The following is a 69,502-nucleotide window of genomic DNA, read 5'->3' as shown; positions in this document are numbered from 1 at the left end:
CTCTGCTCCTTTCACTTATTGTGCCCTCTGCAGAGTACAGGTCAGAATCCACCAGTCTCCCCTCCTCTCTCCCCACCTGCCCCAGTGCCAGGATCCCACAGGACACTGAGGATGGGAGGAGTTCGGGTTTTTGTGTTTTTTATGTGCCTTTTTTGTTGCAGACCCTTGGGGTGCGTTTGCAGAGGGGGCTGCCAGGGGCAGGACATGAGCCCTGCAGGGCACTGGTGGGTGTGTCTGTGACATCACAAGGGCCTCTGGAAGAACCTCAGGTGACTGGTTAAAGGAGGTGGGGAGGTGGTGACCTCACAGACAGTCCAGCACAATGGCCAGGTGGGACAGGCTGCAGGGCTGGGCCATCTCAGAGACCCCCCAGGGCTTTGCCTCAGGGAGTCTCCTTCTTGAGAGCTCTGCCCTGGCGGCTGGGGAGAGAATTCATGGTGAGGAACGTGAGCGCAAAGAGGATCCTCTTTGGCCCTTTCTCCTTTCCCACGACTAACTGCGCTGGACGGCAGCGTCTGTGTGGGGAGGGTCAGAGTCCGATCCAGACGATTGGTTAAAGGAGGTTTACTCTAGGTAATAGTACTCTGGTTGCTTTAAGTGTTTGGGAGAACTGCAGCATCAGTGAGTGGCAAGACCAAGATTTCCTAATACTGCATCTACACACAGGAAGCTAATTTCAGATGCAGCCAATGGACACACGATGGCTTATTTCAAACTTGGTTTTACCCCTGTCTTCGCAGCCCCTGTTTCCACACAGCTGCTGTTACTTGTACTTGTACTTGTACAAGGAGGTTTACCCATTTCAAAATAAGCCATCCCCTATTTATTTCTGAATTATTTCAAAGCAGCGGTTGCCTTGTGCAGAGGCTGGGATAGCTTTTTTGAAATAACTTTGTTGTGTAGAACCCCCTCATAAATCCAGGTCTGTCACAGGCACAGCAGCAGCTGCTTAGAAGATAACAAGCCCTGCAGGTCAGGTTGTCACTCATCAGCACCCCAGTGAAGGGGCATTAGGAAGGATAATGGAGTGAAGGGATTAAAGGGCAGGGCTCCTCCCTGCAAAGCAGAGTGAAGCCTCCTGAGCAAGACTCTGGTCAGGTCTCCAGAAGCCACTCAACTTCCTTCATGTCTTTGGACATTGCTGCCTATAGCAGTCCAGCAAAGGGTAACAGAGGAACACCCTGCACTTGTCTACTGGCTAGCAAGGGCTCGACCCCATGGTTTTATGAGCACCATGTGCTACCCACGTAAACTATCCAAGCTACAGAGAAACAGCTCACAAGGGCCCTTTCCGAAAGGAGCAACAGGCAGCTGTAGGTACAGTGTGGTTCCTGGAGTGAGATTGTTGTCCCTCCCCCACTGCTCAGCATCCCACCCAGGCATTCCCACAGCCCCTCCCCCACCATCCTGAACCCCAACCTGGAATCTCCCCCTCAGACTGTGTCTCCCATTCCCCACAGCCCTGAGGCCTGGCTAGGAATTCCCTCAGACCCTGCTGCACCTCACCCGCTGTCCTAGGCCCCTACCAGGTTTCCCCTCGGACCCTGCCTATCCCCTCCCTCTCTTCCCCTGAGCACAACATTAACATGGCCCATGTTCCCTGGCAGAGGTGTAACAACATCAGCCCCTGCTGCAATGTGCTTCCTTTGGAGGGACCCCAGTCTGCTGCCTGCTCCTGAACTCAGCTGCTCCCAGATCACCCAGAGCACATGCCCTTGGAGCAGCAGCTGCCCTGGCTGCTCTCCTACCACAGACACAGAGCCCGCAGGAGCAGACCCCACAGCTGTCACCCCAACTCCAGAACCTTCTGCATATGCAGTGCTAAACCTGCCCACCAAAATGACCCACCTGCAGCTTGTTCCTACCTGCTCCAGGGGTATCTCCCTTTTCAGGACATGGCTCACCTGTGCATCACCACTTTCTCTCACCTGAGGCAGCCCATGGCCCTGACTTCCTCTTTCAAATCCAGCCTGCACGTGAGAGCACTTCCTCTTCCCACCAGCTGGGAGACAAGATGATGATAGTGCTCTCTTGTGCCAGTGCACATCACTCAACACAGACAAACCCAAACCCCCTGTACATTGTGAGCTTCCGGGGGGGTGGGCCGCAAAAGCAGCTCCCCTTGATTCCTTGGGCAGGAAGTTACAAAGACAGCAGTTTTATGGGAGAATGTGGGTATTGATCCCACTACTTTGTGCAGGCTGAGCAAGCGCTCTACTATCTGAGCGAACACCCTCTAGAAAAAGGGATGTTCTGCCCCAGTCACCTCATTGCTGACTCCATACGTCCCTGCAGCTCCCCTGGCTCCTGTCCAAAGATGACCCTTGTTAGCCCAGTTCCTACCAGCTGGCTGGCTGAGCTCTTTAGACACAGCTGCTAATAATGCCATGGTGACGGTTTCAAGCTCTATGTGAGCCCTTGGGGCATCGTGGTGAAGTGGCCTGGCTACTGTGGATGGGGAGGTTCCAGCACACACAGGGATCTGTGCAGGTCCAGCCTTGTGGGAGGGCTCTGTGGGAATCCCTGCCTGCGTCACAATGCCACTGCCTGGGGCTGCTGGTGCCTGGCAGCCTGGCTTTGCAGTGCCTGGTGGCCTCTGACCAGGTTCCACTGCCTGTGTCACCTCCCTGAGCTCAGAGTTTCTCAGATCTACATGGGCAGGTGATATACATGCAACAGGGGTGGCCCTGTGAACTGCAGAGGTCTGTAACATGTGGTGCTTTGGCAGATGCTTTATTTCTGAGAGTAGCTGCAGAGGAGATCAAGGACAGTCAGTGTCTGTGGGAGGAGGGGTTCACATTGGGGCTCTGGGGCATATTTTTATGCTTTTAATTACTGGCCACGTGTGTGATTTATTTCTAGAGCTGTTTTTGGAGTGCCCCATCTTGGTGTGTTTACGAGCCAGAGCTGTTAGAAAGTACCCACCAGCACCCCCCGGCAGTGGCATTGTGATGCAGGCAGGGATTCCCATAGAGCCCTCCCACAAGGCTGGCACTGCACAGCTCCCTGTGCGTGCTGGAACCTCCCCATCCATAGTAGCCAGGCCACTTAGTCAAGATGCCCCAAAGGCTCACCTGGAGCTTGAAGCCATCACCATGACGTTATTATCACCAATGTCGAAACCGCTCAGCCAGCTGGTTGGAACTGGTTTTACAAGTGTCATCTTAGGAAAGGAGTCAGGGGAGCTGCAGGGACATATGGACTCAACAATAAGGTGGCTGGGGCAGAGCATTTTCTTACCCAGAGGGGAATTAGCTCAAATGGTAGAGCGCTTGCTTAGCATGCAAGAGGTAGTGGGATCGATACCCACATTCTCCAGTGCAGACTTTTCCCACAAGGCAACAGGAGACCCCTCCCCACTTCCTTCTTCTTGGCTGCTCCCCAGGAAGCTCTCCATGGAGAGGGGCCATTTGGAGGTGCCTGTGCTCAGCTGTGTGCAAGGGCACAAAAGAGCACTTGGACCATCTTCTCTCCCACCTGCTGTGGGGATTCTGAGCCGTGGAGGAGGGGTAACAAGCTAATTCCAGAGCCCCCAGGGACCCTGCAGCTGCCTCTTGCTCCTTTCTGAAAGGGCCCTTGTGAGCTGTCACTGTGCAGGCTGGCTCGCTCAGTTGGTGTGGGTATGATTCTCCTAACACCAAGAGTGGGGTCCCAGTAAAAGGGAGGGCCAGAGCTGACAAGGTCTATTCTGTCCAGGTGGAAATGGCCCATGATCAATAGTTTGGATCAAAAGAGGAAAAAGTAAGTCAGATCACACAGGGGGATGTGGCCCATTTTCAGAGTCTAATGTGGAGCTGTTAACACCCAGGGCAGAGAAGCTGCTTTTGGAAGGAGCCAGGAAGTCCCAGTCTCTGTTTAATCCTTGGTTGATGGAGTTAAATTTGCAAATAAATTGCAGCTCAGAGATTTCTCTCTCCATTTAATTTTTAAAATGTCTTTGTTGTAGGACTGCAACTTTTACATCTGTTCCTGAGTGTCCAGGGAGATTGAAGTGCTCTCCCACAGGTTTGTTTCCATTACCCTTTCTGATGTCTGGTTTATGTCCATTTAGTTTTTCAGATAGAGACTGTCCAGTTTGGCCAATGTAAATTGCAGTGGGGTATTTCTGGTGCCCGATGGTATCTATTATATTAGTAGATGTGCAGGTAAAGGAGCCCCTGATGGTGTGGTTGCTGTTAGGTCCTGTGAGGATATTCGTGGTGTAGATATGCGAGAAGAACTGGCAGCAAGGTTTCTTGCAGGGCTTGGTTCCCGGTTTAGAGTTACTATGTTGTGATCTTTAGTTGGTGGTGAGGAGTTGTTTTAGTTTGGCAGGCTGTCTGTAGGCGAGGACAGGCCTGCCTCTCAAGGGCTGTGAGAGTGAAGAGTCATTGTCCAGGATGGTTTGCAGATCATGGATGATGCGTTGGAGAGGTCTAAAGTAGTGGCTGTATGTGAGATGGCCAGTGGTGTTCTCTTGTTTTCCTTGTGAGACCACTTGCAGCAGGTGGCTTCTGGGTACCCGTCTGGCTCTCTCAATCTGTTTCCTCACTTCCTTTGGTGGATATTGTAGTTTGAGGAAAGCTTGGTAAAGGTCTTGTAGATGTTTGTCTCTGATGGCTCAGAGCAAATATGGTTGTGCCTTAGTGCCTGGCTGTATACAATGGATCATGTAGTCTCCTCTGGATGGAATCTGGAGGCGTATAGATAAGCAAAGAGGTCTGTGGGTTTTCAGTATAGGGTGGTATTTAAGTGACCATCGCTTATCTGCACAGTTGTAGTAGTGTGCAGGAAGTGGATCACTTTTGTGGACTGGTCCAGACTAAGGTTGATGGTCGGGTAGAAACTTGAAATTCTGGTGGAACTCTTCAAGAGCCTCCTTCCCAATCAATGAAGCAGTTGCAGATGTTCTTTCAGCGAGGTTTCTCTGCTATTAATCTTTGCATCTATATTTGCTGTATGGTCCTTTTATCTTTCCCAAATCCCACCTGCTTGCCTGTTAGATGTTCTTTTCTTTTTGATCTCAATCTCTCCATCAGTATCATCAGCAGTAGCTTGCCTAGATGACTTGTTAGGGCAAACCTTCTGTGCACTGCCTTTCTTGTGTATTGTCGCCAGCGCGGTTGTTGTCCATTCCTCAGTGGACTTTCCTTCCTTCCATGCAATCTCACATAGTCGGTGTATTTCCTGACACGTACTTTCTGTGCTGTATTTGATCATCTCTCGCACGATCTTATTTCTCGAGCATTTGTTTTTCTATAGTCGTACCACTACTCTTTCTACTTCTTTCCTCAAAATATCAGATAAAGCTCTGCTATGTGCCCACACCTGACTCCCTGCCAGCCCCAACACTTTGGGCTGCCCAGCTTTGGTGGCATTTGGATCTAATAAGGAAGGATCTCCTTATAAGAAGGAAGCTCAGCTTGTGCTGAGTGGGGTCACGCAGACCAGGCAGAGCTGTGAATGACTGAGCCCAGCAGCACCAACTGAATCTCCCTCCAGGCAGGAGGAAGGGTGGGGAAGGCTTTGGCAAGGAGAAGTCAAGTGCAGCTGGCGTTTGTGTGGCGGGGGTTGGTTGGTTTTGTTTTTGTCTAATACTGTGATATGTGATGTTTGCTTTTCCTCCAAAGATGAGTTTTGCAAGGCCGAGTGTTGCTCAGGGAGCAAGAAGTCTTGAGCTGAACTCCCTGATGCTCCCGCCACAGAGTGTGTTTGCTGCTCTCCCTGACTTTGTGTTCCCTGCGTTTCTCTTACCAACATGCGCCAACAATGCTCAGATGCTTTGTATATTGGACAGACTTCTAAGTCCCTTAGACAAAGGGTTAATGGGCACAAAACAAAGATCAAAACACTCCGGATCCACAAACCAGTTCGTCAACCTTTTAATGTGGTGGACCATTCTATTAATGACTTAAGAGTATGCATGTTACTGAAAAAAAATTTTCGCACCTCTATTCAAAAGGAAACAGCTGAGTTGTCTTTAATATTCGAATTTGGCCCATTAACACGTGGTTTGAACCGGGATGGATATTTTCTGAGTCACTAAAGGGGCTCGTTTGCATACTTGGCTTAATCTAATTCTTGACCTCCCTGCCCCCCCATACTCTTCTACTCTCTGATTTGCTCACCTTGAACATGTTTTTCTGATTTGTCCTCCTTGACTACTGTTTTTGGTTCTGTTTGCCTGACATATCGAGTCTCTTCTGGTTTGGCTGTGGTCTGAAGAAGTGGGTCTGTCCCATGAAAGCTCACCTCAGGAATTATTTTGCAATTCCTTAAAGTGCTACTTGACTGACTTTTGTTTTGACAGAGTGGTTTGTGACCTGTTCCGAGTGGGAAGTTGGTTTCTTGCTTCAGGGCTGTGAAGAAAGCTTGGAAATGACCTTGGAAAGGTGAAGTTAGGTGCAGTACTTATCAGAGCACTGGCTGTTGGTGGCTTGTTGTTCTAGGGGTGGGAGAGCTCTTGGGCTCAAGCCCTTCTTCTGCCTTTCTCTGATATCTTACCCAGACATTTGGGGGGACTGATGTCTCTTTGCATGTTTTCCCTCTGTTCATTTGCTCAGGATGATGAAGCAGCCTTTTGCTACTGGATGGCTCAGCTCAGGCATTACTCTGTCAAGATGTGCTCCCAACATCTATGTCCCTCCTGGTCATTGGGACAGCACAACCTGCTGGCAGAAGCCACAAACGTCCAGCTTCTGCCTCTGCCTTTTTCTGGATGACTTGGTATTTCCCCCTTTCTGGGCTACAGTCCTTTAATTCACTGTCACTCCCACAGTGAAACAGGTAGTCCTCTTGTTCCCTGCCACAAGCCAGATCTATGCCACACCTCTGTGACTGTTGGAGGAATCCCTCCTTCTGGTTGCAGCTCAGCATGGACTCCACATCTGGCACTTCTGGGCTTTCCCTTCTCAGCTTTCCCTTCTCCTTTCCTGGACTGCTTCCTACAACTCCCCTTCACTTAGCTGTGCTGGCTATGAACACTCAGCCCTGCAAGGGGCTGCCCTTTACCTGCAGCCTTCATGTTACCAGCTTCCATCCCTGACTTATAGCCCCTTCTGCTCCTGCTGACAATCTCTGCTCCCAGCCTCTTCCTGCAGGTGCAGCCTAGGCAGTGATTCAGCCTCGCTGGCCACCTTCATCCTTGCAAGCCTGTGTTGGGAGGATTGGTTTGGTGCATTCTGAGGACTGAAAGTTTTTGTGGTCTCTTCATGTGGTTTTTTGCTCTCAGTGTTTGTTCTTGATCTAGGTTCTATTTTGTGGTCTATCTGAGCAGCAGGGGACATGCCAGGCAGCTGTTCCAGGTTAGAAACCCCTCTCCCTCTACACTCTGGCCTCTGTGGGAACCCCGGGGTTTACTCATAAATGAGTCTTTTGGGGCAGGAGTCACTGCATGGACTGCTCATTCTTTCATTCTCAAGGAAAGTTCCTGACCCCTGGCTGTGGGTCTGGGGTTAACCTGGCTCATTCATGTCTTGCTTTGGAGGCTCTGGGCCAATGCATGGTGCTCTGCAGCTGGGATCTGTCAGGGCCTTTTCTCTGCTGTGTTGGTCCTTTCTTCAGCCACCACTTGTGTGTTCGATGGAACAGAAACCTGAGCCTTGCAGGCTGGGAACTGATCTCAGCTGAGGGACAGATTTCCTCAGTGCTGGTACATTTGCAGAGGAAAATTTTAAGAATTGAAGTCCATTTCAGACATCCATGGCAAAACCTGAATGTTCTGGAGATGGAGGTGAAAATATATTTTCCTGAAGAAAACCACCTGAAATGTGGCACCTCTTCAGCTGAAGTCAAACGCTCCACCTCTGAGAGATTTGTTACTCTGTGAAGGCAACTCTACCTTTCTCAGAAGGAATGTGCACATGACAATATGGCTAGCTAAGGAGTGCACGGTACCAGTCAATGAAGAGTCACAGGTGCCCAGAAAAGATTCAAATGTCAGGTCTCAGGGTGAAGTGGACAGCATTTAGAACTCTGAATCTTTTCATCTCAGTTCAAGTCAATGTGGGACCTCCTGGTAGCACAGAGGTTTGCTGGAAATCTCTCTTTCTCCAGGGTCTTGGTTTTCTTTTCCGCAGGTGCACCTGAGTGAGGGCTTTTTCCTCATGCTGGATAAATCAGTCCCACCAGAATGCCTCCTCCATTATCTCACTTTTTAGGGACCCTCCCAGTAATTGGCCTGCATCCCCCACTGATCCAAAGCCCTCCCCTTTCATGAAGCCAAAGGGGCATTGCTTCTATGTACACCTGATTTGCTCTTAGGGAGGCCACTGCTGTGGCTGAAACCCTCCTGTCTTCTCCTCCCATTGAGCCAGCCACTGTTTTACTAGCGGGACGGGGCCCCTCTGAAGCTCCACCATCTTCCGCCACCAGTGACATGACAAACCTGCACTGGGCTTTGTTGGCTGGAAAACAGTTAAGCTAGTTGTGGACTTTGTTGTCACTCCACCAGTTCCTGCTGGTCTGTCCTGTCCCCTGGTTCAGCAACCCACCGGCCTGGCCGCTCTCTTCCTCATCCAGTAGCTTAGAGCTGAAAACTCAGAAAGCAGAGCCCTGGAAGGCTTCTAATCCCACCACCTCCAAGGGAAGGAAGGGAGTGTCGGGGGGGGGGAGACTCAGTCTCACTTCTTGAGGAAAGGTTGCAACCCAAAGACATGCACAAGATTTGTACTTACGGCTGATCAACCCACACCAGCAGGAGAATGAAGTCCCACCCCCCTGAACGTCTCTGAACCACTTGTGTAGAACAGCCAGACACTCAGACACTTGAATGTCACTGAAGAGGATTTGCAGAGTTCCACAACAACCTCTGCAGAAGTGCTGGGGACCATGACTGGCTGGGGCAGTGGTCTCCTGTGTTTATCAGTTCCCTAATTCCTGGAGCTTTGAGTCCAGCAGAACTGGGGAGGAAATGGAGATTAAAGGAAACCACTGGAGCTGCTGTGGAGGGCAGGTGCCACTTGGCAGGTGATCCTACTGCACCTTCCTGTGGGAGGTGTGTGGTGCAGTGCGAGCTTCTGGGGGGCTGGCTTTGTGCTTTGGGCGGCTGGGTCCGGGCAACGCTCAGCCTCACCTGGTCCAGACCCACTTGGAAGCCTGTCCCTTATGTAGAGGTAGTGACCATAAAGGCTTCCTCTGCCACATGGTCTGGAGAGCCGGGCTCTTGTAGGGTGTTTTTGGACAGCAAGAATTTTGGCGGTCAGGTCAACAGAGTGGGGACAGGACAAGAACCTTGTGATCAACGTAATCTCCTGGGATGGGGAAAGGCTGGTGGGGATGTGTCCAGGGCCCAAGTCCTTCTCAGTCAGGTGAAGGAAGTAGCCAAGCGAGAGGAGGGATGGAGAGGGCCAAAGTCCCTTCCCAACAGGCTGGCCAGCCTCACCACATGTGCATGCTAGAATCTCCTCCCATCAGGGCTCTAGATTGCTCCCTGCCAGTGAAATACACGGTGGCAGGGCCGTCCTTACCCATATGCTGACTGCGCAGCTGCATAGGGCACCTCAGCATTTCCCATTTCATTCCATTCATTGCAATGGGAGCTGGGCACCTGAGTCCCCAGTCCCAGCCCTGTGTTGCTTCTGTGCTGTGTGGGCCATGCTGCCAGGGAGCAGAGAGGCCCTGGAGATGCCAGACCTGATATACAGGCTCGGGGACTCTGCATAGACAGTCCTGTGCCACCAGCAAATCCTCCGGGGGCTGCAGGGCATTGAGTCGCAGCAGTATCCCTTGTGCAGCAGCGTAGATTGGGGGCATATCAAACTCTGGTGCAGCCATGGGGTGGTGCAGTGGGGTAAAGCAGGTTCACCTCGCACTAGCAGCAGCTCCTGGGGGCGAGGGGAAAGTGGCTCCATACACATCGTGACATTTTGAACACACCACCCACCACTTCCTATTGGCTGTGGTTCCCCCTTCCTGGCCAATGGGAAACACAGGGGCGATTCCTGCATATGTGATTTCCCCCTTCCCTACCTCCCCCAGGGGCTGCAGGGGATGTGTCGTCCACTAAAGAGAAGAGTTGAGACTCCAAGGCCAAGAAGCAGGGCACAGAAGATCCAAAGTCTTAAGTCTTATGAAATTCCCTAAGGGGGGCAGAGCCCAGTCAGCTGCTGGGTCGCAGGCTCATCCACCTCATTAAAAATGATGAAATCTGTTACTGCTTCTCAGTTTTTCCTTTCCGCAGACTTATTTTCTTCCACACGCCCAAATGGGATTTTTATATATATGAACATCACTGAAATTTCTGTAGGTTCCGATCACATGAGACAGGTTCTGGGGGAGCTGCTAATTTCAGGGATGAAAAGTGGGGACCAATGTAAAAAGTTTCCTTCTTTATATTTATCCAAATTCTAAAACATCTCCAAAGATGGAGATTTTGCCCTTACCTGAGGCAATTTATTCCAGTGCTTAACTGCCCTGACAGGAAATATCTCCTAATCTCCAACCTCCCTTGCTGCAATTAAAGGGGAATTCAATTTAACTAAAATTAAAGGGAAGGAATTTTATGATTTGTAGCTGTATTCCCAATTCGATAGATTGATTGATTGATGTTTGGTGTCTATCTATCTATCAATCTATTGGTCATTACTCTGGCCAGATTAGGAATTTCAGAACTCACTGCTCAAAGAATTAAATTTAAACTTGAGAGAGAAATAAAACGGTGAAATGTGCAGACCTGAGCACAGAGTTGTTCTGCATGTGAATTATGATACAGACCCACAAGTGTGGACTTTGGGTCCATTCCCTTCCAGTTACTGCATTAATGTCCTCCAAACACCCCAGGGGTGTGGGGCTTTCTCTAGCCCTGGGCGCCTTCCAGTGCAGACCAAGTGCCTGTCTGGTGTGCGCTTTGGTGCCACACTCCCTACTGCACCATACAGGAGGCCTGTGATCTGCAGGGGCGTCAGATGAGACGATCTCTGCAAAGAGCCTGTGGCACAGAGCAGCCTCTGCTGTTCCCATGTGCAGCCGGCTAGAGCCCCAGAATGTCCCTGAGAGAGTGGGGGTGACACAGGGGTAGCAGCTCAGCCATGCAAAGGGGCTGCCAGGGGCAGGACATGAGCCCTGCTGGCCAGGGGCAGGTGTGGGAGTGACATCACAAGGGCCTTTTACAGCACCTCAGCTGATTGGTTAAAAGAAGTTGGAAGGTGATGACCTCATAGAGAGTCCCTGACACCAGCCATGTGGGACAGGCTGCAGGGCTGGGGCCATCTCAGACACCCCCGGGGCTTCCCTACAGGGAGTCTCCTTCCTCCGCTCTGCCCATGAGGCTGGAGAGGAACCAGGGTGAGGAAAATGAGCATGAGAAGGAGCCTCTTTGTCCCGTTCTCCTTCCCTCTTGACTAACTGCGCTGGACGACCGACGTTCACCTGGGGCAGGTCAGAGCCTGACCCAGCTGATGCTGGGCAAATTGAAGGCAGGGAAAACACTCGGTTAAGGTGCTGCCCTCCCCAGTGGAGCTGAAGAGTGAATGAATCAGGGTCATAGAATCATAGAATCATAGAACACTAGGACCGGAAGGGGCCTCGAGAGGCCATCGAGTCCAGTCCCCTGCCCCGACGGCAGGACCGACCACTATCTACACCATCCCTGATAGACATCTATCTAATCTGTTCTTAAATATCTCCAGCGAGGGAGATTCCACAACCTCCCTTGGCAACTTATTCCAGTACTTGACCACCCTGACAGTTAGGAACTTTTTCCTAATGTCCAACCTAAACTTCCCTTGCTGCAGCTTAAGTCCATTGTCTCTTGTTCTCTCCTCAGAGGCCAAGAAGAACAAGTTTTCTCCCTCCTCCTTTGACACCCTTTAAGATACCTGAAAACCGCTATCATATCCCCCCTCAATCTTCTCTTCTCCAAGCTAAACAAGCCCAATTCTTTCAGCCTTTCTTCATAAGTCATGTTCTCCAGACCTTTTATCATTCTAGTTGCTCTTCTCTGGACCTTCTCTAATTTCTCCACATCTTTCTTGAATTGGGGTGCCCAGAACTGGACACAATATTCCAGCTGAGGCCTAACCAGCGCAGCGTAGAGCGGTAGAATGATTTCTCGTGTCATGTTCACAACACACCAGCAAAGGCATCCCAGAATCGTGTTTGCTTTTTTTGCAACAGCGTCACACTGTTGACTCATATTTAACTTGTGATCTACTAGAACCCCTAGGTCCCTTTCTGCTGTACTCCTTCCTCGACAGTCTTTTCCCATTCTGTATGTGTGAAACAGATTATTCCTTCCTAAGTGCAGCACCTTACATTTATCTTTATTAAACTTCATCCTGTTTACTTCAGACCATTTCTCCAATTTATCTAGATCATTCTGAATTATGACCCGATCCTCCAAGGTAGTTGCAACCCCTCCCAGCTTGGTATCATCTGCAAACTTAACAAGCGTACTTTCTATGCCAATATCCAAATCATTAATGAAGATATTGAACAGAACTGGTCCCAAAACAGACCCCTGCGGAACCCCACTTTTTATGCTTTTCCAGCAGGATTGAGCACCATCAACAACTACTCTTGGGGTACGATTAGCCAGCCAGTTATGCACCCACCTTATTGTAGCACGATTTAAGTTGGACTTGCCTAGTTTGTCGATAAGAATATTATGCGAGACCGTATCAAATGCTTTACTAAAGTCTAGGTATACCACATCCACTGCTTCTCCCTTATCTACGAGTCTCGTAATCGTCTCAAAAAAAGCTATCAGGCTGGTTTGACATGCTTTGTTTTTCACAAAACCATGCTGGCTGTTCCCTATCACTTTACTACCTTCCAAGTGCTTGCAGATGACTTCCTTAACTACCTGCTCCATTACCTTTCCTGGCACAGAAGTTAAGCTGACTGGCCTGTAATTTCCTGAGTTGTTCTTATTCCCCTTTTTGTAGATGGGCACTATATTTGCCCTTTTCCAGTCTTCTGGAATCTCTCCTGTCTCCCATGACTTTCCAAAAATGAGAGCTAACGGCTCAGCTCCCTCTTCTATCAGCTCCTTGAGGATTCTAGGATGCATTTCATCAGACTTGCAGACATCTAATTTTTCCAAATGGTTTTTAACTTGTTCTTTTTTATTTCAAAAACTAACTCTACCCCTTTTCCACCAGCATTCACTATGTCAGGCATTCCTTCAGACTTCTCTGTGAAGACCGAAACAAAGAAGTCATTAAGCATCTCTGCCATTTCCAAGTTCCCAGTTACTGTTTCTTCCTCCTCACTGAGCAATGGCCCTGCCCTGTCCTTGGTCTTCCTCTTGTTTCTAATATATTTGTAAAAGGCCTTCTTGTTACCCTTTATGCCTGTATGTCCTCCTTTCTCATCCCATCACCCATTGTTGTAAAGCACAACAGTCTGTGAGCCACTAATTTCCCTTTCTCTGGAGAGTCACGAAGAGGCAATTTACCACTGAAAACTCCCTGCAAATGTGTGTTAACTCTTTATGAAAAAGAAACGTGTTCTACTGACTGCACTGTCTCTGCGCTGAGATCAATGGTGTCAGCATTAATTTGTTGGGCAGAAATTGCCGTAGGTGTGTGAGGTGTTCGGGAGAGCTCGCAGCACCAGTGAGAGGCTTGGCCAAGATTCACTCCAACAGTCTGTTTTCTTTGCATCTCTCCTCCTGCAACCCAGATAACAAAGACTGGAGTCTGGCCCTTGTGAGCACTTTGCCCCACACATTTGACTTTTATGCAGCTGACACGCACATTTGACTCTTTCTACTCTGTGATAGGCTATGGGGAGCTTTTCTGCTGTGCCCTGGCTAGCTCAGTTGGTAAAGCATAAGACTCTTAATCTCAGGATCATGGGTTCAAGCCCCCTGCTAGGCACTTGCTTGCTTGCTTCCTTACTTCCTTGCACAAACATTCTCAGGCTGCCTCAGAGTTCTCAAAAAGCTTCCACTGTTGTCCTGGCCTCAGGCAGGAAATGTGTGTTCTTGTCCTTGGCTCTAGTACAAACAAAGATAGTACAAGTAGGAGCTGTGTAGAGGTTCTGCAAGTCCTCTCCTTTGAAGTCATGGGCCCTGCAAGGGCACCAATCAGGTCTTAAAGCTGCAAGGACCTGGAAACCCTGAAGCAGGAAACTGAGACCATGCAGGCAGCAGCCACACCATGAGGTCCTCCTACAGAGACCAGATGTCAGCCAGACCCCTGAGTGCCCCCATGGCTCTCAGGCCTCCAGCCATTGGAACAGGAAGTGGGGACCTTCCTGTGCTGACTCTGAGCTCTGTGACCTCTGGAGTGAGGAGGAGGTGCTCCACGTAATGGGAAGCAAACAATGGAATGCAGAAGTGTTCACCCAGCTGGCCAAGGGCCTGACCCCCTGGGGTCACCCTTCCCACCCACCTCACCATATCAGGAGTAAGGTCAAGGAGCTGCAGCAGGGTTACACCTGTCTTCAGGACTTGCCCATCTGGTCTGGGGGCTGTCCCCACCTTTTGCCCCTATTACCGGGACCTCAAAGCCATCCTGGGCCCCAGGGACACCTACTCTCTCCTGGTCTTCCTTGACACCATGGCCGAGTGTAGCCAGGCACCCAGCCCCCTCTCAGACCAGCATTGCTGGGAACACAAGGGAGCCAAAACAACAGGGCACTTAACATAAATTCCAGCACAGCCTTTGAAGCTGTGAGAAAGCACAGGTGTGCTGCTACAATGTGCCTCTGGGAACATATACAATGATTAGGCTCACAGCAGACAGAGAAGCTGTGACAGACCTGGCTCTTAGCCCCTACTAAATAATGTGATGCACACAGACCAACATCCTAGGTGGGAAAATATTTACCCTAATAAAAGAAATGTCCAGTAGTCGAAACTTATTGTTTCTCTCCCTTGCAAGTGTAAACTATTCTTGCTAGAGCTGGTGTCGCCCAGACAGACCAGCCCCAATTTGGCATAAGAAAGGAGAAAGAGAATAAAGGAGTTCAGAGGTATAAGTATGGGACCTACAGCACCATGATTTTTGAGTGCTTTTCACTATCTATCTCCTGGCCAGATAAGTGACAGCCTCCCAAGGCTTCTGCAGATAAAAGGGTCCCTGAGCCTTGTCCCTTATTCGTCTTTCCGCGGAATTGAGTGACCGATCCTGGCTTGGCACCGCTGGAATCGAGAGATGCAAGGAGGGTAAGAAGCACCCACACCTGATCTCCTATCTGTAGTGTACACATATTTTGAAATAGGCTCTATACTTTGTTTTCTTTCTTTGGGATTGTGGCTTCAGTTTTGTAACTTGTTTGTGTGTTTAACATCTATACATTTAAACAAGTAGGCACTAGCAATTTTGTAACCACATGATTAGAATCTAGTTTCATAAATTTTGGTAACCATTTGTACATAAGCCTGACTTGTTTCTCTGGTTTACTGTAAAGCAGCCAACACAATTAAAGAACCTCAGCCGTTTTGGCTATAAAGCCTGGCCATTAGGTGAGAGTACTAAGAGCCTAGCGTTGAGTTGTGCCGCCTCCACGGGGCAAACTCTTGGGGCGCCTGTCAGTCAATCCTGACTGCCCACTGCGAAGGGGCTCTGAGCTCTAGCAGTTAAAGTCACGGGTGTGGAAAGGCTCTTAGTGCTGCCATTGGGGCACCTGTCAGTCAGTGTTGACTGCCCACTGCGAAGGGGCTCTGAGCTCTAGCAGTTAAAGTCACGGGTGTTTAGGACCTTGGGGCATCCGTCAGCCTAGCCCGGGCTGCCCGCCGCGAAGGGACAGTGCATCCTAGCGGTTAAAGTCACGGATGGTATAAAACGTGCATAGCTGGCACCTCACCAAACATCCTTGGCCATCGGCTAACACCGAGGAGCCCCAGCAGGATGTGAAGCCTGAGTCTGGACCAGAGCCCAGCCCCACACCTCCAGCGCCAGAGCAGGGACCATCCGCCCCACCATGCAAGTGATCCAGTACGGAGGTTGAGCTTCTGCTGGACATCCCCTCCTGCAGCTCCAGCCAGACATCTGCCCGATGGCCATTCCCAGACCATGGCAGTGGACTGTCAGGCACATCCCCCACAGGGCCCACACCCCCAGGGCATGACCCCCACGTGCCAGGGCCCGGGCACACCGCAGCCCATGGATAAGGCCACAGCCACCAGCACCCTCACCCTCGGCCAGCCCCATGTCCCCCATTAGTAAATAGTTAGCGTATATAGTTATCTCCCCCCATTGTACATAGTTAGTTCTGATGGTGGTTGTTATGTTCCATGCTCAGAGGCGAGAATTTAGGTTGTTTAACAAGGAATCAGTTTCATTTTTCACACATCCCCCATGAGTTACGTGTGGGGCCAGTGAGCTGGTGGTGGGGGCAATGTGTGTGTGTGTGTGTGTGTGTGTGTGTGGTGGGGCTGGAGTGCGGGTGATGGAGGCAGTGAGTGAGTGGTGGTGGGGGAGGTTTGCAGGTGGTGGTGGGAGTGTGCAGGGTGTGCACCTGGGTGGTACTCCCTTGATCCCCCAATCAAAGTACTCCCATAGGGCCTCCCAGACATGGACCCATTCTCTGGGGGCGTGAAGGCTACGGGCAGCAGCCCAGCTCACCTGTGCTCCTTCGGACACCTGGAGGTGCAGCTGCTGGTACTGACACATCCATGGGATGGCTCTAATGCCACAGAGCACCTCAGCACAGCTTAAGAAGAAGAGAGGACCATGAACACATGTGGCCAGAGGACTTCCATAAAGAACCTCCACCCACCGCCTGGCTTCTCCCCGCCACCAAACCCACCCCCCTCAAAGCAGCAGGCATGCTGAGGCCAGCATCACAAGGTGGTACAAAATTGGGCAATCCCCAAGTGGGGCCTCTTCACAGTGGGGCTTCTTTTAGCTGTGGGGCAGGAGATATGTCCCAAAGAGGCATTCCCCAGCTTTGGAGAAGTACAAAAGAACTCAAGTCTTGCCCAGGGTGGCACAGTCGAATGGAGACCTGCCTTAGGGCCTCTAGCTGGTGTTGTGGAAGAATCTCTTGCAGTCGGGGCAATGAAATATTCATTCCCCTCTGGCAAGTATCTGCTCTTTTCCCAGCTGTGCACTGCCCAGCCCAGGAGCTGGGAGAGACCAGAGCACCTGATACAGCCTGGGGAAAACACCCTTCCTCAGAGGCAGCTGCCCATGACACTGGCTGCAGCTGAGCCAGGGCTGCCCCCACCTTGACCCCATGTCTGGCTGGGGCACTGCACCACTGCACTCTGGCTGCAGGGGACTGAGGTGAGTGTGGCACTGTTGGTCTGACACTGGAGGTGGGCTGGGCCCTGTCAGGCAAATGAGATTATCTCATCCCCGGGAGCCAGAGCTCAGCTCGGCCTCACAGAGTTGAACTGTGCTTGGAGTCTGCCCAGCACAGGCGCTGGGTGGCAGCCGGCTCAGCTGTGCTAGAAGAAGCATCACACAATAGGACTGGAACTCAACAAAGCTCAGCAGGATGGTGCCTATAAAGGCTCAGCGAGGATGGGATTCAAACCCTGCAGAGCACAATGGATTAGCCGTCCATCCCCTTCACCACTCGGCACCTCACCCAACGTGCCTGGAACTTTTTCATATGTCCCAACTTCAGCCCTGCCAGGAAGTCTGGCCGGGGACACAGGATGTGCAGGTTTGGCCCAACAGGGCTACGCTCACTCCTGTCCCCTGCAGTGCTGCTTCCTGGGGTGAGCAGGGCCCTGTGGTGCCCTGGCCTGGGAGCAGCACAGCCCGGCCATGACCATTCTCTACTCTGGGGCTGGGCCCTGCCCCAGCTCTGTGCATGTGTCCCTGCTGGGTGGGTACAGACCAGGGCCATGGGCAGGGTCTGCAGCCTTTGTGTCTCCTCCTGACACGCTCTGCTCCTTTCCAGCTGCTCTGTTAGCACAGCAGCTCCAGCTGGATTGGCCCCTTCTCTGCCAGGCCTGTCTGTGAGGTAGGGAGCTGATGGGAGGCAGGTTCAGGAGCAGGCTGTGGCTGGGAGGGAACACGTGGGATAGGGCAGGGGCACTTGCCTGGCACAGCTTCGGTTGGAGGAGGGGCAAAGATAGTTCTGTGGTTCCCAGCCAGTGAAATCAGTGAGGGAAAACCCTTCAAGTACATGCCAGGAGAGAGCTTCTGTGCAACAGCAGCAATGCATCTGCTGGGCTCCCCTCCTGGACAACAGGGTCTGGTTCAACTTCTTCTGTCACATGGGTGTTGGGCTTGTCAGAGAGAGAGGTTACAGCAGAAAGAGATGAGCCCTCAGGGGCATAAGAGAAAGTGAGACAGAATTGAAGTCCCAAGTGGTTATGCAAATGACACATGCAATATTTAAGACTGCACCTCATTTGCATTTCCTGTTGGCCACATTTCCATGCCACTTCCAAAAGGGCTGGGCAGTGGAGCCACAGCCTTCCTGTGTAGATGCTCCACAGGACTTTTTGAAAGAGCTGCGGCTTTTTTGACAAAAGAGCTCTCTAGTGCAGACATAGCTGTGGGGAAAAAAATAGAAAAACAGAGCCAGGCTCCAGCTGAAACATTTGCAACAGCTGATAACAAAGAAATGTGTGTGTGCGTAACAGAACACTAGAATTCTTTTAACAACTACAGAACATACAAATGTTTAAACTCCAGTTTTCTTCTCTCTCTTCACACTTGCTTCAAAAAAAGTAATTCTCAGCACACTGAAATGTCTCTCAAAAGGTTCCCATAAGAGCTATTTACTTGGGCCATGGCTTCACTTTTGAAAGGGAAATGCTGATGAGGCTCTGCCATTCCACACAGAGGAGCCAGGAGCACTGAGCTTTTAGCAGCCCTCCCCACATAAAGGAAATCATCAATATGTATTTTGGGGGGTCATAGCTAACATGCACAAGGCCACATCTTGTCCACAAACAGGTGACCCCATGAAGGCACCACTGGGAGTTGAACCCAGGATCCCCTGGCTTTAAAGGCAGGTGCTTTAACCAGCTAAGCCATGATGCCTGCATTTAGGCAAGCTCTCCTGTCTGCCCACACCTGACTCCCACCAGCCCCACCTGGGCCTGCTTCGCTCTGCTGGAGTTTCGATCCTGTCAGACAGAGGAGCTGGGGAAGTTTAACTCCCAAGGGGGGTGACTCTTGGCATAGGTCTGTGCTCAAGAATTAGGTGGTGTCACTCAGGGGTGTAAGAAACTGTCCCCCACCTCCGGAAGAAAACAGACCTACTCCAGTGCTCAGACTGCCATGGCAAACACAGTGCCTTCATCGTCCACATTGGTTGGGGAAAGGCCTTGGCCAGTGAAGACCCAGAGGACAGGTGTCCTGTGACTGCTGTAGTGGGGAGACTGTGGTCAGTGCTGGAAGCTCCCTAGAAATGGGGAACTGGCGACATCTGAAAGATTAGGTAATCATAGCCCATGACCCAGGTTAACCTTTGTTTTAAACGGAAATGTTTAAGGCCAAGGAGGCCGGGGTCCAGCAGCTTTCGAACCCAAATGGGCTGTTTCTTTGCAGGGGGCAAAATGTAGGAAATGGAAGGGGGCACTGGAGAAGCTTCGCTCCTGGCTTGACACTGCCTTGGAAAAGAAGGAAAAAAGACCCCACTTCTGTTGGAGAACGTGGGCATTTATCCCAAAGCCTCTCGCATGCTTAGTGAGCGCTCTACCAATTCAGCAAATTCCCCTGTGTCTGAGCATAATTTCTGACTCACCAATCTTATTCCAGAGGCCAAAACATCCCTGTGGCCACCCGTGGCTACGGCAAAGGGTTGCAAAGGCTGTGTTTGCACAGCAGTGTTGTTCCTGAATAAGTGGTTCCAGAAGAGGGATTCCAGAGTTGTTGATTCCGATGTAGCTCAGCTGCACACAACGTGGAGTTTGAAATTCTGCTCTGCTATTTTGACATTCAACATCTACAAAAAATGGAGCTGGTTTTGAAGCTCCTGTTTCAAAATAGCTATTTGAACTAGCTCCAATCCTTATCCCAGGAGATGCCCAGCCAAGACTCTGCTCTCTCTCTCTCTCTTGTTGTGTCTCTTTGAGCTCCTGGCCTTAGGCAGGAAAAGTCTCTTCTTGTCCTCAGTTCTAGAGGGGAAAAATTGGTATCTCTGTCACCCTCAGAGAGCAGAAGAGGATTTTCTTCTCTTCAGTTCGATCCCCACATGCCCCGAGAGGGCAGAAAACAACCCTTCGCCAGCTCTCTGTCCTCCTCAGCACTCTGTCGTGTTTTGTCTTTCCACATCAGCTCCATTTGTGCCCTGGACCTATAAATGATCTTCACATAGCCAGGAAAGGAGGAGCTCTGAATTTGAGCTATTCACTTACACAAGGACAAGGGTTTGAGCACTCTGCCACTTGAGCTAACTCCTCTGCCTGGGAGCCCCAAAACAGTTTGGGAGGCCAGGCTGGCAAACCCCGCGATGGCAGCATCCAGGTTCCCAAGCCGCACAAGCCTCTGGAGGAGCAGGGCATTGATTGCATGGACGACCTGCAGGGGAAGGACATGAGAGAGCACTGGTGAGGGGTGTGCGGGGTGTGCCTGGCCCTCACCCCCGGGCTTCTGACTGCTGCTACCCTGCCTGTCAGTGCTTCAAAGTCAGCAGCTTTGAAGTTCCCAAGGTGGCCATTACGATTATGAAGTGCTACATATGCATCACAGCACCTCATTAGCCTCCTCCAGCATGCCTGCTTAGCACGCCCCATTGGAAGGAGGGGGCTTGTATGGAATGACCCAGAGAGGAGTTACTGACACTGAACGCAAACCCAGCAATACCTGTTGGATAACATGGTATACGTCACTAGGTTCTCCCCTTCTTCTTTGTAATCACTGCTGAGGTTCCAGGCAGATGGGAGAAAGGTGCCCTTCATGCACAAATCACCTGCGTCCCTTAGCAGCGGTAGCTCTGTGGGTGGGAGAAGCCAGGTCTGTGGGAGGCAGCTGTAGGGTGCACCTGGAGAGAGAAAGTAACAGAGAGAAAGCCTTGCTAGTCTGTATACTATCCAAACAAAAAAGCAGTGAAGTAGAACTTGAAAGATTAACAAAATAATTTATCAGGTGAGCTTTCATGGGACAGACCCACTTCTTGAGACCACAGCCAGACTGGAACAGACTCAATATTTCAGGCATAGGGAACCAAAAACAGCAATCAAAGTTGACAACTTCAAACTCTCTCAGACAAAGAGTTAAGGGGAACAAAACAGACATCAAAACATTCCTGATTCACAAACCAGTTAGTGTACATTTTAATGGAGTGGGCCAGTCTGTTAATGACTTAAGAGTTTGCATCTTGAAGAAAAATTTTCAGTCTGCTTTGGAAAACGAGACTGCTGAACTCTTTTGTATTCAAATTCGACACATTAACATGTGGTTTGAACTGGGATGCAAATTTTCTGAGATACTATAGGGGCTCTTTTGTATCTTTGGCTTCATGTAACTCTTGACTCCCACGCTCCCATTACTCTCTGATTTGCTGACCTTGATAATAATTTTTTTCTGATTTGTCAACCTTGATGACTATTTTTGGTTCTTCGTGCCTTAAATATTGAGTGAGTTCTGCTATGGCTCTGGTCTGTAGAAGTGGGTCTCTCCCACAAAAGCTCACCTAATAAATTATTTTGTTAGTCTTTAAAGTGCTACTTTACTGCTTTTTTGTTCCAGAGAGAGAAAGTTTAATTAAACTCCATTTGTAAAAGCACTCTGGACATGGGGAGGAAAAGGAGCTGGGGAAGCCGGGTTTGTCCTACAGGGGCCTGAAGATCAATGACTCAAAAGAGAGTGTCTGTCACTTGCGTACAGAGGAACGGCAAAGCCCAGGGCAGGAAGAGGAGAGTGCTTGTGCTGCCAGCGGGAGAGAGCTCACTCCATCAGTCTCCTCAGGCTGAAGGCAGGTAGTAACAAGAGTCTCTTGGGTACCCACAGCTTTGAGTCTCTTCCTTTCCCACAGTGTCCTATTTTCATGATCTGCTTCTTCTCAAGCAACCCCTTTCTCCTTCTCCACAGCCCAACTTCTGTCTGATACCCGCAGGATGTGGCCACACTAGCCTCTCTTTTGCAGGGGCTATAGGAGTGTGCCACTTCAGAAGATACTGTGATGTGGAGGGGCATGTGTGTGTGTGTGAGTGGCTCAGAGAGGGTGTGGGGCTCCTGTTGAGGGTAACCTGCTGACCAGGTAACACCTTTGAACTGCAGACAAAGGGGGAGGTGGAGCCCAAGGAGTTTAAATTGAAAGTGGGAGTTGGGAAGCAGTTAAGTCTGGGCTGGAAGGGAGAGAGACAAAGGAGGGGGCAAGGACCCAGCTCTGGGGGCCCTCAGGGCCTCCTCTCCCCAGCATGGATTGGACTGGCTGTCTCTGCCTGCTGTACTGACTCTTCTGTAAGATGCTGTGTCCTGTCAGCTCATAAATGTGCTCTTCTCCTGCTGAGTAAGAGTCACTCCTGCCTGCAGAGCTTCAGGAAGCCTTAACCCCATCACAGATTTGAATGCGGTAGTGATATGAACATGCCACAACTCATTTGCGTAAATGGAACCTCATGCTCTTCAGAAAGCACCCCTGCCACAGAACTGCTCAAGTGACCCTGTCTGGTTTTGTAAGCTCACATCATCCTTTACCTTGAGACTGACAGGAGAAAAAAAGGGCTTCACCCCAGATGGGATTTGAACCCACAATCTTTGGTTTAGAAGGCCAATGCCTTATCCATTAGGCCACTGGAGTATATAAATAAGTAGAAACAATGAGGGATAAAATTCTCTCAAAAATGTACCTTTCTTACCTTGGAAGACAAAAAAATTGCTCTTTCTTTGTGTTTGTTCTTTCTTTGCTGTGAATCTGAGAAACGCCCAGGGACTAACTCTGCAGTAGCAAGAAAGGAGTGACCCGCCCCCAGCTAGATGTTAAGTTACCATCCCTGGCCATTCACCAGGAAGGGACATGTCGGCAACAGGTTCACAATTGCCATGAAAGGCAGCTGCTCATTGGCCTGTTTGCCCTCAGGTACCTGGCTCTGAGACACACTGAGGATCTTTCTGGCACCCAGAGGAGCGTGTAAAGTAAGGGACATTGACAGGATCATTTCTCCTCTCCTCCTGTACCTACACTGAAGGCAGCAACAATGTTGGAAAGACAAAGAAGCCTTTGACGTGGCCTAATTGGAAAAGCATCCCAGGAAGCACAAACTGCTCGAAGTTATGGGGAAGGGAAACCTTCCAATCTGGCTCAGCATGAGCACATTTAGGAATTAGACTGGAATTTCTCTTTTCTTTCTCTTGTAACAGTTCTGGACTCCTGCACCAATACCACCTCGAAACACATGCAACTGATCTTTTTGTGGGGAATAAATGCTTTTTAATGTTTCATTGAAGCTGCTGCAGTTTTGATTGATGTTTGGGGAGTCTATGCAATGAAACATGCAGGGAACTGGGCTTGTTGACCTCGTGAGGTCCCTTCCACTTCTAGTACTCTATGAAAGAGACTGGAGGATAGTCACCCCTTTGATTTACTGAGGGACTCATGAAGGAGCTCAGTCTGATAAGAGGGTCTACAGCTGTGTAGTGTAAGCCTTTCATCTGAATGAAACAGCAGCATCCAGGACCTTCTTCAACATCTAGGGGTCCCTTTTCATTCATTTCACATAGAACTGGCTCAAGCCCCCACCCAGGAGCCTGGGAAATTCGCACAGCCCTGGGTGCCTCGCAGGGGCAATGCTTCCCCACTCACAAGCACAGAGTCTGAGTGTAGAAAATGAGCTTTTCATGAACGAGGCAGAAAAGTCATATGGCATAAGCTTGGGAAAATACCACACCCAGAGTTCACAACCAAGCCTCCAGTAAGTGTCCCAGCTCAAGCAGATGGAGCAGTGCCCTTTGCCTCTCAGGCTCAGACGTCCTATACTGGAAAGAGCCAATCCACCCACCCAAAACATTCTCCATACCCCCTTCAAAAGCCCCACTTACAGGTCTTCCCAGTCTTTGCAGGCCCTGACACATCACTTCAGACTTGTCTACACTCACCCCTTCATAAAACTTGAGCATATGAGCAGATAGGAATCAGGGGACTTCGAAGGAGCCGGGGTCCTTTGGAAAAGGAGCCCCGTCTGGACGAGCCGCACAGCAGCGAGCTGCATCATTTTCGAAGTGCCATGGCCGCCCGCATGGTAACGAGGTGCTGAATATGTAGTTCAAAACAAGACAGGCAGAGCAGCAGCTGCTCAGAAGACACCCAGCACTGCAGGTCAGGCGGTCACTCATCAGCACCGCAGTGAAGGGGTATTAGGAATGGGAATGGAGTGAAGGGAATAAAGGGCAGAGACCCTCCCAGCAAAGCAGAGTGAAGCCTCCTGCTAGGTTTCACCTCAGACCCTGCCTATCCCCTCCCTCTTCAGCCGTGAGCAGGGCACACGGCCCATGTTCCCTGGCAGAGGGTAACACCATCTCCACATTCTGCAACGTGCTTCTGATGGAGGGACCCCAGTCTGCTGCCTGCTCCTGAGCTCAGCTGCTCCCAGCTCACCCAGAGCACATGGCCTTGGATCAGCAGCTGCCCTGTCTGCTCTCCTGCCCACAGACACAGAGCCCACAGGAGTCACCCCAACTCCAGAACATTCTGCCTGCTAAACCTGCCCACCAAAAGTGATGCAGACACAACTCCCCCCTGTCCCCTCCAGGGGTGTCTCCCTGTCAGGTGCATGGGTCACATGTGCATCACCACGTTCTCTCACCAGAGGCAGCCCAGCCTTGTGGGAGGGCTCTATGGGCATCACTGCCTGCATCACAATGCCACTGCCTGGTGCTGCTGGGGTCTGGCAGCCTGGCTTTGCAGTGCCTGGTGTCCTCTGGACAGCTGCTGCTGGCTGGGTCACCTCCCTGGACCCAGAGTTTTGCTGAGCTACATGGGCAGTCTCACCAGATCACACCAGCATGAGCCCTCTAGGGATCTCTGGGCACACCGCCTAGTTCTTCAGCACCAACCAATTGCCCCAACCCCTCCAGCCAGCTCAGCGAAAGACCGAGATCCAGCAGGCATCATGAGTCACCTCACTTTCTCTCTCGCATTGGCTCAGAGAGGGAAGCAGCACAGCGCCCCAACTAAATCATCCCAGCCAGGGTCTGTTCAAGCCAGGACTGGAAAACCTCTAGGGATGAAGATTGCAACACCTGTCTAGGTAAAGCATTGCAGTATTTCACCATCCTCCTGGTGAAATAAAAGCAGCACGACTCAAATACTGGACTGTTACTGCTGTGACCTGCATTTGAAACCAGGTTGCTGCAGCCACAATGCAGAGTACGAACCCCTGTTCGATCACAGCAGGCTGCAGAAGGCCAGGATGGTGCTTTCTTTAACTGTATCAGGTTTCACCTGACAGTCTGGGACCCAGCACATGGCCCCAGGCATGGGCAGGGTTCTTGGGTTCCTGATGCACAAGGCAAGGTGAATGCAGCTTTCCCAGCCTGGGACTCAAACCCTGAAACCTCCAAATAAGGTCCTAACCCTGAGAGAGCCGGGCAGGTCACTGAAATAATATAGAAATAACAGACAGCTTTTTGCAAGGCTGTAAACCTCATTCTCCTCCAACGGTGCCAATTCCAAAACAGAGATTTTGGAATTGGGCTGTATAGGCAGGTAATTGGGGCTATTCAAAAATAAGTTATTCAAGAACAGCGTATTCCAAAACTACTCTGCTGTGCAGTGACATCCCCAGCATGGCCTCCAGGGTCTCTATTCACAGACAGGCTCTGCTGTGCATGGAGGAGCCATTTTGAAATATGTTTTCTTTATTCTGGGGCTGCCTTGTGGCGTGAAGGCGTTATTGTGAACTAGATTATTTTGGAGGAATAATTCTGGAATAAACTATTCTGAAATAACTCTGCACCTCTCTGGTCAGGGCCTGTCAGCATCATGTAAAGCACCAGAATGTCCACTGTGGCCTGTGACAGCTGCACTGGGGAGGCTGGTGCCAGTGCTGGAAGGTCCCGAGGAGTGGGAGGGGATCTGGTTTGCTTGGCCTTCTCCCTCTTAGGCCACCTGTGCTCCTCCTCCCATTTCACCTCTTCCAATCCCAGCTCTGCCTCTTCCCCTGAGCTCTGCTGCCAGCTGCCTGCTGCTCTCTCCTCCCCTCCCCACAGGCCTCTCCCCGTTCCCCAAGGACTCCCAGCCAACCCCACCTCTGCAGAGACCCCCCCACCCATCCTGTCACCTGTACCTCTCTGCCCCTCTCCTGAGCTCCCGTGGCCAAAGCTGCTCATCATGGACTTCCTACAGGGCCTGCTCCTTGTGCTTCTGCACCCCAACCCCAAGGGCCCTTCCTGTGCCTTCCCCAGCCCTCAGCCCACCAGAGCAGCAGCTGGGGGACCTGAGTGAAGAAGCAGAACTCAGGCAGGAAGAGGAGCAGGGCAGGCAGGGACTGGCACCACTGGTGCGTTACCTGGGCCTGTGGTGCTGCAGTAGCAGGTGTCCAGGGAGGGAGCCTGTGAGGCCAGAAGTCCTGTGAGGGGAGATGGGGAGCAGAGAAAGCCAATGGAGCTGCTGTTAGGGGCTGGTGCCCTTGGCAGAGGGCTCCTGCTGCTCCCTCCTGTGGGAGGTGTGTTGCAGAGTTGGGAATCTGGGGATCCTCACCTCCCCCAGGCCCACTCTGCAGCCCTTCCCTTAGCCTGGGGTGGTGATTCTGACTTGCTCCCTGCCAGCCTCTCAGCCTGGTTCCTTCAGCTCTTTTGGGCTTGTGTCCAGAGCCACCACAAGAAGGAAAGCGGAAAAGACCTACCCATGGCCAGGACGGGGTTTGAACCCATGACCTTGGCGTTATTAGCACCACGCTCTCACCAACCGAGCTAAGCGGCCAGTTGCAAAGGGTCTCACACGGGGCCTTTTTGGAAATGAGCAACAGGCAGCTGCAGGGCCACTGGACAGAGATTTACTCCCCTCCCCCACCAGCCTGACCTCCCCTTTCAGACTCTCTCACCCATCCCCCACTGCTCTGAGCCCAGCTTGGAGTTCCCCCAGCCCCAGCTGCCCCTTGCCAGCTGTCCTGGGCCCTGCAGTGGGTCCCTCAGATCCTGCCTCTCCCACCCCTCCCCAGTGCCCTGATCCCCTTGTCCCCTCAGACCCTGCCAACCCCCCCCACTGCCCTCTTCCCCTCCTCCCTCAGCCACAAGCCCTGCCCGGGTTCCCCTTCACACCTCCCGCCTCTCCCCTGGCACCCGGCCTCCCCCTCCCTCTGCACTGCACAGTCACCAGCTGAAACCTTGGGCCCTGCCCAGGGGCTGTGTCAGAACGTCTCCCACCTGCACAATTCATGTCCACTGCAGGAGTTTTGCTTCCCAGCAAGGTTAGGAAATGTTGGTGAGGAAGCAGAAGGAAGCTACAAGAGGGATCTCAGGTGCGTCAGGTCAGCACTGGGGACAGCTGGGGTGAGAGGTGAATTACCACTAGGGAGGGGGCAGAGCTGGGTGTGCCTGGGAGTGAGACGCTCCCTGTCACACACTGAGTGATTGGGCAGCAAAATGGCAAATGAAATTTAATGTGGGTAAGTGTAAGGTGATGCATGTTGGAAGAAATAACCCAAATTACACGTACTACATGATGGGGTCAAATTTAGCTACGACAGATCAGGAAAGGGATCTTGGAGTTATAGTGGATAGTTCTCTGAAGACATCCACGCAGTGTGCAGCGGCAGTTAGTAAGGCAAATAGGATGTTAGGAATTATTAAAAAAGGGATCGATAATAAGACAAAAGATATCATACTTCCCCTATATAAAACTATGGTACGCCCACATCTTGAGTACTGCGTGCAGATGTGGTCTCCTCACCTCAAAAAAGATATATTGGCATTAGAAAAGGTTCAGAAAAGGGCGACTAAGATGATTAGGGGCTTGGAATGGGTCCCATATGGGGAGAGGCTAGAGAGACTGGGACTTTTCAGTTTGGAAAAAAGGCGATTGAGGGGAGATATGATAGAGGTATATAAAATCATGAATGGTGTGGAGAAAGTGAATATAGAAAAATTATTTACCTTTTCCCATAATACAAGAACTAGGGGACACCAAATGAAATTGATGGGTAGTAGGTTCAAAACTAATAAAAGGAAATTTTTCTTCACACAGCGCACAGTCAACCTGTGGAACTCCTTGCCCGAGGAGGCTGTGAAGGCCAGGACTCTATTAGGGTTTAAAAAAGAGCTTGATAAATTTTTGCAGGTTAGGTCCATAAATGGCTATTAGCCAGGGATAAAGTATGGTGCCCCAGCCTTCAGTACAAGGGCAGGAGATGGATGGCAGGAGATAAATCACTTGATCATTGTCTTCTGTTCTCCTTCTCTGGGGCACCTGGCATTGGCCACCGTCGGCAGATGGGATGCTGGGCTGGATGGACCTTTGGTCTGCACCAGTATGGCCATTCTTATGTTCTTATGTTCTTAGTGTGTGCAGGGACAGGGCTGGGGGGTGTCTGTGCAGCGGCAGGGCTGGGGCAGGAGCTGCTCCCTCAGACAGGGCAGAACAGAGCTCCTGCCGACAGGGAATTGTGTCTGTGTTACAAACGAGCTGGAGGAGCTGGCTGGCACAGGCAGCCCCCAGAACCACAAAGCTGTGAGACACAGACTGTCTTCTGGCAGCCACAGCAGCACCTTCCCCACACCCATCACACCTGCCTTTTCCTGAGCTCCAGGCTGTGACTAGATTCTTTCCAACGCTCCTTTTCCATCAGCCTTTACCTTCCCCAGCAGGGAGAGACATTGCCAAGGGAGGACATACAACAGGGCACCACTGGGAGCTGATTGATGAACTCCTGTTTATTAGTCAGGTATGTTAGCCTGCGAAGCCGCAATAGTCTCCTTGTTATGTTACTGCTTCCTGATAGGGAGGTAACTGTGTTAGTCTGTGTCTTAAACCAAAAAACAGCCCTGTACCACTTTAAAGAAATGTGTCTTTGTGGGGCCAACCCACACGGTTGGACTGTCCACAACACCACCTTCCCATTCCCCAGCGCAGACATTGTGCCGGAGGGAAGCTGGAGTTGCTGCCCAGAGGACATTGAGGACAGGAGGAGTTAAAATTCTCCTTTCACATATTGTGCCCTCTGCAGTGTACAGGTCAGAGTCCACCAGTCTCCCCTCCTCTCTCCCCACCTGCCCCAGTGCCAGGATCCCACAGGACACTGAGGATGGGAGGAGTTAGGGGTTTTGTGGTTTTTATGTGCCTTTTGTGTTGCAGACCCTTGGGGTGCGTTTGCAGAGGGGGCTGCCAGGGGCAGGACATGAGCCCTGCAGGGCACTGGTGGGTGTGTCTGTGACATCACAAGGGCCTTTGGAAGAACCTCAGATGATTGGCTAAAGGAGGTGGGGAGGTGGTGACCTCACAGACAGTCCAGCACAATGGCCAGGTGGGACAGGCTGCAGGGCCGGGGCCATCTCAGAGACCCCCCAGGGCTTTGCCTCAGGGAGTCTCCTTCTTGAGAGCTCTGCCCCGGCGGCTGGGGAGAGAATTCATGGTGAGGAACGTGAGCACAAGGAGGATCCTCTTTGGCCCATTCTCCTTTCCCATGACTAACTGTGCTGGACGGCAGCGTCTGTGTGGGGAGGGTCAGAGTCTGATCCAGCTGGTGGGGGACAAAACAGAGACAGGAAAAACACCAGGTTAAGGTTCTGCCCTCGTCAGTGCTAAATTGTGTCAGCCTTAATGTGTTGTGCCAATATAACTGTGGGTGCATGAAGTGTTTGGGAGACCTGCAGCACCAGTGAGTGGCAAGACCAAGATTTCCTAATACCACATCTACACACAGGAAGCTAATTTCAGATGCAGCCAATGGACACACTATGGCTTATTTCAAATTAGGCTCTAGCCCCTGTGTTAGCAGCCCCTGTTTCCAAATAGCTGCTGTTACTTGTACTTGTACTTATACAAGGAGGTTTGCTTATTTCCAAATAAGCCGTCCCCTATTTATTTCTCAATTATTTCAAAGCAGCGGTTGCCTTGTGCAGAGGCTGCGATAGTTATTTTGAAATAACTTTGTTGTGTAGAACCTCCTAATAAATCCAGGGCTGTGACAGGCACAGCAGCAGCTGCTCAGAAGATAACAAGCCCTGCAGGTCAGGTCATCAGTATCCCAGCACCCCACTCTTTAGCACTCCAGTGAACAGGCATTAGGAAGGGTAATGGAGTAAAGGGAATAAAGGTCAGGGCTCCTCCCAGCAAAGCAGAGTGAAGCCTCCTGAGCAAGACTCTGGTCAGGTCTCCAGAAGCCACTCAGCTTCCTTCATGTCTTTGGACATTGCTGCCTATAGCAGTCCAGCAAAGGGTAACAGAGGAACACCCTGCACTTGTCTACTGGCTAGCAAGGGCTCGACCCCTTGGTTTTGTGAGAACCGTGCGGAACCCACCTAAACTATCCAAGCTACAGAGAAACAGCTCACAAGGGCCCTTTCAGAAAAGAGCAACAGGCAGCTGTAGGTACAGTGTGGTTCCTGGAGTGAGATTGTTGTCCCTCCCCCTCTGCTCAACATCCCACCCAGGCATCACCACAGCCCCTCCCCCACCACCCTGAACCCCAACCTGGAATCCCCCTCTCAGATTCTGTCTCCCTTTCCCCACTGCCCTGAGCCTTGGCTAGGAATTCCCTCAGACCCTGCTGCCCCTCACCTGCTGTCCTAGGCCCTGCCAGGTGTCCCCTCAGACCCTGCCTATCCCCTCCCTCTCTTCCCCTGAGTATGACATTAACATGGCCCATGTTCCCTGGCAGATGGGTAACAACATCAGCCCCTGCTGCAATGTGCTTCCGTTGGAGGGACCCCAGTCTGCTGCCTGCTCCTGAGCTCAGCTGCTCCCAGCTCACTCACAGCACATGGCCTTGGAGCAGCAGCTGCTCTGTCTGCTGTCCCACCCGCAGGGAGCTGTGCATTGCCAGCCTTGTGGGAGGGGTCTATGGGCATCACAGCCTGTGTCACACTATCACTGCCTCAGGGTGCTGGTGCCTGGCAGCCTGGCTCTGCACTGCCTGGTGTCCTCTGAACAGGTTACTCTGCCTGTGTCGCTTCCCTGGATTCAGAGTTTCACTGATCTTGATGGGCAGGTGACATACACACAACAGGGGTGGCTCTGTGAGCTGCAGAGGTCTGGAGCATGTGGTGCTTTGGCAGATGCTTCATTTCTGAGAGCAGCTGCAGAGGAGATCATGGACAGTCAGTGTCTGTGGGAGGAGGGGTTCACATTGGGGCTCTGGGGCATATTTTTATGCTTCTAATTACTGGCCACGTGTGTGATTTATTTCTAGAGCTGTTTTTGGAGTGCCCCATCTGGGTGTGTTTTCTAGCCAGAACTGTTAGAAAGCACCACCAGCAGCCCCAGGCAGTGGCATTGTGATGCAGGCAGGGATTCCCATAGAGCCCTCCCACAAGGCTGGACCTGCACAGCTCCCTTTGCGTGATGGAACCTCCCCATCCACAGCAGCCAGGCCACTTAGTCAAGAGGCCCCAAGGGCTCACCTAGATCTTGGAACTGTCACCGTGACGTTATTATCACCACTGTCGACACAGCTTGGCCAGCCAGCTGATTGGAACTGGTTTTACAAGTGTCATCTTCGGAAAGGAGTCAGGGGAGCTGCAGGGACATATGGACTCAACAATGAGGTGGCTGGGGCAGAGCATTTCATTGGCCAGAGGGGAATTAGCTCAAATGGTAGAGCGCTTGCTTAGCATGCAAGAAGTAGTGGGATCGATACCCACATTCTCCAGGGCAGAGTTTTCTTCCAAGGTAATGGCAGACCCCTCCCCACTTCCTTCTTCTTGGCTGCTCCCCAGGAAGCTCTCCATGGACAGGGGCATTTGGAGGTGCCTGTGCTCAGCTGTGGGCAAGGGCACAAAAGAGCACTTGGATCATCTTCTCTCCCACCTGCTGTGGGGATTCTGAGCAGTGAGGGAGGGGTAGCAATCTAATTCCAGAGGCCCCAGGGACCCTGCAGCTGCCTCTTGCTCCTTTCTGAAAGGGCCCTTGTGAGCTGTCACTGTGCAGGCTGGCTCGCTCAGTTGGTGTGAGTATGATTCTCCTAACACAAAGAGTGGGGTCCCAGTAAAAGGGAGGGCCAGAGCTGACAAGGTCTATTCTGTCCAGGTGGAAATGGCCGATGATCAGTAGTTTGGATCAAAATAGGAAAAAGCAAGTCAGATCACACAGGGGGATGTGGCCCCTTGTCAGAGTCTAATGTGGAGCTGTTAACACCCAGGGCAGAGAAGCTGCTTTTGGAAGGAGCCAGCAACTCCCAGTCTCTGTTTGAATCCTTGGTTGATGGAGTTAAATTTGCAAATAAATTGCAGCTCAGAGATTTCTCCCTCGATTTGATTTTTAAAATGTCTTTGTTGTAGAACTGCAACTTTCAAATCTGTTACTGAGTGTCCAGGGAGATTGAAGTGCTCTCCCACAGGTTTGTTTCCATTACTCTTTCTGATGTGTGGTTTTTGTCCATTTAGTTTTTCATATAGAGACTGTCCAGTTTGGCCAAAGTAAATACTGCAGTGGGGTATTGCTGGTGCACGATGGCATATATTATATTAGTAGATGTGCAGGTAAAGGAGCCCCTGTTGGTCTGGTTGCTGTTAGGTCCTGTGAGGATATTCGTGGTGTAGATATGCGAGAAGAACTGGCAGCAAGGTTTGTTGCAGGGCTTGGTTCCCAGTTTAGAGTTACTGTGTTGTGATCTTTAGTTGGTGGTGAGGATTTGTTTTAGGTTGGCAGGCTGTCTGTAGGCGAGGACAGGCCTGCCTCTCCAGGGCTGTGAGAGTGAAGAGTCATTGTCCAGGATGGTTTGCAGATCATGGATGATGCGTTGGAGAGGTCTAAAGTAGTGGCTGTTAGTGAGATGGCCAGTGGTGTTCTCTTGTTTTCCTTGTGAGAGCACTTGCAGCAGGTGGCTTCTGGGTACCCGTCTGGCTCTGTCAATCTGTTTCCTCACTTCCTTCAGTGGCTATTGTAGTTTGAGGAAAGCTTGGTAAAGGTCTTGTAGATGTTTGTCTCTGATGGAGCAGAGCAAATATGGTTGTGCCTTAGTGCCTTGCTGTCTACAATGGATCATGCAGTCTCCTCTGGATGGAATCTGGAGGCCTATAGATAAGCAAAGAGGTCTGTGGGTTTTCAGTATAGGGTGGTATTTAAGTGACCATCGCTTATCTGCACAGCAGATAGTGTGCAGGAAGTGGATCACTTTTGTGGACTGGTCCAGACTAAGGTTGATGGTGGGGTAGAAACTTGAAATTCTGGTGGAATTCTTCAAGAGCCTCCTTCCCAATCAATGAAGCAGTTGCAGATGTTCTTTCATTGAGCTTTCTCTGTTATTAATCTTAGCGTCTATATTTGCTGTATGGTCCTTTTATCTTTCCCAAATCCCACCTGCTGGCCTGTTAGATGTTCTTTTATTTTTTATCTCAATCTCTCCATCAGTATCATCAGCAGTAGCTTGCCTAGGTGACTTGTTAGGGCAAACCTTCTGTGCACTGCCTTTCTCGTGTATTGTCACCAGCACGGTTGTTGTCCATTCCTCAGTGGACTTTCCTTCCTTCCATGCAATCTTATATAGTCGGTGTATTTCCTGACACGTACTTTCTCTGCTGTATTTGATCATCTCTCGCATGATCTTATTTCTCGAGCATTTGTTTTTCTATAGTCGTACCACTACTCTTTCTACTTCTTTCCTTGAAATGTCAGATAAAGCTCTGCTATGTGCCCACACCTGACTCCCTGCCAGCCCCAACACTTGGGGCTGCCCAGCTTTGATGCTGTTTGGATCTTATAAGGCACCGGAGGAAGCTCAACTTGTGCTAAGTGGGGTCACACAGACCAGGCAGAGCTGTGAATGACTGAGCCCAGCAGCACCAGCTGAATCTCCCTCCAGGCAGAAGGAAGTGTGGGGAAGGCTTTGGCAAGGAGAAGTCAAGTGCAGCTGGCGTTTGTGTGGTGGGGGTTGGTTGGTTTTGTTTTTGTCTAAAACTCTGATATGTGATGTTTGTTTTTCCTCCAAAGATGAGTTTTGCAAGGCCAAGTGTTGCTCAGGGAGCAAGAAGTCTTGAGTTGAACTCCCTGATGCTCCCGCCACAGAGTGTGTTTGCTGCTCTCCCTGACTTTGTGTTCCCTACATTTCTCTTACCATCATATGCCAACAATGCCCAGATGTTTTGTATATTGGACAGACTTCTAAGTCCCTTAGACAAAGGGTTAATGGGCACACAACAGGCATCAAAACACTCCAGATCCACAAACCAGTTTGTCAACATTTTAATGGAGTGACCATTCTATTAATGACTTAAGAGTATGCATGTTACTGAAAAAAAAAAATTCCCACCATTATTCAAAGGGAAACAGCTGAGCTGTCTTTTCTACTCAAATTCGGCACATTGACACATTGTTTGAACTGGGATGGGGATTTTCTGATTCACTAAAGGGGCTTATTTGCATACTTGGCTTAATCTAATTCTTGACCTCTCCCCCACCCCCAGCTTCCACCCCTCTGCTCTGTGATTTGCAAACCTTGATCATTTTTTTCTGACTTGTCCTCCTTGATTACTATTTTAGGTTCTCCTTGCCTTTAATATCGAGTCTGTTCTGGTATGGCTATGGTCTGCAGAAGTGGGTCTGTCCCATCAAAGTTTGCCTCCTAAATTGTTTTCCTTGTCCTTAAAGCGCTACTTGACTGATTTTTGTTTTGACAGAGTGGTTTGTGACCTGTTCCAAGTGGGAAGTTGGTTTCTTCCTTCAGGACTGTGAAGAGAGCTTGGAAATGACCTTAGAAAGGTGAAGTTAGGTGCAGTACTTCTCAGAGCACTGGCTGTGTGTTCCAGGCTGATTCTGGAGTATGCCCAGTGCCTCCATTCTGATGGTGGCATGTTGCTCAAGGGGTGGGAGAGCTCCGGGGCTCAAGTCCCAGGCATGCCCTTCTTCTGCCTTTCTCTGATATCTTACCTAGACATTTGAGGGGACCGATGTCTTTTTGCATTTTTTCCCTCTGTTCATTGCTCAGCATGATGAAGCAGCCTTTTGCTACTGGATGGCTCAGCTCAGGCATTAGCTCTGTTAAGATGTTGTCCTCCCAGCGTTTATGTCCCTCCTTGTCACTGGGGCAGCACCACTTGCTGGCGGAAGCCGCATATGTCCAGCTTCCGGCTTTGCCTTTTTCCTGGATAAATTGGCATTTCCCCCTTTCTAGGCTACAGTCCTTTAATTCCCTGTCACTCCCACAGTGACCCAGGCAGTCCTCTTGTTCCCTGCCACAAGCCACATCTATGCCACCCCCTCAGTGGCTGTTGGGGGAATCCCTCCTTCTGGCTGCAGCTCAGCATGGACTCCACATGCAGCACTTCTGCGCTTTCCCTTCTCAGCTTCCACTTCTCCTTCCCTGGACTGCTTCCTGCAACTCCCCTTCATTTGTCTGTGCTGGCTATGACCCCTCAGCCCTACAAGGAGCTGCCCTTTACCTGAAGCCTCTGTCTTACCAGCTTCCATCCCTGATTTCTAGTCCCATCTGCTCCTGCTGACAATCTCTGCTCCCAGCCTCTTCCTGCAGGTGCAGCCTGGGCAGTGATTCAGCCAGACACTTAGACACTTGAATGTCACTGAAGGGGATTTCCAGAGTTCCAGAACAACCTCTGCAGAAGTGCTGGGGACCATGGCTGGCTGGGGCAGTGGTGTCCTGTGTTTATCACTTCCCTGATTCCTGGAGCTTTGAGGCCAGCAGAACTGGGGAGGAAACGGAGATTAAAGAAAACCACTGGAACTGCTGTGGAGGGCAGGTGCCCCTGGCAGGGTGCTCCTGCTGCACCTTCCTGTGGGAGGTGTGTAGAGCAGTGTGAGCTCCTGGGGGTCTGGCTTTGTGCTTTGGGAGTCTGGGTCCAGGCAAGCCCCAGCCTCACCTGGTCCAGACCCACTAGGAAGCCTGTCGCTTATGTAGAGGTAGTGACCATTAAGCCTTCCTCTGCCACATGGACTGGAGACCCGGGCTCTGGTTGGGTGTTCTTGGACAGCAAGAATTTTGGCAGTCAGGTCACCAGAGTGGGGACAGAACAAGACCCCTGTGATGAACAACATCTCCTGGGATGGAGAAAGGCTGGCCAGGCTGTGTCCAGGGCCCAAGTCCTTCTCAGTCAGGAGAAATAAATAGCCGAGCGAGGGGAAGGATGGAGATGGGCAAAGCCCCTTCCCAACAGGCTGGCCAGCCTCACCCCATGTGCATGCTGGAATCTCCTCCCATCAGGGCTCTAGATTGCTCCCTGCCAGTGAAGTACATGGTGGCAGGGCCGTCCTTACCCATATGCTGACTGCACAGCTGCATAGGGCACCTCAGCATTTCCCATTTCATTCCATTCATTGCAATGGGAGCTGGGCACCTGAGTCCCCAGTCCCAGCCCTGTGTTCTTCTGTGCTGTGTGGGCCATGCTGCCAGGGAACAGAGAGGCCCTGGGGATGCCAGAGCTGATATACAGGCTCAGAGACTCTGCGTAGACAGTCCTGTGCCTCCAGCAAATCCTCCAGGGGCTGCAGGGCTTTGGGTAGCAGCAGTATCCCTTGTGCAGCAGCGTAGATTGGGGGCATATCAAACTCTGGTTAAGCTGTCTGGTTGTGCAGTGGGGTAAAGCAGGTTCACCACCCACTGACAGCAGCTCCTGGGGGCGAGAGGAAAGTGTCTCCATGCACTCCCTGTCACTCGTAGGCACCACCCACCACTTCCTACTGGCTGTGGTTCCCCCTTCCTGGCCAATGGGAAATGCAGGGGCGATTCCTGCATTTGTGATTTCCCCCTTCACTGCCTTCCCCAGGGGCTGCAGGGGATGTGTCAGACACTAAAGAGAACAGCTGAGACTCCAAGGCCAAGCAGCAGTGCATAGAAGATCCAAAGTCTGGAGAAGTGAAGCAGGGCCAGGGTCAGTGGGAGCCACAGACTCAGAGGGCTCAAAAATTGGAAAGTACCTGAAGTGGCCATCGAGTCTAGTCCCATTTCCTCATGGCAGGACGAAGCACCATCTATAGTGGGGTGAGCAAACCTCAGGGGGCCTGAAATTTCATAAGAGGGCACAGCCCAGTCAGCTGCTGGGTCTCAGGCTCATCCGCCTCATTAAAAATGACAAAATCTGTGACTGTTTCGTTGTCTGCGTCATCATATTTATACACCGATGAATGAAGTTTTTCCGTTCTACAGACTTGTTTTCTTACACACGCCCAAATGGGCTTTTATACATATGAACATCACTGACATTTCTGTAGGTTCCGATGACATGAGACAGATTGTGGGGGAGCTGCTCATTTCAGGGATGAAAAGTGGGGACCAATGTAAAATGTTTCCTTCTTTATATTTATCCAAATTCTAAAATATCTCCAAAGATGGAGATTTTGCCCTTACCCGAGGCAATTTATTCCAGTGCTGAACTGCCCTGACAGGAAATATCTCCGAATCTCCAACCTCCCTTGCTGCAATTAAAGGGGAATTCAAGTTAACTAAAATTAAAGGGAAGGAATTTTATGATTTGTAGCTGTATTCCCAATTGGATAGATTGATTGATTGATGTTTGGTACCTATCTATCTATCTATCTATCTATTGGTCATTACTCTGGCCAGATTAGGGATTGTAGAACTCACTGCTCAAAGAATTAAATTTAAGCTTGAGAGAGAAATAAAATTGTGAAATGTGCAGACCTGAGCACAGAGTTGTTCTGCATGTGAATTATGATACAGACCCACAAGTGTGAACTTTCGGTCCTTTCCCTTCCTGTCTCTGCGTTAATGTCCTCCAAACACCCTAGAGGTGTGGGGCTTTCTCTAGCCCTGGGCGCCTCCCAGTTCAGACCAAGTGCCTGTCTGGTGTGCGCTTTGGTGCCACACTCCCGACTGCACCATACAGGAGGCCTGTGATCTTCAGAGGCGTCAGATGAGATGATCTCTGCAAAGAGCCTGTGGCACAGAGCAGCCTCTGGTGTTCCCATGTTCACAGCCCCAGAGTAGAGAATGGTCATGGCCGGGCTGTGCTGTGTTCACAGCCCCACACCCCCAGCGCCAGAACAGGGACCATCCACCCTTACCATCCAAGTGATCCAGCACAGAGTTTGAGCTTGTGCTGGACATCCCCTCCTACAGCTCCAGCCGGACATCTGCCCAATGATCATTCCCAGACCATGGCGGTGAACTGTCAGGCACGAACATCACAGGGCACACGCCCCCAGGGCATGACCCCCACATGCCAGGGCCCGGGCACACCGCAGCCCATGGAGAAGACCACGGCCACCAGCGCCCTCACCCTCGGAAAGTCCCATGTGCCCCATGGCCTCCCATGTAAATAGTTAGTGTGTATAGTTATCCCCCCATTGTACATAGTTAGTTATGCTGGTGGTTGTTATGTTCCATGCTCAGATGTGAGCTTTTAGGTTGTTTAACAAGGAATCAGTTTCATTTTTCACACACCCTCCTCAATGTGTTTTGTGTGGGGCTGGTGAGCAGGTGGTGGGGGCAATGTGTGTGTGTGGTGGGGCTGGTGTGCGGGTGATGGGGGCAGTGAGTGAGTGGTGGGTACAGTTTGCAGGTAGTGGTGGGAGTGTGCGGGGGGCGTGCAATGGGTTACCCTGGGTGGTGCTCACTTGATCCCCCCGCGCCCCCAATTAAAGTACTCCCACAGGGACTCTCAGACATGGACCCAGTCTTGCTGATGGCTAGGGGCAGCAGCCCAGCTCACCTCTCCTCCTTTGGGCACCTGGAGGTGCAGCTGCTGGTACTGACACATCCATGGGATGGCTCTAACGCCACAGAGCACCTCAGGACAGCTTAAGAAGATGGGAGGACCATTACTATATGTGGCCAGAGGACTTCCATAAACAGCCCCCTCCCCCCCCCCACCAGGCTCCTCCCCTCCACCAAACCCGCCCCCCCCAAAGCACCAGGCATGCTGAGGTCAGCATCACAAGGTGGTAGAAAATTGGGCAATCCCCAAATGGGGCCTCTTAACAGTGGGGCTCCTTTTAGCTGTGGGGCAGGAGAGATGTCCCAAAGGGGCATTCCCCAGTTTTTGAGATGCACAGAAGAACTCAGGGCTACCCAGGGTGGCACAGTTGAATGGAGACCTGCCTGAGGGCCTGTTGCTGGTGCTGTGGAAGAATCTATTGCAGTCGGGGCAGAGAAACATTCATTCCCCCTGGGTAACTATCTGCTCTTTTCCCAGCTGTGCACTGCCCAGCCCAGGAGCTGGGAGAGACCAGAGCCCCTGATTCAGCCTTGGGAACAGGCCCTTCCTTAGATGCAGCTGCCCATGTCACTGGCTGCAGCTCAGCCAGGGCTGCCCCCACCTTGCCCCCATGTCTGGCTGGGGCACTGAACCCCTGCACCCTGGCTGCAGGGGACTGAGGTGAGTGTAGCACTGTTGGTCTGACACTGGAGATGGGCTGGGCCCTGTCAGGCAAATGAAATTTTCTCATCCCCGGGAGCCAGAGCTCAGCTCAGCCTCACAGAGTTGAACTGTGCTTGGAGTCTGCCCAGCGCAGGAGCTGGGAGGCAGCCGGCTCAGCTGTGCTAGAAGTAGCATCACACAATAGGACTGGAACTCAACAAAGCTCAGCAGGATGGTGCCTATAAAGGCTCAGTGAGGATGGGATTCAAACCCTGCGGAGCACAATGGATTAGCCGTCCATCCCCTTCACCACTCGGCCGCCTCACCCAACGTGCCTGGAACTTTTTCATATGTCCCAACTTCAGCCCTGCCAGGAAGTCTGGCCGGGGACACAGGACGTGCAGGTTTGGCCCAACAGGGCTACGCTCACTCCTGTCCCCTGCAGTGCTGCTTCCTGGGGCGAGCAGGGCCCTGTGGTGCCCTGGCCTGGGAGCAGCACAGCCCGGCCATGACCATTCTCTACTCTGGGGCTGGGCCCTGCCCCAGCTCTGTGCATGTGTCCCTGCTGGGTGGGTCCAGAGCAGGGCCATGGGCAGGGTCTGCAGCCTTTGTGTCTCCTCCTGACACGCTCTGCTCCTTTCCAGCTGCTCTGTTAGCACAGCAGCTCCAGCTGGATTGGCCCCTTCTCTGCCAGGCCTGTCTGTGAGGTAGGGAGCTGATGGGAGGCAGGTTCAGGAGCAGGCTGTGGCTGGGAGGGAACACGTGGGATAGGGCAGGGGCACTGGCCTGGCACAGTTTCGGTTGGAGGAGGGGCAAAGATAGTTCTGTGGTTCCCAGCCAGTGAAATCAGTGAGGGAAAACCCTTCAAGTACGTGCCAGGAGAGAGCTTCTGTGCACGAGCAGCAATGCATCTGCTGGGCTCCCCTCCTGGACAACAGGGTCTGGTTCAACTTCTTCTGTCACATGGGTGTTGGGCTTGTCAGAGAGAGAGGCTACAGGAGAAAGAGATGAGCCCTCAGGGGCATAAGAGAAAGCGAGACAAACAGAGATGCTCGTGCTTCTGCCTGGTTTTGAACAAGGGACCTTTTGCGTGTTAGGCAAATGTGATAACCACTACACTACAGAAGTTCAATTTGCCCCTGGGTGCTATCTTGCCCTCCACTAAATTGCATCTTCAAGCCACTGCTTCCCCTCCATATGTGGATGGGGGACCTAATAGAAATTGAGGGGAGTCCTTTACCAGCTCAGCTGCTGGAGGAGAGGGAAGCAGCTGCACTCACAACTGGGACTTTCTATATCAGCTCTTCCAGAATTGAAGTCCCAAGTGGTTATGCAAATGAGACATGCAATATTTAAGACTGTACCTCATTTGCATTTCCCATTGGCCACATTTCCATGCCACTTCCAAAAGGGCTGGGCAGTGGAGCCACAGCCTCCCTGTGTAGATGCTCCACAGGACTTTTTGAAAGAGCTGCGGCTTTTTTGGAAAAAAACTCTCTCGTGCAGACATAGCCGTGGGGAAGAAAGTAGAACAGCAGAGCCAGGCTCCAGCTGAAACATTTGCAACAGCTTATAACAAAGAAATGTGTGTGTGCATAACAGACCACGAGAATTCTTTTAACAACTACAGAACATACAAATGGTTAAACACCAGTTTTATTCTCTCTCCTCACACTTGCTTAAGAAAAGTAAATCTCAGCACACTGAAAGGTCTATTGAAAGATCCTTGAAAGAGCTATTTACTTGGGCCATGGCTACAATTTTGAAAGGGAAACACTAATGAGGCTCTGCCATGCCACAGGAGCACCAGCAGCTCTGCCGACATCATGGAAATCATCAACATGTACTTTGCAGATCATATCTAACAGGCACAACACCACATCCTGTCTGCAAGCAGTGGCCACCACCAGGTGCCCCATGAAGGGTCAGCAACAAGACACCACTTGGGAACTGAAGCCAGGATCCCCTGCTTACAAAGCAGGTGCTTTAACCAGCTAAACCTTGGAGCTCACCTCCAACCAAGTGCTCCTGTCTGCCCACACCTGACTCCCACCAGCCCCACCTGGGCCTGCTTCGCTCTGCTGGAGTTTAGATGCTGTCAGACAGAGGAGCTGGGGAAGTTTAACTCCCAAGGGGGGTGACTCTTTGCACAGGTCTGCGCTAGAGAATTAGGTGGTGTCTCTCAGGGGTGTAAGAAACTGTCCCCCACCTCTGGAAGAAAACAGACCTACTCCAGTGCTCAGATTGTCATGGCAACCACAGGGCTTTTATGGTCCACATTGGTTGGGGAAGGTCCTTGGGCAGTGAAGACCCAGAGGACAGGTGTCCTGTGACTGCTGTACTGGGGAGACTGTGGTCAGCGCTGGAAGCTCCCTAGAAATGGGGAACTGGCGACATCTGAAAGATTAGGTAATCACAGCCCATGACGCAGGTTAACCTTTGTTTTAAACAGAAATCTTTAAGGCCAAGGAGGCCGGGGTCCAGCAGCTTTCGAACCCAAATGGGCTGTTTCTTTGCAGGGGGCAAAATGTAGGAAATGGAAGGCGGCACTGGAGAAGCTTAGCTCCTGGCTTGACACTGCCTTGGAAAAGAAGGAAAAAAGACCCCACTTCTGTTGGAGAATGTGGGCATTTATCCCAAAGTCTCTCACATGCTTAGTGAGCGCTCTACCAATTCAGCAAATTACCCTGTGTCTGTGCATAATTTCTGACTCACCGATCTTATTCCAGAGGCCAAAACATCCCTGTGGCCGCCCATGGCTGCAGCTAAGGGACGCAAAGGCTGTGTTTGCACAGCAGTGTTGTTCCTGAATAAGCGGTTCCAGAAGAGGTATTCCAGAGTTGTTGATTCCGATGTAGCGCAGCTGCACACAACGTGGAGTTTGAAATGCTGCTCTGCTATTTTGACATTCAGCATCTACAAACAATGGAGCCTGTTTTGAATCTCCTGTTTTAAAATAGCTATTTGAACTAGCTAGAACCATGATCCCAGGAGATGCCCAGCCAAGACTCTGCTCTCTCTCTCTCTCTGTCTCCTTTGAGCTCCTGGCCTTAGGCAGGAAAAGTCTCTTCTTGTCCTCAGTTGTAGAGGGGAAAATTTGATATTTCTATCACCCTCAGAGAGCAGAAGAGGATTTTCTTCTCTTCAGTTCTATCCCCACATGCCCCAAGAGGACAGAAAACAACCCTTCGCCAGCTCACTGTCCTCCTCAGCACTCTGTCGTGTTATGTCTTTCCACATCAGCTCCATTTGTGCCCTGGACCTATAAATGACCTTCACATAGCCAGGAAAGGAGGAGCTCTGAATTTGAGTTATTCACTTATATCAGGCTCCGCCTAATATTGACCTTCCCCCCGACCCCTCCACTCTCTGATTTGCTCACCTTGATTATCTTTTTCTGATTTGTCCTCCTTGCTTATTGTTTTTGGTTCTCTGTGTATGAAATATTGAGTCTGTTCTGGTCTGGCTATGGTCTGAAGAAGTGGGTCTGTCACACGAAAGCTAACCTCATAAATCATTTTGCTAATCTTTAAAGTGCTACTTGACGGCTTTTTGTTTTGACAAGGATAAGGGTTTGAACACTCTGCCACTTGAGCTAACTCCTCTGCCTGGGAGCAACTCTTAACCCACTCACCTTGTTCCTGAGCCCATAATGGGCCTTTCTCTGCCCCTGAATCAGTTCTGAAAGGGCCACTTCTAAAGCATTTTTCAGGTGACCTGAAACTAGCTAGCTTAACTGTTTGGTTCCTTGCAGTAATAACACCAAATTGGTGGGTTTAAGTCGGCTTGGGTCACTTGGTAGATAGAGTCCAATGTTCTCACTTAGCTCACAGGTGTAAGCAGGCAACAGAAGCTGGTGGGAATGTCCATTTCAAAGATTTGTGGAAGTGTAGACTCGGCCAATCAGAGCTCCCATCAACCACCTATTTAGTAAATATGTGCATAGAAGAATGCCAGGCCTCAGTTCTGCAAGCAGGCGGTTCCCACTTCGTCCAAATGACAAAGCACCTCCCAACGTTAGGTGAGGGTGATTGTGTATAACAACAAGTTCTGCTGAAGAACACCAGTTTGGTGTTGAAAAAGATGCTCTACTGTGGTCTGCCTGAGCAACTCATCAAACATTAAAGAGAACTGGGACTGACAGTTCCCCTTTCTCACCACTGTCAGGCTGCCCAGGTGCTCTGTGACTGCAAACTCAAGGTACTGTCTGTCCCTTCTTTTGGTATTCTGGTCTCCAAAGGGAGGTGTGGGTTGAAATCCCACTCTTAACATCAGTTCTATTCTCTGAATGCTCTGCTGGCCTCATTTCAATGTCTCTGCTAACATTGCACCAGCCCTTGCTGTGGGTTTCTGGTAGACGAGTGTCACGACTGAAGCACAATTCAGGTGCAAACTTCATGGAAAAGTGATGGAGATCCTCTCATTTCTGCACTGCAGGCACCCAGTCATGTAGCCAGCACCTGTACTGGGCACCTATTTTCTGCTCTGAGAACTACACTAATGCCAGGTTTGTAGTACACCAAAGGAGATTTTGCCTCTGTGGGTCACTTGCCCACCTGGCAGTTGTGCCCTGGGATAGCTGTTTGGTGTCGGCCTGTGGCCAGAACAATTCTATGCAAGGGGGAGGGAGCCCCACACCTTTCTGTGGTACTTGTGGTACCCGAGTGGGAGAAAGGGAAAGATGCTCAGTCCTGCCCTACACCGCTCACACAGGGGATGGGAACTGTGGTGGGAGTGGCAAGAGCCTCAAGGGGCTCAGAAAGAGCTACAGGTGGTAACTCGACCCTGTGACTGTCTAACATGAATGAGGGTAAATAGGGGTGCCAGGCTGGTCCAGGGCTGCTCTGAGGATGCCCATTGACTATTTCCTCTCCCACCTAGTGGGAAAGGGAACAGCTGTGCCTAGGAGGTTGCATTTGAAAGAGGAAGTCAGGGCCAGGGACTGCCTTAGCTGAGAGAAAGTGGTGATGCCCATGTGAGCTATGTACCTAAGAGGGAGACAGACCTGGAGCAGGTAGGAGTTAGTTGCAGGTGGGTCATTTCAGTGGTAGAGAAATTCTGTTCCTCTATCTCAGTTTTCATTCTTTTTTTTGGAAAGTCCTCGAATCCTTATTGCTTCTAAAATAACCTCCAGAATATGAAACTAGTATAAACGATGCAGCAGAGTCTGAGTTTTCAGAGAGGGGTGAACCTGCTCATTCATCTCAATGAGGTGTTGACTTGGAAACCAAATCACAACTCATGAAATGACAGTATTAGTGATTTAATTGCTGATTCTCCAGCTCATGTCTGCTTCCATTGATGCTGGATGTAGCGGCAGGTATTCTGGCACAGCACAGTGAGGAGTCCAAGCCTATTAACCCAAGTGTAAAGCGTCCCTTGCAAAAAAATGAGGCGAGAGGAAGAAGAAATTCATTCCCTGTTTCGTACCAAGATTCTCATGTTCTTCCTGAGCACGAAGCCTTCCTGGGCAGGTTTAGCACTGCACAGGCACAAGGTTCTGGAGTTGGGGTGACAGCAGTGGGGTCTGTTCCTGTGGGATCTCTGTCTGTGGGTAGGAGAGCAGAAACGGCAGCTACTGGTCCAAGGTCATGTGTGTTGGGAGCAGATGAGCTCAGGAGCCGCAGCAGGCTGGGGTCTCTCCATCAAAAGCATATTGCAGCAGGTGGTGATTGTGTTCCCCCTATTCCAGGGAACATGGGTCGTGTTAATGTCGTGCTCAGGGCAGTGGAGGTAGGGGGATAGAGAGGGTATGAGGGGACACCCAGCAGAGGTCTAGGACAGCGGGTGAGGCGCAGAAGGGTCTGAGAGTTCTCTGTTTGACCCTTTTTCCCCAAGGGTTGACCTGGTGCCTGTAATTCTTCCTGCCTGCATTGTCCACCCAAATGCTCCCTCACAGGGCATGTTTTGCAGCTCAAGCCACAGAGGGAGGTGTAATTGTCACCAGCTCAGGCTAAGGGAGATGCTAAACTGTGGTCCCAAGCCATGTAAGTCTGGGGCTTAGCTGGGCAGTGGCAGTCACTGGAGTAGGGGGTGGAGAGCCATGAGCAGCAGGTGGGCAGGCCTGGGGGTAATACAGGAGAGAACAGCAGAACGGCAGGCTGGTGGGAGGCGAGGCGAGAGCAGGAGGCAGACTGCAGCGGAAGAGGCAGAGCAGGGATGGGAAGAGGTGAGCTGGGAGTGAGGGGAGAGCACAGGTGGGACCTCAGAGGGAGGAGGCTGAGCAATGTATCTGGAGGGGATATGGGCACAGTGAGCAAACCAGTGCCTCCCCCATACTTCTACAGAGCTCCAAGTGCTCACATGAAGCCTCCACTTCTCGGGACCTTCCTGCCTTGGCACCAGCTGTATGGGAAGAAGGGGCTTTTGAAGTCCGGGGGTCCTTTAGAAAGGCCCCGTTTACATGGGCAGGGTGCGTTTGGAATGTGGCACTTTTGAATCACTCGTGGACACCTCTATGCTAATGGGGAGCTGCATATTCATGGCAGCACCTCATTCGCATCTGCAAAAATCCCTTATTACCTTTCCCCTTTTGAAAGGAGGGGGCAGTGGAGACAGGCCCTGTTTGTGCCTCTCCTAAGTGCTGTGGGAACAACCTCTGGCACGCAGAGAATCCATTCCTGGTCTTGCAGAATGGTTTCCTGTTTTGTTGAAGGAATCCCAGTTGGTAAGAAGGAAATGTTGAGTGGATGTGAACATTGTTGGTTGGAAGGTTTGGTTGAGTTTTGTCTCCTCAGGAGAAGTGCAAACTGGGGAAGCTATTGCACCATTGCTATTGATGAAGTTTTTAAAAGTTCCTGGTGCCCTTTGCTTTCCCGTTCTTCAAAGGGAAAGTGGCTGATGCACTGGCTTCTGAGAAGACTTTAGAAAAGTATCCAAAATGTCTCAGGAGGTATTTTCTGCAGCTTGACACTTATCACATTTACTTAACAAATAAGTAGTCACTTGTTCAAAACCAGACAGAAACCGTCCTGCTTTCTCTTGTTGTTTCTTCTGTGGGATCAGCTAATTTCTGAAAGAATCCTGAAGAGCTCTGTTTTCTTCCTCATTGCTCTTTTTCCTTTCATGAAACTTTAACACTTGAGGGATAGTGGGGAATAAGAGCCAAAAAGAGGTCCCGTCGCTTGAGCGCTTGATTGCCACATATTTAACAAATATGAGCATGGAAGAATTCCAACCCTCAGACTGCGTCAAAGAAAGCGAGTTCTTCTGAAAGATTTTTTGAATGAAGGGGGCTCTTTCGAAAGAACCCATGGATTGTCTCCACTCAAAAACCATTCTTTTGAAAGGAAATTGAAAGAATGTGTTGCTCCTTTTGAAATCAGTCTTCCTTTCCTGTTTCAGGAACAGCACCTCCTTTCCAAAGCTTCTTTTGAAACAAAATGTGCATCACCGCTTTGCAGGGCCCGTCTTTTGAAAGAACCGTCTTCATTCAGGATCCCTGGTCCATTCTTTCGAAAGAGCGGGGGCTGTGTGGATGCTCGCTTTTGAAAGAGCAGATCACTCTTTTGATAGTCTTCTTTGTGTGTGGACGCACTCTTTGAAAGAAGTTCTTTTGGATGAGATCTTCTGGAGGGCTTCTTTCAAAGAATCTCTGTGGAGTACCCATAGCCTCAGCGTGGCAAACTGGCAGTTCCTCCTTCATCCATTTCTTTTCAGCTAATGGCCAAGTACCTCCCAGCATTAGATCATATTGGGGTGATTACGTATGAAAGCCAGCTGAGCTGGAGAATGGCTCTTTGCTGTTGAAAGATTTGTGCTGCAGATGAGTACAGAATGAATTGAGCCTGCCTGGCTCATCAAATATTAAGCAAAACTAGCATAAAGAGAGTAGCCCTTTCAGTTGTGTCAGGATGGCCGAGTGGTCTAAGGCGCCAGACTCAAGGTACTGTCTTTCCTTCACCTGGGGGTTCTGGTCTCCTGAAGGAGGCATGGGTTCAAATCCCATTCCTGACATCACTTTCATTTTCTACATGCCAAACTGGCCTCCAGAGGCTCCTGGAAAGAACTGACCTGTCAGCATACTTCCACTGGCTGGAGTCTACCAAGCCTTGCTTTGGATTTCTGTTAGAGCAGTACCAAGACAGGCATAACTCAGACATGAACTTGGTGGGCAAGTGATGGTGAACCTGCAGTGTCAGTTTGACACTTGGAAGTTGCTGTTGGAGGAATATGTCTATTTGGGAAAGGATCCTGAGTCCTTATCCCAGCCATGTGCCTGGGCACAAAGAGCAATGGCCCCTGCATGAGGTGTGTCATAGGGATAAGAGTTATCCCTGCAAAAAGCACCACACTGGTGAAGGAAAAGACTTCTCTGTGTTTAGGCAGCTGACATTCAGCTGTATTGAATTCAATAAGCCAACAGATGAGCCGAACTGGACACCAGTAAGGCCAGGTCCAGCAAGGCTGCTTGATGCAGCTAACTCGAGTATTTTATACCCTCCCACAAACAAGTCCAGGGCCAGAAGCAATTAGTTCGAGAAACATCAGTTATTTTCAGAGAGAAAACCGTTCTCAGCAAGGAGGAAGAGGCACTAGGGAGCAAGAGCCCCAAACGCAAGGAGTTCAGTGAGGCATTCCACTGAGCTCACCCTCCCTGCCAGGCCCAAACAGGTGAGGGAAAGTTCAAGCTCTTGTGCACATGCAGAAATAAGAAACAAGAAACGGCGTCGATCTAAGGTGGCTTCCACAGCACCTCAGAAAAGAAAACGGCTGAGACGTGACCCAACCAACCCGGCCGCACACCCAGCTCAGCATCCCCAGCTGGCCGCCCCCAAACTCCCAGCGAGGCCCAGCACACAATGAACAGCCCTCCCTTGGCCTGGCTGGACACCCACAGACATTGTTCCCTCCAGCCTTTTCCACCCATGTGTGCAATAAATTTTAGATGCTCTGAACTACGCACCAATGTGCACCACCAACAGAAACAAAAGCCTCAGTGGTGAGCGCTCTGCTAATCAGCTGGGCAACACTCGAGTCTCTCCGAGCAGTCACACAAGGGCACAGATAACAGGGAACCCAGCCACAGACACAGCACCGCACCCAGCCCTGCCCTGATTTGCCTCACTGCCGGGCACAGGGGCTCAGCTCCCTGGGATGCACTGAGTGAGGCAGCCGACTGGCGGGAGGGGTCCGATGCCCTCACAGCTGCAGGGCAGGTCACCCACCTGCCCCTGAGCTCAGCCCGTGCTGGAGGCAGCCGGACAGCTTAAGCAGAACACAGTGTCAGATGGGGCGGGGGGGCTCCTGAGTGCTGCTTCCCAGCCGTGTGCGTCAGCCATGGCCCTGACTTCCTCTTATAATCCAGCCTCCTGGTCAGAGCTGTTCCCGTTCCCTCCACGGGGAGGGGAGATGGTCAAGGTGCTCTCCTGTGCCATTGCATATGGCTGAGCACAGAGAGCCCCAGACCCCCACCAGTCCCGTGCGCTGGGAGCCAGGTGGTTGTTTGAATTCTGTGTTGCTGAAGACGTCAGGCCTGGGCCCTCTGATTATTTACATGTCTCTGGCTTAACAGCTGGCAGGGCCGTTCAGCTGTGATGGTGGAGTGGTTAAGGTGTTGGACTAGACCTCCAATAGGGTTTTCCCTGGGCATGTTCCAATCCTGCTCACAGCGAGGCCTGTGTTAGCCACACTCCTACCCTGGCAATGCAAGGAGGCACTCTGAGCACAGCCTGAGCTTGCCACACAAAGGTGTCTGTGCCTGGGGCAAATGCTGAGGCTGTGGTGCAGTTGCTGCTCCAGACACACACTGGCTGCTGCTGTTTGGGGGAGCCTCTCCACCGTACCGCTTGCTGGAGGACCGAGGTGCAGACAGGTTTGAAGGAGGCGGCTGGGAGGTTTGAGTATCTCTGTGGAAAGCTGGTCCCAGGTGGGAGGGCCTGTGACGGAGAGAGCAGGAAACGTGTGTGTGGCTGATCCAAGAGGCGATGGAGGCTGGGGTGAGGCTGACAGGAGGTGGGACCTGAATGGGGGTAGCAGTAGTGCAGGGCGGTCGCTCACGAAGGGCCAGGTGAGTGCAGAGCTGCAGCCTGTGTTTGAGGAGGTGAGAAGTGGGAGTCAGCGGAGGCTGCAAGGACAGGGGAGCTGTGTGAGCAGCAGGCCAGGAGAAGGCCCATTTTGCAAACGCTGCGCTAACGGAGCAGCTGCAAAGGAGCAGAGAGTGTCCGGGGAGACACAAGAGCTGCAAACCCTGCCCAGGGCCGCCCATAGCCCCTGTCTGTACCCGTCCAGCAGGGACACATGGACAGAGCTGGTGCAGGACCCAGCCCCAGAGCGGAGCCTGCCCATGTCCGGACTGTGCTGCTCCCAGGGCAGGGCACTGCAGCTGGGGTTTTGTTCTCAGTGGAAGCAGGGGAAGAGGGAGCTTTGGTCTGGGCCTTGCCCAAGGTCCTTCCATCAGGGTTTTCCTTTCCACTGCACAGAGGCTCTGGGTGCAGTGGGGTGAGTGGCAACTTGGGAAGGGTTGAAACAGCTCCCCCTCCGCCCCAAGCCCTGCCCTCGCCTCTGGCTTTACCCCTTTCCTGCACCTGCCCCACGTGCCAGTGGGAACAAGGTTTGGGCTCCAGGCCCTGTGTGTGTCTCTGCGCCCTCAGGACGTTCTCCCACCCTTGGGGTTTGTCCCCTCACTCCCTGTGCACAGCCCCATGTGCTCCCCACTGGCACTTTCTCAGGAGCTCCCCACACTGCATTTAGTGCAGCCAGGGGCCATATTCTGCCTGGGCTGTTGTGCCGGTGGGGAAGTGCCCAGCTCCCAGGGCAGCAGGAGCAAACGGCACTTTCAACAGCCTTTCTCTGGGCACTGCTGAGCAGGGACCCCAGGGGTTCCAGGGAGGGACAGCCACATGGACACCTGCCTCAGGCCCTGTGGCTGGTGCTGCAGACTGATCTATTGCTCTCGGTGTCAGACAGAGGGGAGTGTGACATTCATCTCTACAGGCAATGTCTGCCCCTTTCCCAGCCCAGCCCAGCACCTGGGAGAGACCAGAACCCCTGAGCCAGCACTGGGGACAGGCCCTTCTCTTTGAGGCAGCTGCCCATGTGAGTGGCTGCAGCTGAGCCAGGGCTGCCCCCACCTTACCCCCATGTGTGGCTGGGGCACTGCACCCCAGCTGTGTTTGGGGCCATGCTCACCCCAGGAAGCCGCACTGCAGTGGACAGGAGTGAGTGTAGCCCTGTGGGGCCAAACCTGATGTCCTGTGTCCCCGGCTGACCAGCCAGTGGCAGAAAGGTTCCTGGCAGCATTCACTTTGGTGAATATAAAAGGCTCATAGAGGTATCAGGTGAGGTGGCTGAGTGGTGAAGGTGATAGACTACAAATCCATTGTGCCCTGCATATTATGCAACCCTTCTAACAATGGCAGGTGCTTGCCAGAACAGCCGGGTTCAACTGCTGGGGGGTTTCCTTGTCAAGGACACAACCAATCAGCTCAAGCCCCCACCCAGTGGCCTGGGACAATTTCAGCCCACTTGCTGGGTGCCTGTAAGGCGGTTCTCCCCACCGCCCCCCCGCACCAGCACATAGTCTGAGATAGAAACAGCTTATTTAATAGCAATGACCATAATGTACCCCAAGGTTACAGTGACAGATGCCGTGTGTCTAAGCAAAGAAGAGACAAACCCCTTTACCCAGATCCCATCCCCATACGCTGTAGAACCAAGTCTCTTGCTGGGTCTCTTGGCCCTTTACCCCACACACAGTTTCAGGGTGTACCTCCTGCGGTGCATCCCGAACCCAGAGCCCATAGATACGTCACAGGGGCAGTACGAGCTGCCCACTTGTCTGCAGCCTCCCACTGGCTGCCCCTCCTACAGGCCAGCCAGCCACCCACCGGTTGCGGTCATCCGCACTCTTCCTACATGCCATCCACCATCATCCACCGCTACGCCTACCAGCCAGCCACCTGCCAGTCAGCATTGTCCCTCCCTCACCAATCACACTGCTGGGGATTGCCCTGAAGTAGAAACCTGTGATTTCAGCTCTATGTGATCTTAGCTGCTACTTTGCAACTTCAGCTCTTAATACCTCCAGAAGGGCTTCATGAACACCCTAGCACCCAACTCTTTGTTGCAACAGGTAGTAACAGCCAGACCAAACCAGACCTACAGCTTTACGACAGACAGACAGACAGACAGACAGACAGACCCAATCAGCAAGCAAGCCAACTAACCTAATTAGTACCGCTCCTCAGATGTTGACAATGCTTTAAATCAGGGAGCCCTTCATTATCAATGTCTTTTGCAGCTGTGGCAACTGCTCTGTCCACTACAACAACCCAGAGCATTGGTGAGATCTCACAACTCCCACACTGAGTGTCAGCTTAAATTGTGATTTTACAACAACGTGTTTCCAATAGACCGAATCTCATGGCTGACTTGCGACCCATTAGGCTTTGCCTGAAAGGTATCACACACGCGCACCTTTGCACTCTCATGCAGATGGCCTCTGGGGGACACATTCCTCCCAGCCTCAGTAACCTTGTGTTCCTGCTGCCACATTCCCTACACAGAGGTTCAAATCCCATTATCATTGAATCTTTATAGTCACCAGCCTGCTGAGGTTTGTTGAGTTCCAGCCTCTGTGTGTGATGTTGCTTCCTACACACCCCCTCCCTCTGCCTGCTGCCTCCCAGCTTCTCTGCTGGCCACAGGAAAAGCACAGACCAACTCTGGGAGGCTGAGCTGAGCTCCGGCTGCCAGAGGTGGGGGAGGGATGATTTCATTTGCCTGACAGGGCCCAGCTTGTCTCCAATGGCAGCCCAACAGTGCTGTGCTCATCTCAGTCCCCTGCAGTGCTGCTGCCAGGACCTCAGCAGGGCCCCAAACACAACCAGTGGTGCAGTGCTCTGGCAAAGAGGAGGCAGTCCTGGCTCAGGGGCAGCCAATGACAGGGGAAGGGCACCTCCCCAAGGCTTCATATGGTGCTCTGGTCTCTCCTAGCTCCTGGGCTGGGCAGTGCACATGTGGGAAAGGAGCAGATACTTGAGCAGGGGGAATGAATGGTGCTCTGCCATGGACAGTAATAGCTCCATCTACAGCCCAAGTCACAGGGCATGAGGCAGGTCTCCTTTCAACTGTGCTACCCTGTACAGATCCTGAGTTCTTCTGTGCTTCTCAGCAGCTGGGGAAAAGCCTCTTTGGGACTTATCTCCTGCCCCACAGCTGACAGGAGCCCCACAGTTAAGAGGACCCTCTTGGGGAGTGGCTGATTTTCTGTCCCATTTTGATGCTGGCTGCAGAGCACGTGCTGCTTTGCTGGTGGGAGCAGCCAGGCTCTGTGATCTTTAGGGAAGTCCTCTAGCCACAAGCAGTCATGGCCCTCCCCTCCTCTTGTGCTGGCCTTGGGTGCTCTGGAGCATTAGAGCATCCCATGGAGGTGTCAGAACTAGCAGCCCCTGCTCCAAGGGCCCAGAGGGGGACAGATGAGTTGGGCTCTAGCCTGGAACTCTTCCTCTCACCTGCTGTCCCCTGACTTTCTTAGCCTGCTCTGGATGGTCCTTCCTTTAAATGCCACGTGTGCAATAGGAATTGCCTGGCAGCTCCAGGTGCTGGCAACAATTGTGTGGCAATCAGGAGAAGCTGTGAAAAACATAACCTCAGTCCTCAGGGATCTCTTCACAAACTGGTAAGTTCCAGGGCCCCAACCTATTGCAGCCATGTTGGTGACTCAGCCCAGCCAGAGACCTATCTAGCTCCCGTGGGCCTCACTCATCCAGCAGGAGGAAGAAAACACTTCCTCAGGTGCACCTGTGGATAAAGAAGCCCAAGCTTTGGAGAGACAAAGATTTACAGCAACAACACAACCAACCAGCAGTCCACTGAGATTTGAACTCAGATTGCAGAGATCAGACTCCTGCTGTTTACACCCCAGGACCTACCAAATGTAACTTCTTGCAACACCTGTGACTCTTGACAGGCTGGCCCCCTGCACTCCATGCCACCCTCCAGCTGTTTCACCTCTCAGGACACTCCTTCCTGCCCCATTTCTACCACTCTTCTCCCCTAGACATTGAGCCCAGCCCATCTTGTTGCCGGCTCCACCTGGCTGTAAGGCGACATTTCTTTAAAGCCCCCAGCAAGATGAAAAGGGTTATTTTTTCTTTTTCAATAAACAGCTTGCAGAGAATTAACAGAAGTGCCGAGACTGGGGAGCTTGGTGGTGCTTGTGTAAGACTATCCAGCTGAGGGAGGACATAATGGTCTTGGCTGTGAATTCCCGGAGTAATTGATGTCTTCTCTACACACACATTTACAAAGTGTGCAGAGACCTTTCCTGCTGGAAGTGATGTATGTGATAGACTCTGAATGAGCACCTCTTTATGGAAATGAGACCCAAAATTCCTCATGTCAGTCTCAACTGTCAGTTTCGCTGTGTCGCCAGATTTCAACAAAGGGAGGGGTTTGCTAGGTTTATCTGCATGGGCACTGACAAATGTTAAGGGTTCATCTCCATTTTCAGGATCCCCGTACAATAGAAATCCAGAGTATGTTGGTTAACGTGAGACAACTATTGTCATACAAGTGTCTGCCTTTGAAAAGGGGAGCATGGATTAGAAAGAAGATCACTTCACCTGAAATCAAACACTCTACCACTGGCTTACTCACACATTTCACTCTTGCTTGAACCACTTATCTTCAGTTCCCTGTAGGACAAACTCTTCTTCCCCAGGCTCCTTTTTCTGTCCCAGCCCAGAGTAGTTTTTCAAATGGGGGTTGATTCAACCTTCTCTCCTCAGACACACACAACAGCTTCCCCACCGACCTAGCTTCTCCCACTCACACAGCTACCCTCACTCAGGGAGGCAGATTTCCTTTGTGTGTGGGACAGTGTTCTTCTATCTGCTTGGAGGCTCTTCAGTAATTCTAAAGAAGTGAGAGAAAATGCACTGAAGGGCATCAGCAGATCTGTCAGGTGTGGCTGGGTTTGCATTAAGGGTAGGTAAGTCTTCTATCTGGCACATTTGCTTATCTAGCCCCCCGGTGCCCTGTGAGTGATAGAGAATAGAGCTTCCACAATATGAATATATCAAAGCAAATGAAAAACAAAACATGGGGTTGAAGACACATGCTCTGTCATTCATATTCCTTGTGTTTGCACAGTCTCTTCAAGGAAGTGGTGGTGGTGTAGTGGTGAGCATGGCTGCCTTCCACGCAGTTGGTCTGGGTTCAATTCCTAGTCAACACAGGTTTAGTTCTTCCTCCTTTTCTTTCAATTTCTCTGTTGGAAGCGGAGACAGGAGATGTCCTGCTCCTTGGTGAAATGGGAAGTGTCTTGGCTTTTTAAGCTATGATGCTTGGTGTGAACCAAGTTCTGTCAGCTAAAGGTTGTGGATAGCTTCTGTGCAATCCGCCCCACTGTCTTGGGGGTTATGCTGGGAAGGCGCAAGGCTGAGGGAGTAAACCCAGACAGGAAGTCCGGAGGGGAGTCCTAAGGCAGTTCTGTGCCAACTTCTGGCATTGACCTGGCAGTCTCTGCAGCTGAGCTGGTACCAGACGTAGAGGTTATCCTCTCCTTTGGATGATATCAGTGAAGCCGAGAGGGGGACACTTGCATCTGGGCAGCCCAGGGTCCCAAAAAATTGCCCAGGCTCGCGCCTGGACAGGTACTCCAGCATCTACAGTAGCTTTGTTGATTTTCAAAAGGCATTTGACAGGATAGATCAGAAAGTGACTTGGGTGCTGTTGGAGTCACAGGGAGTGAATAGAAGACTGATCGGTTGTTGAGAGGTATCAACAAGAATGCACAGGCATAGGTAAGAATGTGTGGAGGGATGGGCATTTGGTTATAAAAAGTATCTTCATCATGCATCTTGACAAGATGGCGGAAAAAGTAGACGGAATAGCTGCTCGGGATGATAATCTACAAGCTGAGGTTCGTGGATGATATAGTTCTCATTAAAGATGATGAGAAGAAGCTGACAAGAATGGTGCAGGTGCTAAATGAGGAAGGGAAGTGATAAAGACGGATTATGAACATGAACGATGTTATGACCACTGAGACATGTGTGGACGGGCACCGCCAATAAAAACACATGCTGCCAGCTCTGGGTGCTCTTTTAATCAGCTGGGCAGCATTTGAATTTCTCCTGGATGGCCACTCAAGCACTCAGCTTCTGGGAAGCACTCGTGAGAACAAAACACTCCTGTGGGCTGCACTCTCTCATGCTCTCAATGATGACAGCAACCCACAGAGATGCGGGTATAGCTGCCCTTTGATAAGCCACTGATGCTGAGGCCTCCAGTGAGCTGTGACAGGTGAGCACACCTGAGAGCTGTGCTGAGGCTGCTCTCGGTTATGCAGGGTCTGGTTGGTTAGGGAAAAGTGGAAAAGAGACATGGATGCTCCTCTTGGTTTTCCCATAACTTTTCCAGATGCAGTGAGGATCTGGCGCCCCTTCAGTTGAACTGGGGATGGTCTGTAAATGGGGTATGCCCACCCTTAGAAAGGGGTAGAATTAACAGCTCCTCAGTGACCCTTCCCTGAGCTAACACTGGCTCGACTGGTGCTGAGCTGCACCCGGCCCATCACTGCATGGGGATTTCTCTGGCGGGAGACAGGCACAAGAGAAAGTTCCTCACCGGATGGGAACTCTGATCGAAAGCTGTGAGCTTCCACGGCTGTAAGTGGTGTTGTACGCAGGGGAGGGAGAAAATGGCAGTGGGTGAAATAAGACTATCATACTTCCCCTTTATAAATCTATGGTATCCCCACATCTTGAGTACTGTGTGCAGATGTGGTCTCCTCACCTCAGAAAAGATATATTGGCGTTAGAAAAGGTTCAGAAAAGGGCAACTAAAATGATAAAGGGTTTGGAAGGGGTCCCACATGAGGAGAGGCAACAGAGACTGGGACTTTTTAGTCTAGAAAAGAGGAGAGTGAGGGGTGATATGATAGAGGCAGATGCAATCATGAATGGAGTGGAGAAAGTGGATACAGAAAAGTTATTTACTTGTTCCCATAATGTAAGAAGGAGAGGACACCAAATGAAATTAATGGGTAGCAGGTTCAAAACTAATAAAAGAAAGTTTTTCTTCACACAGGGCACAGTCAACCTGTGGAACTCCTTTCCAGAGGAGGCTGTGAAGGCCAGGACTCGAACAGAGTTTAAAAAAGAGCTTGATAAATATTTGGAGGTGAGGTCCATAGATGGCTGTCAGCAAGGGGTAAAGTATGGTGCTGAGCCTTTTGTGGAAGGCGGGAGACGGATGGCAAGGGACAAATCGCTTGACCGTTGTCTTCGGTTCACCTCCTCTGGGGCACCCGGCGCTGGCTACTGTTAGCAGACAGGATACGGGGCTACATGGACCTTTGCTCTGACTCAGTATGGCCGTTCTTATGTTCACCTTATCGACTGGGTAAGGGCAGCTATGTTCTTATGTTATATCTTAAGAGCCTTTCTGAGGGCACTGCTGAGCAGGGACCCCAGGGGCTCCAGGGTGGGACAGCCACATGGACACCTGCCTCAGGCCCTGTTGCTGGTGCTGCAGACTGACCTATTGCTCTCAGTGTCAGAGAGAGGGGAGTGTGACATTCAACCCCACAGGCAAGTGTCTGCCCCTTTCCCAGCTGTGCACAGCTCAGCTCATCCCAGCTGCTGGGAGAGATCAGAGCCCCTGAGCCAGCCTGAGGGACAGGCCCTTCTCTCAGAGGTAGCTGCCCATGTGAGTGGCTGCAGCTGAGCCAGGGCTGCCCCCACCTCGTCCCCATGTCTGGCTGGGGTGCTGCACCCCGGCTGTGTTTGGGGCCCTGCTCACCCCAGGAAGCCACACTGCAGGGAACAGGAGTGAGAGTAGCGCTGCTGGGCCAAATCTGCCCATCCTGTGTCCCTGGCCAACCAGTGAGTTGCAGAAAGGTTCCTGGTAGGGTTGACTTTGGGACATATGAAAAACATGTAACAGGAGAAGATGAGGTGGCCGAGTGGTTAAAGCGATGGACTGCTAATCCATTGTGCTCTGCACGCATGGGTTCAAATCCCATCCTCATCGCCTCTTTCTTTGTTGATTTCCAGCCCTATTGTGGGATGCGACTTCCACCACAGCTGAGCCTGCTGCCTCCAAGCACAGGACACCTCTGTGAGGCTGAGCTGAGCTCTGGCTGCCAGAGGTGGGGGTGGGATGATTTCATTTGCCCTGAAAGTGCCAAGCCTGACTCCAGTGTCAGCTCCACTCACCTCTGCCCCCTGCAGTGCTGCTGCCTGGAGCTAAGCAGGGCCCCAAACACAGCCAGGGGTGTAGTTCCCTGGCAAGGAGGGGGCAGCCCTGACTCAGCTGAGGTCAGGCACAGGTGCAGCTGCCTCTGAGTGAATTGCTGGTTCCCCAAGGCTTGATGCAGTGCTCTGGTCTCTCCCAGCTCCTTGACTGGGCAGTGCACATCTGGGAAAAGAGCAGATACTTGCCCAGGGGGAAGGAATGTTTCTCTGCCCCTGACAGCAATAGATCCAGCCACAGGGCCTGGGGCAGGTCTCCATTCAACTGTTCCCCGCTGGGCAAGCCCTGAATTCTTCTGTGCTTCTCAGCAGCTGGGGAAAAGCTCTGCCCATGAGGCTGGAGAGGAACCAGGGTGAGGAAAATGAGCATGAGAAGGAGCCTCTTTGTCCCGTTCTCCTTCCCTCTTGACTAACTGCGCTGGACGACCGACGTTCACCTGGGGCAGGTCAGAGCCTGACCCAGCTGATGCTGAGCAAATTGAAGGCAGGGAAAACACTCGGTTAAGGTGCTGCCCTCCCCAGTGGAACTGAAGAGTGAATGAATCAGGGTCCTGCTTTCTCGTCCCATCGCCCATTGTTGTGAAGCACAACAGTCTGTGAGCCACTAACTCCCCTTTCTCTGGAGAGTCACTAACAGGCAATTTCCCACAGAAAACTCTCTGCAAATGTGTGTTCAGTCTGTATGAAAGAGAAACGTGTTCTACTGACTGCACCGGCTCTGCGCTGAGATCAATGGTGTCAGCATTCATTTGTTGGGCAGAAATTGCCGTAGGTGTGTGAGGTGTTCGGGAGATGTAGCAGCACCAGTGAGAGGCTGGGCCAAGATTCACTCCAACAGTCTGTTTTCTTTGCATCTCACCTCCTGCAGCCCAGATAACAAAGACTGGAGTCCGGCCCTTGTGAGCACTTTGCCCCACACATTTGACTTTTGCCCAGCTGACAGGCACATTTGACTCTTTGTGCTCTGTTATAGACTATGAGGAGCTTTTGGTTCTGTGGCCCGGCTAGCTCAGTTGGTAGAACATGAGACTCTTAATCTCAGGGTTGTGGGGTCAAGCCTGAGGCTGGGGGCTTCCTTTCTTGTACTAACATTCTCAGCCTAACAAACAGTTTTCACTGATGTTCTGTCCCGAGGCAGGGAATGTGTGTTCTTGTCCTTGGCCCCTTCTTCCCAAAAATTTTCAGGGTCCCAGCTTCTACCTGATGTTCAGGAGTCTAAAAGAGCATCTTCTGGACTCCAAATCATGTGACCTTATGCTAATGAGGTGTAGGAAATTTGTAGGAAACCCTTGCTGGATTCTGGGCAGTCTCAGACCAACCCTGGACCAGCCTGGCAGCCGTGTTTACCCGAATTCATGTTCAACAGTGATAGGGTCAAGTTACCACCTGTAGCTCTTTCTGAGCCCCTTGAGGCTATTGCCACTCCCACCACAGTTCCCCTCCCCTGTGTGAGTGGTGTGGGGCAGGACTGAGCATCTTTCCCTTTCTCACATGAGGGCACCACAAGCACCACAGACAGGTGTGTGGCTCCCTCCCTCTCTCATGGCATTGTTCTGGCCACAGGCTGAGACCAAACAGCTATCTTAGGGCACAACCGCAAGGTGGGGAAGTGACCCACAGGGGCAAAATCTCCTTTGGTGTATTACAAACCTGGCATTCTTGTAGCTCTCAGAGCAGAAAATAGGTGACTGGTACTGGCTATATGACTGTGCGGCTGCAGTGCGAGTTTCTACATCACTTTCCCATGAAGTTCCTGTCTGAATTATACCTCAGTTGTACCACTCGTCTAACAGAAACCCATAGCAAGGGCTGGCGCAATGTTAGCAGAGACATTGAAACGAGGCCAGCTGAGCATGCAGAGAATAGAATTGATGTTAGGAGTGGGATTTGAACCCACACCCCCCTTTGGAGACCAGAATAACGAAATAAGGGACAGACAGAACCTTGAGTTTGGAATCATAGACCACTTGGGCAGTGGTGAAAAAGGGGAACTCTCAGTCCTAGCTATCTGTAATGTTTGATGATTTGCACAGGCAGACCACAGTAGCACGTCTTTTTCAACACCAAACTGGTGTTCTCCAGCACAGCTGGTTTTCATAAAGAATCACCCTCACCTAACATTTGGAGGTGCTTTGTCATTAGCTAAAAAGTTTTGGACAAAGTGGGAACTGCCGGCTTGCAGAACTCAGGGCTGGAATTCTTCTATGCAAATATTTGCTAAATAGGGGGTTGATGGGAGTTCTGATGGGCCGTGTCTACACTTACACAAAACTTTGAAATGGATTTTCCCACCAGCTTCTCTTCCCCACTTACAGCTGTGAGCTAAGTAAGAACATAGAACTCTTAGTCTACCAAGTATACCAAGTAAACTTAAACCCACCAACTTGTTGTTATTACAACAAGAAGCCAAACAGCTAAGCTAGCCAGCCCACCTGAAAAATGCCTTGGAAGTGGCCCTTTCAGAAATGATTCAGAGGGCAGAGAAAGGCCCATGAGGGGTTCAGGAACAAGGTGAGTGGGTTAAGAGTTGCTCCTAGGTAGAGATGTTAGTTCAAGTGGCAGAGCACTCAAACCCTTGTCCTTGTGTAAGTGAATAACACAAATTCAGAGTAAAACTGGTGTTTGAACATTTGTTTGTTCTGTAGTTGTTAAAAGAATTGTTGTGTTCTGTTATGAACACACACATTTCTTTCTTATAAGCTGTTGCAATTGTTTTGGCTGCAGCCTGGCTCTGCTTTACTACTTTTTCCCCATGGCTATGTCTGCACTAGAGAGTTTTATTTCGAAAAAGCCACAGCTCTTTCAAAAAGTCCCGTGGAGCAGCTACACAGCAAGGCTGTGGCTACAGTGCCCAGCCCTTTTGGAAGTGGCGTGGAAATGTGGCCGATAGGAAATGCAAATGAGGTGCAGACTTAAATATTGCATGTCCTATTTGCATAACCGGTCAGGACCTCAATTCTGGAAGAGCTGATATTGAAAGTCCCAGTTGTGAGTGCAGCTGCTTCCCTCTCCTTGAGCAGCTGTGCCGGTAAAGGACTCCCCTCAATTTCTATAAGGTCCCCCATCCACATGTGGCAGGGCAAGCAGTGGCTTGAGGATGCAATTTAGGGGAGGGCAAGACATGAGAAGGTAGAGCTTCTGTAGTGTAGTGGTTATCACATTTGCCTAACACACAAAAGGTCCCTGGTTCAAAACCAGGCAGAAGCATGAATACCTCTGTTTGTGGGGCTCACTCTTATGCCCAGAAAGGCTCATCTCTTTCTCCTATAACCTCTCTTACAGATAAGCCCAGCACCCATGTGACAAGAAGATGTTGAACCAGACCCTGTTGTACAGCAGGAGAGCCCAGCAGATGCCTTGCTGCTAGTGCACAGAAACTCTGTCCCAGCATGTACTTGAAGGCTTTTCCCTCACTGATGTCACTGGCTGGGAATCACAGAGCTATCTTTGCCCCTCAGCCAAAAGAAGCTGTGCCAGGCAAGTGCCCCTGCCTGATCCCACATGTTCAGTCCCAGCCAGACCCAGCCACAGCCTGCTCCTGAACCTGCCTCCCATCGGCCCCTCACAGACTGACCTGGCAGAGAAGGGGCCAATCCAGCTGGAGCTGCTGTGCTAACGGAGCAGCTGGAAAGGAGCAGAGCGTGACAGGAGGAGACACAAAGGCTGCAGACCCTGCCCATGGCCCTGCTCTGGACCCACCCAGCAGGGACACATGGGCTGAGCTGTGCTGCTCCCAGGGCAGGGCACCACAGTCCCCTGCTCACCCCAGGAAGCAGCTCTGCAGGGGACATGAGTGATCACAGCCCTGTTGGGCCAAACCTGCCCTTCCCGTGTCCCCGGCCAGCCAGTGAGTGGCAGAAAGGTTCCTGGCAGGGTTGAAGTTGGGACATATGAAAAACGTTCCAGGCACGTTGGGTGAGGCGGCCGAGTGGTGAAGGCGATGGACGGCTAATCCATTGTGCTCTGCAGGGCTTGAATCCCATCCTCACTGAGCCTTTATAGGCACCACCCTGCTGAGCTTTGTTGAGTTCCAGTCCTATTGTGTGATGCTACTTCTAGCACAGCTGAGCCTGCTGCCTCCCAGCGCCTGTGCTGGGCAGACTCCAAGCACAGGCCAACGCTGTTGCTCGCTAGTGTGGGGGGTGTCTCTGCAGAGGCAGGTCTGGGGCAGGAGAGGGCCAGGAGACAATACACACTGTGAATGGGATTCTCCAGTGCTCAGTGGCCCAGGCCTTAATGCTGAGCCCCTGGCTGCATAGACCTGCTGGTGAATAACAAGAATCAAGGGCATCACCTCCCTGCCTTTGTAACAGACAAAGGGCTTTGGGGTTCCTCCCATGCTGCCCACACCCACTCTACAGCCACCTCAGCTGTCCACCTGTCAGTGTCTGTTACTTCTTCCTGCAGAAGGATGGCAGCCGCCTCCTGCAGCTCTCTGAACTCTCCAGCACAGCCCAGAGGTGCTGCAAAGCAGGTGAGAGGCAGCCAGAAAGATTTGTCCAGTCACCACTGGGTGCTGCTTTCCAAATCTCCCCTTACCTGGGAGGTCCATGGGCAGGGGAGCCACAGAGCCTCTGGGACTTTTCTCCTAACTCGTTTGGGTTTTGTCAGTGACAAACAAAGGGATGTGAGAGGAGAGTAACTCTCCCTCTCCTGCCCTGCTGAGATTGCGCTGTCAGCAGCTGTGCACAGGCAGTGCCAGAGAGCCGCAGGGCTGGGAGGATCAGTCTCTGTTCTTGTAGCCAGAGGAGCCACCTTCCCAACGCCAGTTTCCCCTGCGTTTGCCTGAGCTCTTGTCTGTGACTGGATTCTTCCCAATGCTCCTCTCCCATCAGCCTTTGCCTTCCCCAGCCATGACTGGGATTGCCAAGGGAGGGGTTTTTGGTTCCCCAGACACCTGTAGGAAAATGTTGCTCATGACGTACAACAAGTTGCTTATGATGGACAACAAGGCACCACTAGGAGTTGAACTGAGGATGTCCTGTTTACAAAGCAGGTGTTTTTACCAGTTAAGCCATGGTGCCCCCCCTTGTTTGAGTTGTGCGTCCTGACAGGGAGGTACCTGTGTTCGTCTGTGTCTTCAGCCAAAAAGCCGTCCTGTAGCACTTTAAAGACAACCAAACGAATTTATCAAGTGATGAGCTTTTGTGGGGGCCGACCCACTCTGGTGGGCTGCCCACAACAACCCCTTCCCATTGCCCAGCACAGACATTGTGCCCGACGGAAGCTGGAGTTGCTGCCGAGAAGACATTGCGGATGAGAGGAATGAAAAACCCCTTTCACTTCCTGTCCCCTCTGCCGTGTGCAGATCAGACTCCACCAATCTACCCTCCTCCCACCCCACCTGCCCCAGTGCCAGGGTCCCACCAGCAGAGCCTGGAGTCCTGCCCCCCTTTGCTCCCTCAGCCTGACTTTCACTCTGTGCTCCCCACACCCTCCTTTCTCCCTCTTCACACCCCAGGGGTGGGGCGAGGAGGGCCCAGCTCCGGGGCAGAGTTATCGCCTGTCTCTCACGGAGTGGGGGATGGGCTGTGCTGCCCCGGCTGCAGCTTTTCAGGGTGAGCATTTGCTGCGGTGTAACTAGCAGAACATTTTGCCTTTCTCTCTCCTTCTGCCCTTCAGTCCCACTTGTGACCCTCCACACAACCCCTTTGGTTTATTACCAGCCCAGTGCAAATCACTGTGCCCTGGGGGTGGGGCTGACTTCCCAGCTTTCCCTGTGTGAAACCTTTGAGCAGGGCCTGGGGCTGTTACTGTGCAGTTGCAGGTCGGGGTCCGCTGGGGGTGTGGGGCTCCCAGTCATGTCTGGTGCCCCCGCCCCATGTCACAGAGGTGTGTGCCGTGTGGGGTACATACCTGACCGTCCACTGCCGCAGGTGGGGGTACCCTTGCGTGGGCAAATCCTCCTTGCTGAACAGCTGCAGGTGGGCCATGGCAAGACCCAAGTGGGCATCAGTGGGGAGCCACAGACCCCCCCAATCTGCCCTGGATGAAGAATGTGAATGCAGGGACATGAGTTGGGGATCATTGTTGGCCTCTACAGGGTATGAGTAGGATCCACGGCTCCGCACACCTTTCTGGGTGAGGCTCCTGCTTCTGGGCTGGCTGGGGGCTGGGCATCAGTGGGAAGAGCAGAGACCCACTCTCCATTCTGGTGCCCGGCCTCACGAGCAGAACTCTGGTTCCTTTTCTGACCCCACGGCTGCTCTGCTCTCCCCTCTGCCCAGGCCTTCCTGCCCTTGCTGAAGCAGGCTGCCCAGGGAAGCCCCCAGAGAGGGCTGAGCTGCAGCAAGGCGGCCATCGTCAACATGTCCAGCATGGCTGGCTCCATCCAGAATGTCTGTGGCTGGGAAATGGTCCAAATCATCTCCTATCGCTGCAGCAAGGTACAGGGCACACCCAGCAGGGCCTGACTGCTGCCTGGGTTTGCTACTTGCACAAATCCCTGTCACTCGGTGTATTCCCCTTGTTCCCCATCCTGCTGTCATCATTCCAGCCTCCAGCGCTGTGCTGGGCAGGGCCGGCAGATTTTGTCTGCCTGCAATTCACTTGGGCTTTAGATCAGAGTTCCCATCCGGTAAGGAACTTTCTGTTGTGCCTGTATCCCGCCGGAGAAATCCCCACGCTGAGATGGGCTGGGGACAAACCTCTCACCATTTTCCAGTGATAGAGAGCCTGGCTCAGTGGTGGAACACTTGAGTGCAGATGAAGCTATACCAGATGCCCCTGTTTGGATGGTTTTCTTAATGGAAATCCATTTTCACCTCTGGCTCCAGTATGTTTTGGGGTTGCACTGGATGCTTGACATGGATTTAAACACTTCACACTTTCCTCTACAAACGTACAAAAACTGAGGGAACCCGTCCCTCAGCTGCCTCAGTTCCCAGCCTCCGAGGCTCAGGTTTCTGTTCCCATCGATCACACAAAGGTGCAGTAGGATGCACATGCGCAGGGCTCTGCTTGCCATTGGCTGCACTGGGCAGGAGAACCGGACCCACAGCCAGGGGGCTCAGGAGTCTGACACAGAAATGCCCTTGGTGCAGGCTGACACACCTAGGCCGTGTCACACTCAGCCAGCAGCAACAGAGACTGACCCAGGCCCAGGAACAAGCCTGTGGCTCGGAGCAGTAAATAGTCACCAGGCAGGGGGCAGAGCTGGGCAGAGGGCCAGGCAGAGCCCTCCCACAGAGGGAGCTGCAGAAAGGACCAATGCAGCAGAGAAACAAAGAGACATAACTGCCGAGTCTCACACATTGGCTCAGAGCTACCGAAGCAAGATACGAGTGAGCCAGGCTGATGCCAGCCCCACAGCCATGGGTCAGTAACTCACCCTGAGACTGAAGGGGAGAGAGGTCCCGGGAGTGACTCCTTCCCCCAAAAGGCTCATTTGTGAGTTTACCTGTGGGCACCCAGAGGGAACAGACCCCTTGGGGCACAGCCCATGCACAGCACAGTTTAGTAAGCATGAAAGGAAGCACAAAAATCTACCCCACGAGCCCCAGTTTGAACTCTTATTGCCAGAGACAACGACATCTCCACTGCGGCTGCTCTCAGAACATGGAGCATCCACCAAAATGCTCGCAAGTGGCAGACTTGTGCGGTTGACACAACCAGCCCTGTTGCATGTATCTCACCTGCCCAAGTAGCTCAGCAAATCTGTGTGACCAGGCAGGTGACAGGCACAGAAACACAGAGGATGCCAAGAACAGTAACAGCAGGTTACTGCCAGTCACCAGCACCCCTGGACAGAGGCATTTGGAATTCTTTTGGTGATGACAACAGTGACACCCAGCAACCCCCCACCCTCCAGGCTGACCCCTGCACAGCCCCCTGGGCATCGTAGAGCCTATTTGTCCATTGCAGCCAGGACAACCAGCAAAGGTGAGCTAAAAGGTACTGCAGGACTTGAACCCCTCATTGGAGCATTAGGAGACTCCCAATAACCAGTTCATCTCACCAGCCTCAGTGGAAAGGAGCCATGGGCAGCTGCAGAGAGTTTGTGGTCTCTGGAATGAGCTGTGCGGGTCAGGACATTTGCTTATTCTGAGGGTCATGCGCTCCAGGGGTAGAACATTTACTAGTGCTCGTGGGTGAGTGCCCAGGGCTGGGGCTGGGAAGTGGCCATGTCAGTGTCTCACTCAGGTCAACGCTGGAAGGGAGTTTGGCCCATGAAAACAGCCCAGGGGCAGGGAAGTGTTTCCCTGGACTCTCCGGCATTTCAGTAGGTCTGGCTGCTCTGGGGTCGGGACACTGACCTGTCCTGCTGCAGTCGTTACCCCAAAGGGGCTTGGGGGTTCCAGTCTCAGACACAGCACACAAAGCCGCCCTCAGCAGCACTGCAAGAGCCACCCCACAGTGTGGCAGCCGTCATGTGCGGTTTGACCTGAAAGCCCAGAGCTGCTCCTTTCCCACAAGGGCAGGAGTGTCCAGGGGGCCTGAAGCACTGGCCTGTCACCAGCATGTGAACCTTCAGAACATCCATTGTGGGTCAGAACAAAGGTCCCTCCAGTCCCATGTCTTGTCAGGGCCAACACCAGGGGCTGCAGAAGGTAGCAGCCCGGCACCCCTGGGAGCTGAACCCAGCAGCTCCTGTGTGCTCCTTTCAGCTGTGGAGCAGGAGATATGTCCCAAAGAGGCTTTTCCCCAGCTGCTGAGAAGCACAGAAGAATTCAGGGCTTGCCCAGGGTGAGACAGTGGAATGGAGACCTGCCCCAGGCCCTGTGGCTGGATCTATTGCTGTCAGGGGCAGAGAAACATTCCTTCCCCCGGGCAAGTATCTGCTCTTTTCCCAGATGTGCACTGCCCAGCCCAGGAGCTGGGAGAGACCAGAGCACTGCATCAAGCCTTGGGGAACCAGCCCTTCACTCAGAGGCAGCTGCACCTGTGCCTGACCTCAGCTGAGTCAGGGCTGCCCCTTCCTTGCCAGGGAACTACACCCCTGGCTGTGTTTGGGCCCTACTTAGCCCCACACAGCAGCCCTGAAGGGGGCAGAGGTGAGTGGAACTGACACTTCAGTCAGGCTTGGCACTTTCAGGGCAAATGAAATCATCCAATCCCCCAGCTCTGGCAGCCAGAGCTCAGCTCAGCCTCACAGAGGTGTCCTGTGCTTGGAGTCTGCCCAACACAGGAGCTGGGAGGCGGCAAACTCAGGTGTGCTGGAAGTTGCAAACAATGGGGCTGGAAATCAACAAAGAAAGATGGAATGAGAATGGGATTTGAACCCAGGCAGGCAGAGCACAAGGGATTAGCAATCAATCACCTTCACCCCCTCATCTTCATGTGCTGCAAGTTTTTCATCCTTCCCAAAGTCAACCCTGCCAGGAACCTTTCTGCACCTCGCTGGTTGGCCAGGGAAAGAGGATGGGCAGATTTGGCCCAACAGTACTACTCTCACTCCTGTCCCCTGCAGTGCGGCTTCCTGGGGTGAGCAGGGCCCCAAACACAGCTGGGGTGCAGTGCCCCGGCCAGACATGGGGATGAGGTGGGGGAAGCCCTGGCTCAGCTGCAGCCACTGACATGGGCAGCTGCCTGTGAGAGAAGGGCCTGTCCCCAAGGCTGGCTCAGGGGCTCTGGTCTCTCCCAGCAGCTGGGATGAGCTGGGCTGTGCACAGCTGGCAAAGGGGCAGACACTTGCTTCTGGGGTTGAAAGTCAAACTCCCCTCTCTCTGACACTGAGAGCAATAGATCAGTCTGCAGCACCAGCCACAGGGCCTGAGGCAGGTGTCCGTGTGACTGTCCCGCCCGGGAGCCCCTGGGGTCCTGTAACCAGCCACAATCCCCCTGCTCTACTCCATCTTGCCCCTTTTAGGTGCCTCTGAGCACACAGCACAAAGGAACAGCACAGTCTTAGAGCGTTTGAAAGCACAGACGCGCCTATCTCAAGCCCAGCGTTTAGATGCTTCAGAACACAGATGTGCAGCGTCAGCATGACCCTGGACTGAAGCGTACAGACAAGGGGGCTAACAGGCTAGATGTTGACCACAGGGCCTCAAACTGCCCTCGGCTGCTACCGATAATTGAGACGCCCACACTTCATGCAAAGCCGAGCTGCTGAGCCTTCAGCTGTACCCCTCGCTTTCCCAATGAGCCAACAAGACAGCAGGTGCTACAGGATGGGCCATGAAGCAGGCTAGGCAGCGTATTGCCCAATCGTCTGTGAGTGTGACCCACAAGCCTGCCACACGCTCTGTAGCACAGACAGACAGACGGACAGACACATCCTGCACCCAGCTACAAAGGCTGTTCACACACAGAAAAGAGGTTCTGATATTTGACAGCTAAACCATTTCCCTCAAATGTCATATTAAGCACATCTGCCCATCACACAGGCAGGTGGAGGGTTTGTGGTCCCAGTTGCTCACAACCGGACACATCCAAAGCCATGAACCACCAGCCTGGCTCAGTCACAAAGGGACAGTGGTCCCTGCTGCCCCAAGGCTGACAGAGAGCCCCTCAAGACCACCACTGCCCAATCCACCCAGGACCTGCTCCTTACTCACTCAGACAGAGCTTTGCTGGTTTTCCTTCCACCCAGAATCCCACTTCTCTTCCTGGGTTACCAGGAGCCATTCCTGGAGCACCATTGGACAGGCACAGGATTCTGCCTCCCTGCAGCCAGCCTCACCTGCACAGGCTTTGGCAGGAGAAAGAGTGGTGCTCCATTAACTGCACTGAGGTGCTAAGCTGCTCTCCTGCCTGCCTCAGCTTTACTTCCTTCTTCTGCCCCGTTCCAGCCTCACTTCTTCCTTTAGCAAGTCACGCAAAGGAGGCCAGCAGGAGAGCCGGCCTCAGTCGGTCAATCCTCAAGGGCAGAGGAGGCCAAGACACAAGCCTCCTGAAAAAGACCGGCTGAACTTGTGTAACTTCCACAGTCTGAGAGGGACGTATATGCTCTGCTGATACCTCTACCCTTTTTCACACAGCAGTTGGGTTTACTCCGGAGACAGAATGAGACCAGCTCTTCTCAGCCCCAAAGGGGAGCAAAGCAACCAAAGCACTGGTGTTTTCATGGGGCTTTAAACAAGTACATTGCACGTGTGAAGCAAATATAACAACCACAAAGCTACAGAAGTTCTATCTGGGTTGGGTTCCCCTCCCATCACGTCCATCCACAAGTCACTGCTTACCCTGGCCCACGTGGGGAGCCCTTCAAAGGCTCAGCTGCCAGAGCAGAGGATGGCAGCTGCACCCAGGAACTGTGACTTCAGCTTTAAGGGTATCATGACCAGTAATCCCCATCACCTTCCTCTGTGCGTCAGTGTGATCTGGGATAAAAAGCAGCCGAGAGAGACGGCAGCGGAAGGTTAGGATGTGCTAAAAGCCATCTTTTTGGAATACTGTGTCACAGCCCCCTTTTATTGAAAACATGCTGACATTTTCACTAGGTATGACATATGAGGCTTTTTAAAACTTCCTATGTCCTCTTGGTGTAAACTGCTCTGAAACTCAGGAAATGTCAAGAGAGGTTGATGCTCGCAGGAGGTGCCTTTTGTAGGTACTGTGGCTGAGTGGTCTAAGGCACTGGAGTTAAGCTCCAGTCTCTTTGGAGGCATGGGTTCAAATCTCACAACTGCCATTTCTTTATGAACTGGAAGATGGATAGAAAGCTGCATTGGTGGCCAGACCCCAACAGCTGGAGCTGACATCTCTGTTTGGAGATGGGTTTCAAGTATAATGTCCTCATGATCAGTTCTCTGTCTTGCAAGGTTCAACATCTTTATTGAAAAGCTGGATGAGGGGCAGGACTACACCCTTAGCAAATTTGCAGATGACCCTAAACTAGGGGAAGAGGTAGATCTGCTGGAGGGTAGGGATAGGCTCCTGAGTGACTTGGATAAATTGCAGGGTGGGGTCAAAAGAAATGTCAGGAGGATCAATAAGGACAAATGGGTTGTGGCCACATTTGGCCAAAACCTCACAATAGCCACGCTAATGGCCAGCTACTCTGCTGATAGGAATAGGGGGATTTCAAAGTCTGCGGGGTCCTTTGGAAACCTGCCTGTGCACCAAAAGGAGATGATGCCAACACCCAACCCCATTGGATGACTTCACCGTAGTTGCCAACACAACAAGATATTGCATCAGGAACTGGATTTG

The 69,502-nt window shown here is 51.8% G+C and overlaps 10 non-coding genes across 10 annotated transcripts; 7 read left to right on the top strand and 3 right to left on the bottom strand.

The window, feature by feature from the left end:
• Nucleotides 1-3,245: 3,245 nt before the first annotated feature.
• On the top strand, nt 3,246-3,318 carry TRNAA-AGC (transfer RNA alanine (anticodon AGC)). The gene has a single exon. It is a non-coding gene; the product is annotated as a tRNA-Ala (tRNA).
• A 10,407-nt stretch (nt 3,319-13,725) lies between these two features.
• TRNAK-CUU (transfer RNA lysine (anticodon CUU)) lies at nt 13,726-13,799 on the top strand. Its single transcript has one exon. It is a non-coding gene; the product is annotated as a tRNA-Lys (tRNA).
• An 8,709-nt stretch (nt 13,800-22,508) lies between these two features.
• Nucleotides 22,509-22,581, bottom strand: TRNAR-UCU (transfer RNA arginine (anticodon UCU)). The gene has a single exon. It is a non-coding gene; the product is annotated as a tRNA-Arg (tRNA).
• Nucleotides 22,582-26,626: 4,045 nt separating this feature from the next.
• Nucleotides 26,627-26,700, bottom strand: TRNAI-AAU (transfer RNA isoleucine (anticodon AAU)). Its single transcript has one exon. It is a non-coding gene; the product is annotated as a tRNA-Ile (tRNA).
• A 4,812-nt stretch (nt 26,701-31,512) lies between these two features.
• TRNAA-AGC (transfer RNA alanine (anticodon AGC)) lies at nt 31,513-31,585 on the top strand. Its single transcript has one exon. It is a non-coding gene; the product is annotated as a tRNA-Ala (tRNA).
• Nucleotides 31,586-40,258: 8,673 nt separating this feature from the next.
• Nucleotides 40,259-40,331, bottom strand: TRNAV-AAC (transfer RNA valine (anticodon AAC)). Its single transcript has one exon. It is a non-coding gene; the product is annotated as a tRNA-Val (tRNA).
• Nucleotides 40,332-47,050: 6,719 nt separating this feature from the next.
• Nucleotides 47,051-47,159, top strand: TRNAL-CAA (transfer RNA leucine (anticodon CAA)). Its single transcript has 2 exons — nt 47,051-47,088; nt 47,114-47,159. It is a non-coding gene; the product is annotated as a tRNA-Leu (tRNA).
• A 7,153-nt stretch (nt 47,160-54,312) lies between these two features.
• TRNAG-UCC (transfer RNA glycine (anticodon UCC)) lies at nt 54,313-54,384 on the top strand. Its single transcript has one exon. It is a non-coding gene; the product is annotated as a tRNA-Gly (tRNA).
• Nucleotides 54,385-57,103: 2,719 nt separating this feature from the next.
• TRNAS-GCU (transfer RNA serine (anticodon GCU)) lies at nt 57,104-57,185 on the top strand. The gene has a single exon. It is a non-coding gene; the product is annotated as a tRNA-Ser (tRNA).
• Nucleotides 57,186-60,540: 3,355 nt separating this feature from the next.
• Nucleotides 60,541-60,613, top strand: TRNAV-AAC (transfer RNA valine (anticodon AAC)). The gene has a single exon. It is a non-coding gene; the product is annotated as a tRNA-Val (tRNA).
• The last annotated feature ends 8,889 nt before the right edge of the window (nt 60,614-69,502 follow it).

The sequence above is a fragment of the Carettochelys insculpta genome, unplaced genomic scaffold (genome assembly GCF_033958435.1).
Source record: "Carettochelys insculpta isolate YL-2023 unplaced genomic scaffold, ASM3395843v1 scaffold_0035, whole genome shotgun sequence".
NCBI classification, from domain to species: domain Eukaryota; kingdom Metazoa; phylum Chordata; order Testudines; family Carettochelyidae; genus Carettochelys; species Carettochelys insculpta.
This window is presented reverse-complemented; position numbering and strand designations above follow the sequence as displayed.